Here is a 72,089-nt window from a genome sequence, read left to right as displayed (position 1 = left end):
ACTCCACAATCAAATGGCCTTGTACTCTTTGATTGTCATGCTTAAAGATCATCTTAATACCAAACTTAGGTGCCTCAATTACTTATAAACATATTTCCAACTTGAGGACCTTTCAATCAAAGTGACTCTAGATCAATCCAACATTTGTCACTTTTCTAGCAGATTTTGTACTCTTCAAAGAAAAATACATATGTCCTAAAGTACAAATCCAAATGCCACGAAATTTGGTGAAGATGTGCTTAACTAAGTTATCTAGCATCTGTAAAAATTTGAGCTTCATTTGACTTCTAAATTGCTACTAGATTTCAATTCTTCCATCATGGTTACATGCTGAAAACTGTTGCACTATAGCTGACAAGATTCACTCCAAAACTAAATCATCTTTTATCCAATTCTCATGAAATTTGTACAGAATCTTATACCATAAGTCTATAGTATGTACACCAATTTTTATGCCAATCCAATAAGTTTTGATCACTCAAACATGGCTAAGATCACAGCTAGCTCAGATTTTGCAATATAGGATAGATTTCAATCACTTGAGCTATACTTCAAATGTGAATCAAACTTGAAATCAACTTATTTGAATACTTTCACAAGACATAAATCCATTCAATCCACTTACTATATGTCATCATATGAACTTATCCAACACAAATCAATCCAAACTTGATTACTAATCAATTTATCCATTCAAACATCTTATAGTGAGCAACATTGCATATTTATCCAATTCAATCAACTCATATGCACCCAAATGAAATAATCAACAAGATATATACCTTGGTTAGCTCATGATCATCCAATTTGCAAGCTTTAACTCAAGTATTTTTGCAAGCCATCAAATAGACCAATAAATCACCACAACTTGATCATGACACTTGTATGTTGAAGCACATTTGGACTTCACTAATTCTTGGCTTGGCATTAGGATAGAATTGCATTAAGCTTCAATGCTTGATTCAACATATGGCGATTAATATGAAAACAATTTAATCGAGCCTCTAATGCCATGGTACCTACACACATTCATCCACTTTTTGATGGTACCTAAACAATTTTGGGTCCTCTCAAGTTAGGAGCAATATACTTAGGCAATGCCTTAGTATGAGTAGTGGGATGTTTTGCAATAGCAACCATAGAGGTACCATTACCATCCTTCCTAAGCATAGAATCATCATAAATTGAAATAGGCTTAGGAGTGTTACCTAGGGGACATGAATGTGCCATGTGTCCCCTTTCCTGGCATGAGTAGCACTTTCTCTTTGCTTGAGCCTTTTCTTCCTTGCTCATGTTGTGCTTCTCATCGCCTTGCTTCTCCTTGTTTGCTTGAGCCTTCTTCTCAAGCTTGTTTGGACAACCCGAAGCTAGGTGGCCCAATGTGTCACAACTATAGCATCTCATGTGAGCAATCTTCTCTATTTTCTCTTCTTTATTCTTGCTCATTTGTTTTGCATCTTGATTCATCCTTGGACGCAATGCTCTTTCTCTTGCTTTTCCACCCCTTCTAGTTTTCTTCTTCTTTATCATCAAATCACCACCATCTTCATGGTTGATCTTGATTTGTTCTTAGGGTGTCTTCTCTTGCTCAACTTGTGGCTTTGGTTGAGGCTCTTCTAGTTGCTTCACCAATTGCTTGGTTGGGCACATTGAGGTAAGGTGACCCCAAGTGCAGCACTTGAAGCACTTCACATGCTTGAGCCTCTCTTCTTTTATCTTCTTGAGCTTCTTAATGTTAGGGCAACCATTTGCAAGGTGTCCCACTTTATGACACTAGTAGCACATGGTATGAGAGAGTTTTCTTTGTTGTATCTTCTTCATCTTTCTTTCTCTCTTTATTTCATCCTTTGTCATCTTCTTAAAGCCAAGGCCACACTTGTCACCATAGTTTCTTTGAGTCTTCAACATGTGCTCAAAGGTGACTTTTGAGTTGTAGCACCTCTCTAGCTTGTTGCTCAATTTTTTCACTTGTTCATTAAGCTTATTGTTCTCCTTCAAAAGGTTAGTTTCACAAGACATAAAAGTAGAACAAGCATCTATATGTGAAGAGCATGGCATATCTAATAAATCATCACAAGAGGTGGATACATGCTTCTTGCCTACACCACAAGGGTTAGCAACAATTTGTGATTTATCATTTGATCCATGTGATGAGCTCTCATTATTTTTAAGTTTCTTTGTAAACATTTTAATGAGAGAAGCATGTTGTTCTAATAATTCATCAAAAGATGCAAGAAGTGTCTCATGATTCAATTTTAGCTCATCATGTGAAGATTTAAAAGCATCAAGTAATTTCTTATGTTCTTCACAAGAGTTCTTTAGAAATGAGTTTTCATTTTCTAATTTCAATGTTTTAGCTTTCTCATTTTCTAAAGATATGGTTATGCTAGCAAGTCTACTAACAAGCTCATCATATGAATCAACATGATTAACCACGTTAGCATTTGATACCTTGGTGTCACCATGTGACATGAAACAATGTGGTGTAGTTGGAGAGCTTATAGTAGCATCATCATCATGGCTTGAGCATGAACCAACATCGTCAAGATCACCACCAAGTGTGCTTGAGGTAGAATCTTTATGTGCAACACTTGTGGCATCATCATCAACCTTGTTAAGTGAACTTGTAGTGGATCGATCATCATCATCATCACTTGACCATGAGGTGGAGCAATCTTCCACAATCACCAAATTGTGGTTATGCTCAACACACTCATGTGCCTCCACCTTGTGATCATCCTCCTTCTTGAATTTTCCATCATCACTTGTGGATGAGTCACCGTAGAAGACTTGGAGTGCCATCCACATATCATGAGCACTTCCACGTGTCACTCTGCGTTCAACCGGAGCCACCCAATCTCAACGGTTAAGTTGCTACTAGATGCTGCACAGTGAATGACCGGACGTTGCTGCGCCTGAGTTTGGTCGTTTCTAGAGAGCTCCCCGAGCCTCTATTTTGTGACCAGACGCATCCGGTCCACCATGATCAGACGTAGACCAGCGTCCGATCAGTTCTACACCCACGTGCCTAACTCTAGCGCCGCCTACGTCACCATACGTCAGCACTAACCAAATGTAGACCCTGAGTGTCCGGTCACTCTTCACGCCAGTGTCCAGTCATGAGACCGAGACCACGCGCTCACTGCTGCCACTGACCGGACGCGTCGGTCCTACCGAGGCCAGCGTCCGATTAGTTCTGTGAAACCTTGTCTTTTCTGTATAGGGCGCCGGTGGCACCATCAGACTATCCGCACTCTATGGGGGGACACTTTGCCGATGGAGTTTTGAACCTTTCTCGCCTCTGTTCCATCACCAAGTTGATCCACATCAAGTCCAACTTCATCTCCTTTATAAATGTGCCAACACCACCAAGTGTACACCACCATGTGTATGTGTGTTAGCATTTTCACAATCATTTCCAAAGGATTAGCAACTCAACTTGCCACGCCACTCAATCCTAGTGATGATGCAAAGTTAGATTACTCGAGTGGCACTAGATGACCGATATGCAAACAAGTTTGCCCCTCTTAATAGTATGGCCATCCATCCTAAACCTGGTCATAAACTTCTCTACATACCTATGACCAGTGAAATGAAATGACATGGTTATACCTTTGCCTTGCACATTCTATTCCATCTCCTCCAATGTCGATGCAACATATGCACCAACACGATCAACAATGATATGATCCACTTCATATCATCATGTGATCATATTGGTTCATCGATCTTGACTTCACTTGCTTTTCACCGTTGCCTTTATCCATCGGTGCCAAGTCTTGCTTAAGCTTCACAGCCATGTGGTCCATCGCTCCAAAGCCTCCGACTTGCCCTTCACGCTTGCAACTGGTCCATCAAGCCAAGTCTTGTCTTGATCTTCTCCACCTTGATCACATGACTCAATGTCATGTCTCATGTGCAATAAGCTCCTTCATCATCACATGTGTGAGCTTTGCAACATCTCCGAGCTATTTCCACCTCCATGGCATATGTTGCTCACACATATGTACCTATGGACTAATCACCTATGTATCTCACATAAATACAATTAGTCCACCTTGGTTGTCACTCAATTACCAAAACCACACAAGGACCTTTCAGATGGCCATGCAAGAAGAGCTCAATAACTTCAAAAGAAACCAAGTGTGGACTTTGGTAGAATGACCTAATACCAATGTCATTGGCACCAAGTGGTCTTCCACAACTAGCAAGATGAGAATGGAGTGGTGACAAGGAACAAGGCAAGGTTGGTTGCTCAAGGTTTCACTCAAGTGGAGGGCTTGGACTTTGAAGAAACATATGCACTAGTGGCAAGACTTGAAGCAATTCGAATGCTTCTAGCCTATGCCGCTTATCACGACTTCAAGCTATATTAAATGGATGTGAAGAGTGCATTCCTCAATGGCCCTATTCAAGAACTTGTCTATGTTGAGCAACCACCAGGTTTTGAAGATCATAAGTTTCCCAACCATGTCTACAAACTCCAAAAGGTGCTCTATGGGCTTAAGCAAGCACCAAGAGCATGGTATGAATGCCTTAAGGAATTCTTGCCTAAACAAGGCTTTGAAATAGGCAAAGCCGATCCTACCCTTTTTACTCACAAAGTTGGCAAAGATATATTTGTGTGCCAAATATATGTCGATGACATAATATTTGGTAGTACTAATCATTCTTTTTGTGAGAAATTTAGTAGGATCATGACCAAGAGATTTGAGATGTCCATGATGGGTGAATTGAAGTTCTTACTTGGATTTCAAATCAAGCAAGTGAAGGATGGAACTTTTATTAGCCAAACAAAGTACACCCATGATATGCTTAAGAAGTTTGACATGGTGAATGCCAAGTCTATCAAAACTCCCATGCCAACCAATGGACATCTAGATCACAATGATGAAGGGAAAGCCATGGATACTAAGGTATATCGCTCCATGATTGGCTTTCTACTTTATTTATGAGCATCTAGGCCCGATATTATGCTTAGTGTGTGCATGTGTGCTAGATTTCAAGCTAACCTAAAAGAGTGTCACTTAGTGGCCGTTAAGAGAATCTTGGGATATTTAGTACACACTACTAACCTTGGCTTATGGTATCCTAAGGGCTCTAGGTTTGATCTACTTGGGTATTCGGATTCCAATTACGTCGGTTGCAAAGTAGATTGGAAAAGCACTTCGGGGACATGGCAATTCCTTGGATGGTCCCTAGGGTCTTGGAGTTCTAAAAAGCAAAATTGTGTAGCCCTTTCCACCGCTGAAGTCGAGTATGTTGTAGCCGGTGCATGTTGTGCTCAACTACTTTGGATGAGGCAAACCCTTTAAGATTTTAGATATCACTTCACTAAAATTTCACTCTTGTGTGACAACAAAAGTACCATAAAGTTAGCCAACAATCCCGTAAGCCACTCAAGAACTAAGCACATAGACATCCGACACCATTTCTTGAGAGACCACGAAGCCAAAGGAGATATCAAAATTCATAATGTGAGCACCAAAAAGCAACTAGCCGATATCTTCACTAAGCCTCTTGATGAGTCAAGGTTTTGTGTTTTGCGTAGTGAGCTAAATATACTTGATTCTCGTAATGTGGTTTGAACTATAGCACACCTTGATTGATGAACTAGCGTGGATAGGAGAAATGAATTGCAAAAGTTTAAATATTGTGCTTAAAAAAGTTTATCATAATAAACTAGTGTATTATGATCATTGTTTGCATTGATTATTTATTGCTGGTCATAATATGCTTGAGATATGTGTCCATATCCTATATATAGAGAGGTATTTAGTTAATAGCTAAATCTTGTTGTTCTGGGGAGTGCGGCAGTGTCGCACCTGCCTTGCGGCAGTGCCGCGCTGTGGTAGTGCCGCGTGTGGAGAGCGGCAGTGCCGCACTTTGAATTCTAATCAGAATTCGACCCACAACAGCCTGTTACTACAGGGGGCCATTCTTTGCTCCTTTTGCCAACTGGCCCACAGTAACTCTCTCTCTCTCCCTCATTCTACCCGATGCCGGCGCATCTCTCTTTCTCTCTGTCTCGTGCGTCCATTGTCGCCGTGCCATTGCCCAGTCATGGCGCCACCATCCGACAGTGCTGCGCCGGTTGCTGGCACTCTCCCCCGTCGCCAGTAGCTGCTGAAGCTCGTGAACGAAGCCATTCTCTCCCTTTCCTCCCCAATCCACGAAAACCAAGGTGAAACCCTAATCCTTCCCGATCTATGCAATGTGTCAATTCTAGTTGTCTTGGATGGTTGATTGGAAGGTAGATAGTAGTTTGGATGGTGCTTTGAGGATTGATTGAAGTAGAAATCGTGATTCAACCTTGGAGCCAAATTAACTGATGCGGCAATGTCACACCTCTGTGCAAAGCTAGCAGTGCTAAACTCTTGGTTCAAAGGTTGACTCACTTTATCTATTTTATTCAGTTTCCAATGTTAAGATTCATGATTACTTGGCTTTCTTCAAATTATATCTAGATGAATCGATGACATAGACATGTTTATGCTTGCTGAGATTGTATAGTGGGCTGGGAGTTAAATTGTGAAGTAAGTTTAGTAGACAAGAAGATGCAAACTACAGTCTTGGTGAAACAGCTAGTGTGGCAGTGCCGCTCCCAAGTGTGGCAGTGCCGCACATCTAGGGGCAGTACCTCATCAGCTGCTTCCCTCTCTTGCACGTTGACTCTTCTTGAGTACTTAACTTACTTTATATGGTAACTTCTACTCTCCTTATGTATAGTTTCTCATTTGGACCTATATTTGTCTGCATAGATGGCCTCTGGAGGTGATGATGACCGAAGAGGGAAGAGGAAGATGACCGAGCCTCGGGATAAGCAGATGCCTCATCGTGGTCATGGCAGGACCACATGGGGTAGTAGTAGTGTAGCAAATAGAGATGTTGCCAGAGATAGGGGGAGGAGAGATCAGATGATCTAGGATGAGGAGAACCTAGAGAGGGCTGGCCGCACCATTCCTCCAGGTGCTTGCCCAGATACTCCACCTCATCTTGAGGAGTTTGACAGGAGCTACATCAGAGAGTATTCTAAGGATGTAGTTATGAGGCGTCCTATTGACACACGTCCCTATCCTATGCTCAATTATGCGGGAAAGCTAAAGATGGTGGAACAAGCATGGGAAAACAATCCCTATGAGTAGCCAAAGGATTTGGGGATTGACTATAGGTTTTGAAATAAGTTTCATTCCAACTTCTATGCATATGTGAACTTTAACTCCAAGAAATTCAAGGTTGTTAAGATGTAGTATGTTGATTGGGAGGAGATGAAGAGAAAGAATGAGCCTAAGTTCAATAAGGTGATCAAGGCTTGTGATTTGTTTAGCCACACTGATATTATAAGCTTTAGATATAATTAGAATGAAGAAGTGCTAGCCCAGTTCCATGCCACTTTCTTCTATAGCATCTACACTGATGAGATTCACTAGATGACTGAGGGACGACATTATAGAGTTGATTTTGTGACTTTTAGCCAGATCATTGGTTTTGGAGAGGAGGAGCGAGGTTTCACTTACATTCATGATGAGGCTAGAGCTGATATACGTGATATTGCCTATATGTGGATTGACAGGAAAAGTGCAGATGGGAAGGTCAGTGGCCTGAAGAGCTATTATTACATTCTGAATAATTTGATCAGGCACACTATCAATCCCAAGGACAAAGTAGCTTCTAATCTTAATGGATATGTGAGAAATGTGCTTGCTAGATTTGCTCCTAGAGGTGACAGGTTTAATGTCCCTTGCTTCATGTGGCGTGAGCTAAGGAACGCCATGGAGGATGGGAGAAAGGGGATACCCTATGCCCCCTATCTCATGTTTATGATTGAGAGGGTCACTGGCTATAGATTTAAGAAAAATGGTCTTCACACCATCTACAAGATCGAGAAGACCTGATGCTAGCAGGGTAGTGAGATGCTCTCCATTAGTTGTGGACGTGCCTGAGTCATCCCGCTCTAGGCCTCGCAAGGAAAAGAAGATGGAGAAGTTTGGGAAGTGGATCAAAGCTATATTCACCACATGCACCTATGCAGCGAGGACCGCATATTAGGACCGGTTGGAGAACCATGAAGCCAACTGGGAGGCTAGAGAGCGTGTAGGGCTGCCACCTCTTTTTTAGTTCAGTCATCGCCGAGGTTTGATGACCTTCCTAGTCTTTCTAAAATAGATTCAGAGGATGAGGAGGAGGAGGAGGAGAAGGAGGAGCAGCCAGAGCTTGATCCTCACATAAGTTTGAGGTCCACCTTGCAGTCCATGAGGAGGAGCACCAGGCATGAGCGCCACACTTTGACCACTCATCGCTAAGGGAGGGTGGTGGCATCTTCTTCTTCTTCCTCCAACGATGACGACGATGATGGTGGTGGTGGAGAGGAGGACGTTACCGGTGCTAGTGGAGCTACTGGTGGGGATTATGTCGATTGGGACACCATCTAAGAGGATGAGGAGTGAGTGTTGGTCTTTCTTCTTTTCTTCTTTTTTTTGGTGCTTTATGCCAAAGGGGGAGAAAATTAGAGGGGTCAACAACTTTTTCTATGCCATGGAGAGGAGGTTGCTGCAGCTAGAGTCATATTCGTATCTGTTTAGAGTAGTCTTCGTTAGGTGAGAGTTTGAGAGTCCATTAAAAACTCTATTTATGTAATAATGCTACTTAAGTACTTTATATATGTGTAGGATATGAACATATATTAATCTATGCTATCGCTTGTGATACAATTGTGCTAGAACGTATATCTTTATATGTATCACATGTTGTGTGGTGTCTGTTCTGATCTGTGCTGTTACATCAAGTGCGGCAGTGCCGCACCTAGCTGTAACAGCAAAACATGTTGTGCATAAACTGTCATTTGCATCACGTTTTACATACCTGACACAGTATGCAGCACCCCACAAAAGCATGGATGTAGGGGGAGCCCCATCACTTTTACTAAAATGTGAATCTTGGCTTCTTATGCCAATTTAAGAATTCAATTCTCTATTCACACATTTAGGGGGAGGCTCTACACCTATAGCTCGAAAAATCTCAGTATTTATTTCATATCTTTTGTAAGCTCTAATTAGTTGTCATCAATCACCAAAAAGGGGAGATTAAAAGTGCAATCAAGCCCTAATTGTGGGTTTTGGTGATAATGACCACGCAATTAGAGAACTAATGAGATTTATTAAGATGACAAGTAGGGAATTTATATTCGAGGATGCTACACGAAACGGAGGAGCCCCCAATTACAAATGTTGATGGATTCAAACTTAAAGGAGGTTTAAATTCTTTTATATTTTGAATTTGAGTATAGAAAAAGCCGTACTATAAATGGGGACACAATGCTTAAGCCAACATGTGCTACTAAGTGCTCAAACATACACATGTATTCTTAGATTCACAGCCAAGACAGTCTAAACTTCACTCTTACCCTTGATGTCTTGACTGATGTGGCACTGCCGCACTTAAGTGACTGTTGGGGTGAGGGGGTATTTATACCCATCCTCTTCCTGCCCAACGGCTATCTTCTTCCTTCTGCTCATTCCAGCTCGTCCAAAATAGAAAAGGAGCTATCTCCCTCCCTCCATTAGTGACCTTGAGCCCTTAAGCAAATCCATTGATTTTCCCATTAATCCTTGAGAGAAAAGAGTCCAAAACTCGATTAGAGAACAGCTCCATTGATTCTCCAACACAAAAGAGCACTTGGTTCACGTTTTGGCCAACGGTTGTGTTTGTTACTCTTGGAGCTTGGCTCCTAGCCGGCTAAAGCATCGCCCGTGAAGCTTGCTAACTTGTGTGACAGTCCCAGGAGGTTTGTGACCATCTCTTGAAGCTAATAAACTCACCCCCTCATCTCAAGAGTTAAGTCTCTTAACTTGAGAACGAGGAAGGGTTGAAAAGCCCTAAGCCTTAGTGGCTAACCTCAACAACATGGACGTAGGCAAGCCTAGGTGGCGAGCTGTACCATAGGATAAATCATTGTGTCTCTTGTGCTTGATTTATATTACTTGCATGGCATATTGTTGTTGAGGTGATTTCTAGGGTTTCTAGTCGATCTACTTATTTGTGGTGTTCCTACTACTTCTAGCTCTTGATCTGTGACTATTATACCTGAAGTAAGCTGAGAAATTTCTTCGATCTAAGTTTTCATTCACTGATTTTAAACTATGACTCGAAGTTGTCTGCAGGTGCGGTAGTGCCACAGTCCGGCAGTGCTGCTCGTCAGAGCGGCAGTGCCGCAGGGTGAAATTGATAAAAATTTGAGTGTTTATTTTGACAGGCCTATTCACCCCCCCTAGGCCAACTAGATATCTACAACTAGTCTAGGAGGAACTAGGCCAACAATACAAGATTTATGTTTTGAATTCACTATAAGAAAATACTTTCATAATATATAGTTCATAAATATTGTGAAACTACTTGGATTTTTTAAAATTGATTGTCATTTTAAAAAAAACTAGACCAACCTAGGAGAAACTAAGTAGCGTTTTATTTACTATTATTAAATTATTAATTTAAAAAGAAAATAGGCACCTAAATTTCCTTTGACAAGGACTTAAACCTAAATGGTTTGGGTATACATCAACACCACCAACTAACCGAGCTAGCTCAGCTTCCTGAAAATGATGGTCAAAGTTAGAAATAATTGACTTAAGATAAACATAATGTGACATGTAAAAACGGAAGAAATATATAAAGAGTTATCTAGTTGATAATAAATATTTTGATCACAGCTACCAAAAGGAGGTGTGCTCTTGGGTTCAAGCAATAGTTGAGTGGATAAGAGCAAGGCTAATAATACAGTCGGCTTGCTGGCTGTAAGGTTCCTTGCAGTCTTCTCTCAGCCCACTCATATAATAGTTAGCTCTTTATAGTTAATACATGGCCCACTTGTCTCTCTCACAGATTTTCTTGGTTCTTGTGCCAAACCGGCTATAAGCTTACAGCTCGCTTCTCCTCTCTCTCCTCTCCTCTCTCCTCCACCTCAGCATTTAGTCGGCTTACCGCCTGCTATTATACTTGCTCTAAAAGGTGAATGTGCACCGTGCTTTTAAAGAAACTATTATTTATGTGTTTCAATATATGATGATGTCTAGTTTAAAAATGAACACATAGGTGTGTGCACTGGGGAAGTTGAAGCATTGGCTTGTAGACTTGTACTCCCTTTGTTGTTGTTTTTAAGTGTCGCATTTGGCTTTGGTACACAGACCAAGGTGAAGATTAACTGCGGATAGGCCGGGTCGTTTTTGTGGCCCATCCGATTATGCCGCCTCGTTATCCCTCCCTGCATGGCTGCATGCAAGCTAAATCACGGACGCCTGCAGACTATTCGTAGCATCCAGGGCCCGGCACAAGCGCATGGCTGTCCAAATTTTTAAAAAGTGCTATAATACCTATCACATTAAATGTTTGGGGCTCGTACATGAAACATTAAATGTAGACGAAAAAAAAAACTAATTGCACAGTTTTGTGGGAAATTGCGAGACGAACATTTTGAGCCTAATTAGTCCATGATTGAACACTAATTACCAAATAAAAACGAAAATGCTACAGTAACCTTAGATTCCAACTTCCTTAAACTAAACACACGCTTAAAGGCGCAGAACAAACGAGGCAGCGTTTAAGAGCAGTCCGAACATTAATTATAGTTTCTATCTATCGATTCTACAGTAAAACTTTAGCCATGCATTTTTAGTCTCTTTTTTTCCCATAAAAATCCAAATATAAGGCTAAAAGTGAGTAAATGTTAAAAACTGGGCTAAAATCTTTGGTAACTTATCGGGTACAAAACAATCAACTTGTGCAAATTTAAAAACTACCGATCAGGACCACTAGATGCTGATCCAATGGATGGGATGAGAGGTGGGATTTTTTATGCTTAAGCCTCCCACCCGCCGGCCTTTTTTTACGCTTAGGCCTCCTCACCCCATCCATTGTATTAGCATCCAGTGATCCTGATTGGTAGTTTTAAGTTTGCACAGGTTGATTGGTTTGCACCTGATATGTTGCCAAAATCTTTTGCTCCCAAAAAAACTCTAAACTAGGCTAAACTCCCTAGGGACAGGCGCTGGACGCCCTATACCCTTTGCCGCTCGTATGCATGGATAATTAAATGAGGGTAAATCAATTATTATAGATTAAAGGACTAAAGTTTAGCCCATAAATCAAACAACCCAACAGGACGGAGCTAAACTTTAGGGGCTAAACTTTAGTCTTTGGACTAGTGATCCAAACTGTTAGAAACGATAGGCAATATAAACGACGAGGAACAGTATATCAAACACATGAGACAAGAGATTTTAACGTGGAAAACCCTTCCAAGGAAGAGAGAAAAACCATGGGCACCAAAAAGCTAATATTCACTATATCGAGTAAGGTTACGAACGTCGGGAATTTATAATTTTTTTTTTATCCTAAGACGACGACTTATAGAAAGTATATATAGAGATGAAAAAACCCTAATAGGCGACGATCCGTACCGGAGGGCTCCGCCCCTCGCACCCCCAACATCCCAGCGACGAGTCTCGCTTCGCTCCGTTAAAAATTAGCATTTATCTTATATATAACTGAATTTTGATCGCAGCTCAACCCAAACACCACCTTAGGTTTACAGCTTATCATTTTACTGATGTGACAGTTGTATTAATGAAGAGAGGGTTAGAAAATAGAGAGACTCGAACAAATGGGGCAAACCGCATTAGGGAGACGCAGACGCTGGTAGTTTCTACCGGCCTCGCTTCGGATCCATTGCGTCGCCCGCAGATCCCCTTCCTAAATTCTCCGTCTCCAAGCCCCTGTTCGCCGGAGTCAGTAGAGGTGCGCGCCCCAAATTTCCAAGATTCGCTTCCTCTAATTTCATCGCAAATCTTTGGTCGAGTTCCAGGCAAGGCACAGGTGCTCCCGCCGCCCTTGCAGCTGCAGCATCTTCTTCGGTCGCTGGTGCTCCCGCCGTCCTTGCTGCTGCAGTATCTTCTTCGGTCGCCGGTGCTCCGGCCGTCATTGCTGCTGCAGCATCTGCTCCACCTGCAAGTGCTCAAGTCGCTGGTTGCAAGTGCAGCATCTAAAAAAGAACAGTCTACTATAGTTTGGTCTTGTAATCGATATCGTTTGCACTTTCCAATAATAGTCTACTAGTCTGTCATTTGGTTCTGAAATTAATAATCTGAAAATATAATCAATATTAACAAACCAAACTATCACCCAGTTCGTCTCGGTTTATTTGGCTTATAAGTCGTACTTTTTCAACTAACGGATAATATTTTTTCTCTTATACCAAATCAGTCAACAGTACTTTCAGCCATAGCTTATCAACCAGACAAGTCAAGCGAACAAGTCGCTCCACGTCATCGGTGAGCTCTACACCGGTGAACTCCACACGCCGATGAGCCTTTGTTCCCAAGCATCAAGGAGATGTTGAACTAAAAGCACATATGTGTTTGTATCGATGTTGTAAAAGTAGATCGGGATGTTATAAAATTAGATCGGAATGTTGCACATATTGCAATGGCTATGTATGTTTATGTTCTAAATGTTTCATCTATATCATGCGTATGTTGCAAGTGTTTTCATCAGGATGTTGCAAAAGTAGATCTGGATGTTGCATATATGTGCGTGTTGTAAGCGTATGTTTCAAGTGTTTCAGGTGTTTCATACGTCTGTTGCGAGTGTTTTATCTGGATGTTGCATATGTTTTGCAATGGTTTTCAAGTATTTTTAGGCGTTTTCGTAAGTGTTTCAGACGCTTGTTTTAAGTGTTTCATTTGTCTTGTTTTTGTATGTTGCAACTATTGCATCTGAATATTTTAAAAATAGAACAGGTGTTGCACATGAGATGTGTGTGAGAAGCAGTTGGCGACGCGGACGACGTCCGGGGTGGTGCGGGCCCGTTGCTGGGGCGCTCGCTCGCTGTGGGGGCACCATCCGAACGCCAGCGCTCCGGATCGGATGTCCCTAGCAAGTCTGATTCTTTATAGTCTAATTTCATCACATCAGATGATGAGGGCTGATCACGATGATGTAATATTTTGAAGGAACCAAAGACAATCTCGAGGTTAAAGTGGTTAGGCTCAAAAGAGATTGCATTGAAGTAGCCAATGAATTAGCTTAAGAGCAAGTACAATAAGGGACTGCAAACAGGCTAAATACTGATGTGGAGGAGAGAGGGAAGGAGCGGGCTAAACTTACAGCCGGCTTGGACATAAAAACCAAGAAACTCTGTGAGACATACAAGTGGGTCATGTATTCATAGTGAAGACTGCAACTATTATATGGGTAGGCTGAGAGGTAGGTTGCAAGGATTCACAACCAGCGGTCAGTTGTATTATTAGTCTTGCTCTAATTAGCTGGCTAGATGCGAATAACTCATGAATTGTGTTGTCGAGTATGAGTGAGGATTTCTTCCCCTTCGTTTCCTTTTATCTTTTTAATGAAATGATACACAACTTTTCCTGCTTATTCAAGAAAAAAAAACTCATGAATTAGCTCAATTAGCATAACGGTTACATCACCTGATCTAGGAAAGAATGCTACATGAAAATGACTGTAATCTTATTTCTGAGTAATAATCAATAAAACACTATTTCTGAGTAGATCATTGCACGCATGCATCCCTAGCATGCCACATCTGCTCCAGTTTTATAGGTTCTTCCATATTGTTCACCAGTATATTGTTCACCAGTATATCCATATTACTGGCAAGGTATGAGGCGGATTTTTTTTTTGGAAGAAGGTATGAGCGTTTTAATAACCTGTAAAGTTTGTCAAAAAAAAATACTCAATTACAAATTATAAGACGTTTTGGGTTTTCTAGATATATGTTTTATTATGTATTTAGATTTAGATATACAATATGTCTAGACACATAAAATCAATGTACGTAGAAAAAACAAAACATCTTATAATTTGGAATGGAAGGAATAGCTAGCAAAACTAGCACAACTTCAACATCTTAAAAGCTTAATACAAATATACAATGAACAATGAAATGCATGATTACTTTCTTAACCTGGAAAGTTCATCAAACTTGCAGCACTGCAGACATTTATCAGCTGCAGCTAAAATTTACATTGATGCCTTGCACAACCATAGCATTACGGGTTGAGGCAGGCAAGGACCACCTCTTGCCAAAGAATAGTGTTACAACATAGGTTTCCTCATAGTAAAAACAAACAGTTACAGGGGATGCCGTCAAATGGCATCCATATACAACATCAACATCATATATAACTCTACACTAACACAGTAACACTACGATGATCGTACATCTTTGAAAACACCACCTCTCTCCATCTCTGCGACAATCTCTTTCAAGGCCGTCACTTTGCTGGCTAAGGTTCTGTACAATCTTGAATACCTGGCCCTTGTACCATCTGCTGTTCGTGCCAAGGCAAGCAAGCTGACTGCCTCTGGCAATTGCTCAAACACACCTTTTATTTCCTCAAAACTCAAGTCCGCAAGAACTGTTGGTCTTGGAACAACGCGGATCACCTCGCCACCTTTAGGCTCCTGGACTCGCAGATCAGCCTTAATCACCAGCTCACTGCTCGAATTTGCTCCACACTTTATGATGAAAGGCGCAGTCGTTCCTGTGTTGAACTGCAGTACATTCCACTGTGAAACCTCGCTCTCTCCCAATGCATTAGACTGCGGGGCAGGATCATCAGGGTCTTCTTCCAGTGACTGCACCAATTCATGGCAGCATTGTGTCAAAATAAGGTTGAACTGCACGTTATTTAAGAAAAGAAAGTATGTAGACTTCACAATATAAATGCTTGGAGCCTCGGAATAAAGCTTGTGCATATATACAGCATTTCACAATGGGAGATAATGTTGCTTAATCTAATATTCACTAGAAATCTTTAGCCAGTTATTATAACTGTAGTCTGTATGATGTATGTGACTGTTTCTTTAGGTGTAATGATGTTCCTTGGATCTCAGGTGCTCACAAGACGTGGAAATGAGGCAATCCCTTGTGCCATCTCTTGTATTCTACTTTCACAGACTAGAGATTTCACAGTTCAGCAATTGTAACAAAAATAACTATTGCATGCTGTGACAAACATTAATGAATAGGGTACTTGCTGCAAGATCCTATCTCTCACAAAAAATTCATTTCTGAAACTTCCAGATTCTGAAATGTAATTTCAAACTGGACACAGCTACCTAAATTATAAGTCATTCTGGCTTTTCTAGATACATTGTTTTTGCTATGCACCTGGATATAGGCTATGTCTAGATACATAATAAAAGTTATGTATCTAGAAAAGCCAGAATGACTTATAATTTGGAGTGAAGGGAATAGAAGGAATCAGTATGCTAGTTGCTAGGGCTATGCATTTGCAAACGTTCTGCCAAAGAACCAAAGAATCTAGCAAATTGTGATGTATTAAGGTATACAGAAGGCATGACTGCCAAATTTTGTGCATAAGATAAGTAGCAGAAATGCAGAATACATAGGTAATGTCAAATACTAGTTTATGTTACAGTTAAAAAAAGATAGTTATTGTTGAAGTGGATTTGGTTGGGATAACAGAAAGAACCAGTTAGTCTCCATCCCTCTGAAGGCTCTGGCTCCTTTTAGGGTTCTGCTTGCTTGATCTGAACTGAACAAGGTTGTCAAGGTTGTCTCCCTAAGCAAATATCCTAACCGAGTCAAACCTATCTCTTTCCTAACAAACCAACAAATACAATATAATCCACGGTACTATTCACGTGCTACAGCGACCGCCTGGACAGTAAACGCCTAGAACTGGTCCCACTGCCATTGCGATGGACATTGTATGTGCGAAGTTGGGCAGAAGAGAATAAGTTAAATGAAAAGTCAAAGAAAGATAGGAATGCTTAAGCTCTACTTACAAATGATATGATAATGGCAAAGAAGACGTAGGAAAAACAAGCTCATGAGGGAATAATCCCTTCATCATGTCATCATAATACTTTTGTAGCTTTCTTAATAAAATTAGGTGGCACTTACTCTACCTAAACACTGGTATTTCTTATTAATCCAGAGCAATGATTCCAAGGTACTACTATCTACATACCTCGACAACTTTCCGTGCCTCCATGATCTGCTTCTGAGCACATGGATGATCTATATCAAGAAGAGAGGGCATCTGTGTCAAGAGGTCATCCAATGACTCCAGCAAAGCTTTCCTTTTTGATTTTCTCATAGGTCTTGTAGAGCTTTGTCTCATTACTTCCTGATGTCAAAGAATGAACAAGCACCTCAAGTTAGTAAACATATTATAAGAGCTAGATAACTATATCTGCATTTGCAAAGCATCAGACCTTGACTTGCTTCAAGATGTTATCTAGCGATATGAGAGATGCTAATCGCGCATCCTCGGCAGCAGTAGGAGGATTTCGAATTGGTGAACCACCTTCTTCTTTTGTTAACAAGGCAGTGTCACTTCGCATTTGTTGCATGATCTGATAATAGCATGGCATGATTGGGATCACTCAAGTACAGATGTTACAAGAAAAGAAAGCATACAAACTACAGAAACTTAACATGTAGTAAGAATCATTTGATTCACCAAAACACACAATGAAAAATGGACAGTATCATGCAGTGATTCAGGTAAGCACCTTTCTCCTTTTGTGATCCACAGACTCCAGAGCAGAACGGAGTTTACTGACTTGTGCAGGATCATCAGCCTCCTCCGTTGCCAATGTGCCAGCTATGTCCTGCAAAATTGGGAAGAATAAGGCAAAAAGCTTTAATAAATTTGGTCGACCGGATGATGAGTCTGGGAAATGAAACCTTCAAGTGTTGTAGTTGTGATGTGTAAACACGCTTTGTGTATTCTGATAAAAGCTGGCCTAAAGCATCAGTGGTAGGGGGCTGCGCTGTACCAAGACCAGCCATCCATCCATCCAAAATAGCGGTTGACAGCAGTTCAAGCTGTCCTGCAGCTCCTCCAGCAGCATCCACACCAGTTACAGACAGAAACTCAAAGTTTTCAGCAAGCCATGCACGAATTTGGCGCTGTAATTCACCAGCTGGCGTGTGAACAAAGAGAGCAGCTAAAGCCTTGTTTCCAATTGAAAAGGCCTTAGCTTCCTCAGTAATTTCCCGGAGCTTCCCTCCAGTCACATGTTGTCTCCAAGTCTCCTACCCAATTATTGTGAAATTAGCACCAGAATGGTTCAGATAGAAAATAAACGCCAGGTCATTCGTATCAGATGGTGCTATCTATAGATCAAAATAGAGCATACCATGTCCAAACTCAACACATTAACTTCACTACAACTACCTAAATCCATATACTACATGGTTACCTAGAAACAATTAAGGGCAGGGTCACATTGGAACATATATGTACTACAAAAGAACAAAAATTTACCTCCTCAATACCACGAAGCTTCAGAACGATCGAGGAGAATTTTGATTTCTTTTCCTGTTTAATGTTCACCTTGAAACCATGCACATGTTCATCAACAAGCGCAGTTCGGGAACCATGACCATGGTGGTAAACAGGAGATCTGCCAGGACTACTTCCCCTACTAGAACTTCTACTTCGACCAGTATTTGATTTCTCCAAGAAACGCTCAACTGGAGAGACCTTTATGAAGCAAGGTCAGAGAGGATACTGTTAGGCTTAATGCAAAATGATAAGATGACTGCTTATATTTTCCCTTAAAATAAATAAATATAAACAAAACAGAGAAATCATGATACCTTGATGGACTGTAGTTCTGGTGATTTAGCAAGCAAAGATCTTATGTATAATATTCTGACTCTTGAAACTAACATAGTATCCATAACTTTTCTCGGTTCCATCTTTCGAATGAATGAAAACACAGCATCGCGGATCTCAGCAAGTATCTCATGCTCCCTAGCTGCACCAGCTTTGATAACTGCAGCCAAGACCTGCACGCAAAACATTTCCACTATTGCTTGTGCTTGGAAATCATGGAAATTGTAAAAATAACATGTAGAAGTTCCATACAATATTTTTTTCTCAAACATGCAGGAAAGCTGTGTATCATTGCATTAATAGAAGAGAGTTGAGAAACACACACACCCCACTGATATAGCAATTACATATGCGTGTATATTGTAAGGAGAAAGAGAACGATTCGACCTAGAAAATCAACTACCCAAGGTATAGGAGATAAGAAGGAGAACCCCTTAGCTCATGCCACACCCCAAAGCTGTGATTCCTCCCCAGCAAGAGACAAGACCATAAATAAGGAGAAAATTCCTTGATTGCCACTGAAATCTATACCAATCCCTTCACTGCCATCCAAAATTAAGAGCTCCCTTCGTTGCCATCCGTTCTAATTTTTTCGTTCTTTCGTTGCCACTACGGTTACACAGCAGTCACGGCATGACTTTAGTGCTCATACCCGACGTCCAGGAACAATCCGACGGTTCAAAGAAAAGGTTGTTTTCAGTAAACGGCTTCGCATCGCTACCCGGCCACCTCCCGCGTGCTCCGCCTGGCGCTCGACGGGCTCGCGCTGTCCGGCCGCATGCCCCGGGGCCTCGACTGCCTTCCCGTGCTCCAGGACCTCTCCCTCGCCCGCAACCTCTCCGACGCGCTCCCGCAGGGCCTCTCCCTCCTCACCTCCCTCCGCTCGCTCGACTCTCCTACAACGCCTTCTCCGGCGCGCTCCCCGACGACGTCGCGCGCCTCGCCTCCCTCCGCTACCTCGACCTCACCGGCAACGCCTTCTCCGGCCCGCTCCCGCCGGCCTTCCCGCCCACGCTCCGGTTCCTGGTCCTGTCCGGCAACCAGTTCTACGGCCCCATGCCGGAGGGGCTGGCGGCCAAGAGCCCGCTCCTGCTCCACCTCAACGTGTCCGGCAACCAGCTCTTCGGCTCGCCCGACTTCGCCGGCGCGCTCTCCGCAACCTCAAGACCCTCAGCCTTAGCGGCAACCAGTTCTTCGGCGCCGTCCCGGCGGACATCGGCCTGTGCCCGCACCTCAGCACCATTGATCTTCGGCACCGTCCCGACGTCCCCGCTTGGCTCGGCAAGCTGGCCGCGGTGGAGCACCTGGATTTATCCGACAACGCACTCACCGGAAGCTTGCCGGACTCGCTCGGTGACCTCAAGGCGCTCAAGTACCTGAGACTGTCCAGGAACTAGCTCTCCGGGATCGTCCCGGCCTCCACGTCCATGTCCAGGAACGCGCTGTTGAGCAAGGCGACGGAGATCGGGCGCGGCGCGTTCGCCACGGTGTACCGCGCGCCCGTGGGCGACGGGCGGGTGGTGGCGGTGAAGAAGCTGGTGGCGGCGAACATGGTGCGGTCGCGCGAGGAGTTCGAGCAGGAGGTGCGCGTGCTGGGGAAGGCGCGGCACCCGAACCTGCTGCCGCTCAAGGGCTACTACTGGACGCCGCAGCTGCAGCTGCTGATCACGGACTACGCGGCGCACGGCAGCCTGGAGGCGCGGCTCCACGGCGTCGGCGGCGGGGCGGAGTTGCCGCCGATGACGTGGGAGGAGCGGTTCCGCGTGGTGTCCGGGACGTCTCGGGCGCTGGCACACCTGCACCAGGCATTCCGGCCGCCGCTGGTCCACTACAACGTGAAGCCGAGCAGCATCTTCCTGCTGGACGCGGAGTGCAACCCGGCGGTGGGCGACTTCGGGCTGGCGCGGCTGCTGCCGGGGAAGCTGGCGGACGGCGGCGGCCGCGGCAGCCGGTTCCAGGCGGGCGGCGGGATGGGGTACGTTGCGCCGGAGCTGGCGTGCCAGAGCCTGCGTGTGAACGAGAAGTGCGACATCTACGGGCTGGGCGTGCTGATCCTGGAGCTGGTGACGGGGCGGCGCGCCGTGGAGTACGGGGACGACGACGTGGTGGTGCACTGCTCATGGACCAAGTGCGCGTCCTGCTGGAGCACGGCAACGCGCTGGAGTGCGTGGACCTGGGCATGGGCGGTCAAGTCCCGGAGGAGGAGGTGCTGCCGGTGCTCAAGCTGGGCATGGTGTACACGTCGCATATCCCGTCCAACCGGCCCTCCATGGCGGAGGTGGTCCAGATCCTGCAGGTCATCAAGGCGCCCGTGGGCGGCGGCAGAATGGAAGCCTCCTTCTGATCCATCCTGACTGTCAGTCACGAGTCATGACCAACCAACCAACCAATGTCCGGCCGCCGTGTGCAGCGGTGAGTCGCTCGTGTGCAGCGATAAAACAATGGCCATACAGAGGAGCTTATAACACTGTTAGTCTAAAATCGACGGAATGGCAATAAAGGGAAGAAAAAATCTACTTGGATGGCAATGAAGGGATGAGATAATTTTGAATGGCAACGAAGGGATTGTTATATTTTTCGATGGCAATCAAGGAATTTTCTCATAAATAAGTTTGGGGAGCGTCATTAAAAACACAGTAGTTCCTGTATTTCCACAAAGTCCAAGCACCCAAAATGATGAGTGAATTTATGCCTTGCTGGACCGGACTGCTCACAGCAGTCCCATACAATATAAAAGTGTGCAGAAGAAAAGGTTCAGTGGTACATATGTACTCAGGGATGCAAGAGGGCCTCCGATATTCAGCTCCAGCCTAATGCACAAGATGAGCACTGTTGGTGGCTTACAAATTCTGGAATACTTGACTAAGTCAGCATACGTATAGAGGCTATGTCCGTTGAGCCATGGGAGTTAATCTGGAAATTTTGGATGCTAGAGAAGTGACAGTTCTTCCTTTAGTTGTGCACACAATAGATGTTGGACAGAGGATAGGCTGCTCCCTTAGAGGATTGCCTCATCCAAATCAATGCCCTTTGGATGATCATGGGGATGAGACCATCCAACATGCCCTTTTGAGTTGCGTCTTCTTCAGCCAGGTGTGGCCACTCCTCTTCCTTTGTTATGGACTGCCTGAGTTCTCACCACAGCTCGATGACATGGTGTCCTTGCTTTCTGGGAGTAACAGAGTTGTGGTTGAGAATCAATGCTATGATCCTGGGAAACTGGAAGCAGGGTTTGAACTCGCTGATCACTCTGGGTGAATGGACCGTGTGGAAGCACTGCAACAATATTGTGCTCAATGGAGCTAAGCCTAGTGTAGAACTTGTCCTCAGGTAGATTTTAGAGGCGGTCACGTCTGGGAAACTGGAAGCAGGGTTTGAACTCGGAGGTCACTCTGATCCTGGGAAACTTGAAGCGGGGTTTGAACTCACTGATCACTCTGGATGCATGAACCGTGTGGAAGCACTGCAACAATAGTGTGTTCAATGGAGCTAAGCCTAGTGTAGAGCTTGCCCTCAGGCATATTATAGAGGAGGCTCACGTCTGGCGTCTAGCAGTAGGGGCTTAGCTCGGTGAGGTACTGAGGTGGCTGCCAATTAAGTAGTGGGTTAGCAGCTTGGTTAAGGTCGCTTTCTGTGCCAGGCACAAATGTAATTGCTGTACTATTCTGAGGTTGTGGGTGCATTTGAGTTTTGGTGCATTGTATTTCACAATGCAATGATACGCTGGTATCTGAGAAAAAAAATGTACAAGGGCAGGCAAGGACAATATAAGGGAAGGAGCAAAACTAGCTTAGTTGCCACGAGCAAAAGGTATGGTAAATCCAGTAATAGTATTATATGTTGGGGTGGTAGTAATTACCAGCATCAAAAGCTTATTAGCACCATCAGCTATTGCAGCAAATCCCTCAAACTGGTCAGGATCAAAATCCATGAGTGCAGACGTAAGGTACTCCCCAGCAGGTGTAGTTTTTGCTAGCTCATTGCTTGATTTCACAATAGCTCCACTGTTTCCAGTTTTATCCTGAGACACCGGTGATGCAACCACATCTGGTGATCGACTTTTGCTGCTGTCACTCCTGCAGATAGAGTGGTAAATTTGGACTATGTCTCAATGTTCTTTACACCAAGTATTATTGACTAATTGTAGATGTAGGCACTTTTACCTGCCTATCTCCCTTCCCTGACCATTAGCTGGCTTGTTTGCTGAAGAGCTTGAAACCTATGAAAGCAGTTAGTGAAAACCTCGTGGGAATTTTTTAGGGACAAATTTACTAACAGTTCACATAATTACACATGGTAAGAAGAAATTTTATCGATCAAAACGTATTGTCTACTTTGACATACAAGATGAGATTTGGGAGTGGGAGAAAAAGAAGGCACTAACTAAAACTCCCAAGCCAATGATATATATCCACTCCCTCCGTTCCAATATGTAGATTGTTACAGCTTTGTCCTAAGTCAAACTTCTCTAACTTTGACCAAGTTTATAGAAAAATGCACCAACATCTACAACATCAAATTAGTTTATGAAATCCACAACTAAACTAGTAAGAAATATGTCTTGATCATGTATTTAATTGTATTGTACTCCCTCCATTCTAAATTATAAGACGTTTTGGCTTTTCAAGATACATAACTTTTGCAATACAGTTAGATATACACTATGTCTAGATACATAGCAAAAGCAATGTATCTAGAAAAGCCAAAACCTCTTATAATTTGGAACGGAGGGAGTACATATTAATATATTTTTCTATAGACTTGGTCAAAGATAAGTTTAGCTTAGGACAAAACTAAAACGACCTACATTTTGGAACGGAGGGAGGCAGGGAGTACACTCTAATAGTCTTTGCTCAATAAAGTTTCAGAAAAAATATTCTGTCAGAAATTAACAAGCAGACCTAGGCAAACTAGGAGCATTTTTCTAATATATGCACAGGTGTTTACTAAATCCATCAGGTTAAATGAACAAAGAACATGACAGACACCTATTCCTCATAAACTCAATTTGGGTAGATACTAGACACCCTAAGCAATGAACGATATGGATCAAATCACTTTTTTGTAAAGTCTCAACTGTAGATTTTAGTTGAAATTTTGTTGTTTCCCATAATTAACAGTGAAAGTTGCAACAAGATGTCCTACAAACATCGTAGACACAGCAAAATGTGACATGAATCTTTGGTCCTTTCCACATGCAGGAAGGCAGTCCCACAAAACAACAAAATAAGTGAAAAGGAACTAGTTCATAACACAGAGCGCAACAAAAAAAGGATAAAGAATACTTTGGGGGCAACCTGTGGAGCACTTCCTAATCCTGACTTCTCTGTAAGTCTGTCAAAAAGCTTCTCGTTCTCTTCATGTAATTTCTGTATTTGTTTTTGTAGCAAAGGAAAGAAAGGTTTGTGAAGATGAGATCAAACAAATGAACTACAAAAGATATTTAGATCAAACTGTAAGAAAACAAATTTTCAACAGGAAGTCAACAGAAAACTTGAATTGTGTTAAGTGTTGACTTAAAGAAAAGACAGATCATGCATCAACAGTCATGGTGGAGCACACAAGGATGGCAAGAATCTTCACAAGAATAGTGGCAGTATAGGTAGCAAAAATTCAACTTCTAATCAGGTACCCATTCAAAGGTTTTAGAATAAAACTGTGGTGTGAGAAGATCTCTAAACTTAAAACTTGTAGTTCAAGATAGCAAAACAAAAGTTTAAAATGGAGCAGTCAGAATTTAACAGGCAGGTCACACTTGCTCAATTTAGATATCAGGAGTATATTTTATTTAGGATGGTACCATGAAAAAGAACATCCATAACATTGAAAACTTGTTCTACTACTGAACTTGCGATGTTTCCTGGTAAGTGGGTACCCATAAGTTCAATGCAAATTGCTCCAATCAGTGAACCCATCCCATCTGCCGGTTCTACGATGCAACTATCATTTCAAACAACTGAAGATGAACAAATTTAGGTCACTCTATGGGTTTAAATTCACTGGAATCTGAATGTCCATTGTTTAAACTTTCAGCTAACTTATTATAGTACATGCATTTCATGGGGAACCGGTGATACTTATAGCGATGAAAGGATCCATTGCGTATCTACCTCAATAAGGGCATCCCTTTTTGCCAATTCCTCCTCAAGCCTTTTAGTCACTGAAGATGAGTCAGCAGTTGATTCTGTTATCTTTGGGGAAGAAATTACTGAAGCAGATTCAGAACCAATAGTTGATCTAGCATCACTAGCATTGAGGGCCTCATTAAGCTGAGACTCAATGGACTTGAGTTTTGTCTGCAAATTATATAAAAGAAAACAATGGAAAGCATAAGGGAATATCATAAAAAGGGCGTACCCAGTGCAGAGAGCTCCCGCTCTGTGCGGGGTCTAGGGAAGGATGTTAGTGGCAAGCCTTACCCTCACCTGTGCAATGCGAGGAGACCGCGACTCGAACCCGGGACCTTCCGGTCACAGGCATAAGGGAATATCATGGCATGGTAAAAGATATATGCTTCAGACATAGTACAACAATTAACAGAACCACAACCACTTGAGCAGATTGACAAAGAATATAAAATAGGGAGCTACACCATACTAAACCCATTCCAAAGACCAGAAGTGTGTAGTATTAAGGGTGCAATCTCAATGGCTAGATCATAATGCCATTTCCCTATCAAAAACTGAACTTGACTAGAAGTTCATGATAAGTAAACATGATGGGGAAGGGGCTAACAATGACAATAGTCTCGCTAGTTACTGTCTCCAATGAACAAAGAACTATTATAAAGATATTATGTTCAAATTTCAATGGTTTATTGCCCAACTAGTAAATGTATGTAAGATCACTTGAGCAAAACATAATCTTAGCAGAGTTCAAATCTGTGTGATTGGACACAATAAGTTAACTTACAAATAGGTGACTTTGCCATGGTGAAAACCAACAATTTCGAAGAGGCTCTCACAGCGTTATTAAATGTGGTACACTGCATAGATTACTTGAAAAGGAGGGGTATATATTTTATAGCTCCATCCGGACATGATGCGATCCCATCCCATGGTTGTCACTACAAAGCCAACCTTACTAAATTGTAATTAAACTGCGGTCACCATTAATTAATAAGTTGATTTGTGCAAACAGTGGTTGCTATCTCGTGGATTACCTAACATATACATTAACAATAAATTGAGCAGCCCACATATAAACCACAAAACTAACATTAGCTTAGCTTTCACATTATCGTGTATAATAGACTGACAGTACAGTGGAGAAACTAAGAACCATAGTGCATGTTCACAACATCATCATGAAGAAAAATAATAGCAAAAGCGTACAATATTTATAAATAAGTGACAGGACAAAAGACAATAAGACAGTAGTAAAAAAAAAGTAGGTGCATCCAAACATGACTCAATGAATATGCTTGCTAGGAAAGATATAGAGATGGATTAACATTTAACCTGTAGTGACTGAATTGTTAAATCTTGTTCTTGCATTTTTAGTTTTTGCTCTTGTTCAACTTTCAAAAGATGAGAAATCTGATCCCTTAGCTGGTTATTCTGCTCTTTCTCAATCTTGTGCTTCTCGGCAAGCATTAAATTTTCAGACTGCAACCAATAACGAGACAACAAAAATGTCAAGTATTTTCAATTTTTAAGAACTCACAAGAAATGGATGGAATACTATATCAAGTTCTACAGCTACAGTTAAGTAAACTGCAACCGAGAGCCAAAGCATCAAATTACAGACTTAATAGATGTATCACAACAGGTGTAAGACTAAAGAGGGAAGATGAAACAAATTGTGACAATTCACTTAAGCAAACTAGGCCTTTTTATCAGGGAATAGAAGGCAAGCAACCTAGTTAAATATACTTGACAATAACATTACAGTAATCCACAGGATCCAACAAAAAGGCAACAAAAAAGAAGAATGGCTTGTTTAAAGGTTTCCCTTAAAAATCTTCCTCGTGTTCCTAAATAACAAAGCAGTTCAACATGGATGTGATTGATTGCCTGCATTAAAACGTATCCAGAGTTGTCCAATGCAAGCTTCTGGTGTTTGGTTGCCCGTATTGGGTCTTATGCAGGCTTACAGAGTGCAAAAGAGGTATCCACCACTGCATTTTGGAGTACGCCAAAATCGGCCATGCTAGCTCGCACCAGCGGCCAGGCCCGTAACAAGTTTGTGTCCCCTTACCTCCTGTTGCTTGCCACCACTCCGTCGCCACCATGGCAGCTCAGGCATGGCTGTTGACGACAAGCAGTGGCGAGCTGTGACGGAACGCAGTGGAGGAGCAGAAGACTGCGGTATTGAGAATGCTGGCAAGCACGGCGGATGATGTTGCTCCCAACATTGACGGCGCTGGCGCAAATCTCGCAGTTCATGGCTGTCAATACCGCATCCACTGCACGGCCCTCAAGATCTACCTCAGCAGCTATGAGCTACACATCAGAGAGGCCCAGGATGACAGTCAACTCGGGCACGCGGAGGTGGGTGAGTATGGCGACCGCCAGCATGTGCCGCGCACTGAATGACCACTGCGCCTCCTGTTGTCGCGTCCAGTCAGGAGCTGGTCAATATTGAACTGCGCAACAACAGCTTCTAGCATGTGCTGGCATCCACAGGATCTAGGCTGCAACCACTGCTTACATTCTTGGATCTGATGCAGATACATGTTCTTGCTTGCAGTGGCCACGAGATCCGCATGCCTCTCACTGCCCAACAGCAACGAACTGCAGCAAGAGGACTATCTTTCAAACTCCCGTGACTTGAAACACCAGTGAGCTGTAGATCAGTTTGGTGTATCTGAACTTCAGTTTGGTGGATGTGTAGAGCGATTTGTCCAACCTGCTGCTTGCTTGTGGCAGCCTCGGTGCTTGCTTGATACATGGGAGGCTTGTGTTGTGCTGTGTTCATTTGAATTTGGACACAGTTTTTGTGTGGAAGAGAGACTCAAGTAGAAGACAGAAGGGCGGCGGGTGTTAATGGAGGAGAAGCAAAGCGAAGGGAGCTAGTCAGCTAGCTGTTATGCCTGTGGGGTTGGGAAGAAGGAGATGATACATAATCTCACCACAAGAATAAAGAGGTGGCCATATACAATACAAATCAGGCAACCAAAAAAAACGTATTGTATGCAATTTACCTAAACAGGGCAACGAAACACGAGCACATTGCATTGTATTTATGCTGGCTTAGACTACGCTGCAGAAGGTAGGGGTTCACATTTTCTTCTAGGGTTCTCATATTGTTGCGCATCACCCTGTTTGTTTGAGCTTTTGGCCACTTTTAGACTACTAGCTTTTGGACTTTCCAAAAGCCAAACAGCTCCCATAAGCCAAAAGCCCAGAAGCTCATTTGTTTGGGAGAGCTTTTCTGAGTCTCGCTTATAAGCTGAGCAGGCTTATCTGATAAGTCACGATCTGGAGAATCTGCTGTCTGAATAAACTGGGCGTTTGGCTTTCCTGATTATTTCTGGGTGATTATCTAAATTGACCTATCTACCCCCCACAGAGACCTTGCTGGCTCCCTCGTCCTCTTCCTCTTCCTCCTCCTCCTGCTCCTGCTCCTCGCCTTCCAGCACGGCGTGGGCAGGCGGCACCCCTCCGGGCTCCACCATCATCTTCCCCCCGGCAAGGAACCGGCGGTGCTTCAAGGGGTGGTGCTGGCCGAGGGGGAGGAGAGGGCCGCCGGCGCCCTTCCTTCAGATCCGGCGGAGGGGAGGGGAGGGGAGGCGAGCCAGAGAAGAGGAGGTGAGGACCGTCGCCGGAGTCGAATCCGCCGCTCCCGTGCCGGATCTGCCGCGCCGGAGTCGGATCCGCCGCTCCCGTGCTGGATCCGCTGCACCGGAGCCGGATCTACCGGAGGAGGGGGACGGGCCCCGCGCGCCACTGCCGGAGGAGGGGGACGGGCCCCGTGCGCTGCCGGAGGAGGGGGACGGGCCCCGCGCGCCCGCCAAGAGACCCGCCTCGGTCGCGGTCGCCGGGGTGCCGCGTGCCCGCCTCGGTCCCGCCGGGGTGCCGCGTGCCCGCCTCGATCCGCCGCTCCCGTGCTGGATCCGCTGCACCGGAGCCGGATCTGCCGGAGGAGGGGGACGGGCCCCGCGCGCCCGCCAGGAGACCCGCCTCGGTCGCGGTCGCCGGGGTGCCGCGTGCCCGCCTCGGTCCCGCCGGGGGGCGCGTGCTGGGGAGAGGAGGGAGGGCCTCGGGTCTGAGGGGCAGGGAGAGGAAAATCCTGCGCGATTTGGAAAAGCGGGGTGGAGCTCGCGATTTGGGAAGCGTTGCGGGCGACGGTCAGTCGCGGAAGCGCGTTCGCTGGCAGGCTCGTAACGCAAGGCGTTTGTGCGGGCTTTTTGGCTTATCTTGCTCAGAAGCTGAGCGAACGCTCTCCCAAACACGCCCATAGTGAGCTTCTGGCTTCTGGCTTCCGGGAGCTTTTTGGCTTTTGAAAGGTTCAAAAGCTGAGGCCCAAAAGCTCCCAGGAAGCCCAAACAAACAGGCCTGAAGGCAACCAATCACACCCTAAAAGAACCTTCGAGTTCAGAATAAACAATAACCTATCTGTCTTGGGTACTAATTTAAGCTCTGTTTGTTTGATTGTAACAATTTGTCCTATGGATTGTTACAGTCTAGGATCTGTTTGTTTCAGCTTGCAGATTGTAACAACCCGCAAGCTGTGATCCACAATATGCAAGCTAAAACAAACAAGGCTTAACAAGATCAGAAGCCAAACACTGCAGATAATTAAAATCAACCTTGAGATCAGCTTGGAGTGTAGACGAAACTCTCCAGGCTTTCTGAACTTCATTGAACAGCAGTGTGCACTGGTCGTTAGCCTCTTTTAGAGAATGTTTTAACCCAATAACTTTTTGCCGCAGGTCTAGAACCTCCTTTTCTTTGTCATGCAATTCTTTGCGTGAATCATTTGCCTGTAAATAAACCAGAAAAGTGGTTACAGGTAGTTCTACTACAATGCTGGCTTGGTGCCAACTTGCATGTGGATGCCAGGTTCAGCAAACAAATAGGACCAAAAGATTGAGCTGCCTAACATATATATTTATGTTAGTACAAATTATTTAATAACTCTACCCACTAGAATGGATGTGTATGCAGCACTGAAACTAGCAAAACACAGACACAAATAATTATATGCATGAATGAAATAGGGTGCACCATCCAATGTTTTCAAGTCGTCCGATTAATCGCGATTACTCGTCCTAATCGGTCCCTGGTGTTCGATTAGGAGGTCCGACTCGATTAGCTCGACCAGAAAGCTGGTCGTCCGATTAGTCGACGAGAAATCGCGATTAGTCGTCCGACTAGGACAAAGACGACCAGTTTGGTTACTCTGTTTTTGGGCCTGTTTAACTGGACGGACATGTGGGCTACTGGGCTTGCAGTTTGGCCTGTTAGGGTTAGAATGTTTAGCAAAAAGGATTGTTAGCCTTTGTTGCGCTGCATCTGGATGCGAGCGTAGTTGGAGTGAATTTTCTGCTGTAAGTGCTAGTGTACTACTGCTGAGTAATTAAGTATGGTAGTGATATTGATATGTGATTCTGCATTATATTTTGTGCAGGTCCATACAAAAAAGAGAAACCGATTAGAGCACCAAAGGTTAAATAAGTTGGTATATGTCAGTTACAACCGCAAGATGGAAAACAGATTTTAAAAAATTAGAGAGCTGGGTTCCAAAGGAAAGAGATGCAATCCACTCTTGCTTGATGAATTTTATTGGGAAAATGAATGGGTCAATGAAAATTGTGAACCAGAACCAGTTCAGGAAGGTGGTGGCGATGCTATGACTTGGGCTGTTGTGGATGAGGCTATTGGTGCAACTCAGGGTCTAGATGGACGTAACTTGCCTAGGGCTGCTGCTACTCGTGCTGCTGTTGCTGCCCCTGTGAGGCGTACTTATGCTAGGAACAGGAAGCGTCCAAGGAACACAGTGACTCAAGATATTGATGAAGTTGATGATGAAGAGCAAGATCAGCATGTAGATTCAGCAATAGCAATGGAGGAGGATGAAGAATCTGCACCAACCGAAACTGGAGATGGACCAACGGGAGATGGAGATGGAGGCTTCAATTTTAATGTTGATTTGCTTAATTAGATGGCTAGTTGCCTACTTTTGTTGGACTGTTAAATGTCAATGTTTGTGACTCTGTGTTGAACACTTTAGCTTATGTGTACTGAACTTGTTTGGTTATGTAATATGCTGGCTGTGTGGCTGCTATGGTCTGCTATGTGCTAACTGCGAAATGCTAGTTATTTGCTACTGCAGCAATGCTTGCTAATGCAGCAGTGCTGCTGTTGAGCTGTGTCAAGATCAAGACTACATTAGTGTTGCTAATTATGGTCTTCTTTGGTATTTTAGGCTTCCAGCAGCAAGTCAGCAAAGAAATGGAGTTTGGGACAGGAATATGAACCTCTGGACATGGCAGAAAAGAGAAGAAAACAACTCCCACAAGTAAGTCACCAGCTAAACACTAATGTAGTCTTGATGCTTGCTTTATTGTGTGTACTATATAGTATATATAGGTATATATATATAGTAGGTATATATGTCCTGATATATAGGATGACCAGGGGTCAACTAGGCTCGACTAATTGGCCTGGTCGACGACTAATCGTGATTAGTCTCCTGGTCGGTCCCATGGCGACTAGGTTCAACTGGACGACTTGAAAACATTGGCACCATCTGCTCCCAAGAAAAGAGAAGAAACGGGTAAAAGGCACAGGGAGAAATTTTCTTCAGCAGAGTATCCCAAGAATTTCTCATGGCCACCATAACTCCCAATTGCTCTCTTTTCCCATCTCCCCTACCTTCTTCCTCAACACTACTAACTCTTACTATAGCCCAACAATATGAGAACCCTACAAGAAAATGTGACACGAATCCAACTACATCTAGCGTGCATAGATGCACAAGAAAAAAAAACTGGAACGATGTAGAGAAGAGAACAGTCAAAAGATTCAAATCATACCACCTCTTTCCATTTCTTTATTGTGTCACGATTTCCAAGGCTCAGCTCAGCATTTCTTGCTCTTGCAGAAAAACTGAGTGTGGATAAAGTTCTTGACAAATTTGAAGCACTTGGACTTACATGTACGATCAGCAAGATCTTTGAACTACTTCCTGCACCAATGAAGGTATGTTAAAACAGAGGCACTACCACAGGCTGAAAGTTTATGTTATGCCTCTGCTTCCCAGAGAGCAGGTACCTTCCTGTAGGCAAAAGAAGACTCTGTTTTCTATGACACAGGTGCATTTCCTAAGGAGCTAAGACACGTTGTTAAATAACTAAACAACCTCTAGTACTTAGCATTCATTTTGTTCCTTCCCGTTGTTCAGGTGGTGCGCCTCCAATTCATTAAACAAAAATTTCCAACATATTAACAACAGAAACACACATTGAACAAAGTATTAGCCTCACAATGGTGTTACCTAGAGAGTCAGCTAAGATTTGCGTGATTCTTGAATTCCCAGATAGAACAGGCCCCTTCTTTGCGCTTAAAGAGGCAAATGCATCACCCAGCCTATGCAGACAATACATGAGAGCAATTTTACGTATAAGCCATAAGGACATTAAAAAGGAAGGAACCATTGAAGGTAGTGTGCCACATAACAAGGGCCCATTTTACTGGGAATCAAACAGGCAATGATCATAACAAACAGAAAAGGTAAAAATATGGTCTCGAATCAAGCTACTTACGCAGAAAGTGACTTTGAGACATGCAAGAAATCTGTTACATTGTCCCTGTTGGCATCTTCTTCAAGCAAGCATTCACTTGCTGGCAAATCCACTAGAGAAAGCTTACTGTATAGATGCTCTCCTGTTACGTAGTTTCTGTAGTGTATGTGAATGGTAATGATCCTGAAAAGGAACAACGGATTCAAATTTAAATAGAAAGGTGATGGTGGACGAAACAGAGCACTACAAAACCAAGCATTAATAGCCTATAATCAGATGCTGTGAACAAAAAAAAATAAGTGATTAGTAACTAACAAGGAAACAGTAAAGAGCGCCATTTTTATTCGCAAAAGAGAAAGTGTGCCATTTTAAATTAACCAGCAAACAAATGGAGCAGGCAGTCTATGCTCAAGAAAGAAAGATGGAGCTGGTGGTCTGCACCTGACTTACATGTATCATTACATTCTAAAAACAATTATACGAAGAGTTGAACAACTAAACTCCATAACATAGGGATGCTTTTTAAACAGTGACAGTGTTCGAGAAAGCTAAAAGGCAAGTTTTATAGGACGACGATTAGACCTGCTATGTTGTGTGGTGCAGAATGTTGGCCTACGAAAAGACGACATGTTCAACAGATAAGTGTCGCGGAAATGCGTATGCTGCGTTGGATTTGCGGTCATACGAGAAGGGATCGAGTTCGGAACGATGATATACGTGGTAGATTAGGGATAGCACCAATTGAAGAAAAGCTTGTCCAACACCGGTTGAGATGGTTTGGACATGTCCAACGGAGACCTCCAGAGGCACCGGTGCGTAGTGGAATCCTAAGCCAGGATAGTAACGTGAAAAGAGGCAGAGGAAGACCGAAGTTGACTTGGGTAGAGGCAATAAAAGGAGACTTGAAAGGATGGAATATACCCAAAGACTTAGCCTTAGATAGGAGTGCTTGAAAAACAGCTATTCACGTGCCTGAACCTTGATTGCTTCTGCTGGGTTTCAACTCTAGCCTACCCCAACTTGTTTGGGACTTAAATGCTTTGTTGTTGTTGTTGTTGTTGCAGAGTGTTCGAGAAACAATGGCCGAGAGGTGTCTGCTAGACAAACTCTACACAATGCCACCACCTCTAATCTTTTGGGGCTACAGAGGCAACGCATAGGGCACTGCTACGACATTGAGCTATGTGACCATGTAAACTAAACCTGTGCTGTATACCCCCATCACATTCACATGAACTCTTGAAACCTGTATATGCTACCACCTTTTGCATACTAATACAAATGTTCAGGCTGGCATCTTGCCCGCTGTAGTTCCGGTCAAAAAAAATATAGTATTCTACAGAAGCAAAACAGGAAATGTTTCACATACAGGTGAGAAACCATGGCCTTTGGAGAATTTACTGATCGGTTTTGAAGTGCTATCTTTAGTGCCGCAGAAAACTCTAGAGGATTTTCAACCTTCTCTTGGACAAGCTCCACAAAGGATTCTTGTACACCCATTCGAACTTTTGGGACCGTGCTGCTAGATTCTGATAGCAAATCCCTAACCTGTGTTAGAAAGAACACACAAATTTATCTCCTTATTATACCATACAGGGTAAGGTAACATGGAGCAACATGTTTTCTTAACAGCATAAAGAAAATCACTGACAAATGATTATAGAGCTCAAAGGCACCTGATCATTGTAGAGCTCACAGGCAGTAAAATAGAAGTTAAAATGTGCTGTAGAAGTAGTATCTGAGTTTGAAAGATCAAACAGTTCTTCAAAGCTCCGCAGATATAAACCACGATCGTGACTAGATCCTTCCTGGAAAGAGCACATGATTAAAAAACAAGATGTTGCAGACATGTATTAAAAAACATGCCAGCAAAGAGCTCAGATATCATGTAAGAATATCAGTACTTTGTGTAAATGCTGACTGGCTACAAGATGATAGTGATAACCAAGGAGTAAAAATCAGATTTTACCAAACAAAGTAATTCTAAAACATTAGCATCATGAAATAAAAAAAATAAAAATGTTAGCATAACCTATGAAAGCTCTATGACATACTACATGTAACCACCAAACCAATATAAGAATGCCATGTCACAAACATTACTATGTTTCTTTGTGTAAGCTATGGACACTCATGTTTCATTCTTATAGCTTTCTAAAGTATGTTTCTTTTGCGAGAATATGGATTACACAACTAATCAACATATAGTATGTGATTGTTTGAACACAAGAAAATACACTTTGACCAATTGTATTTGTTTATGAAAGCAGTGTGTCCAATTGCATCAGATTCCATAATTCTTGTTCTTTCATTAAAGCTCAGTTGGGCTCCAAATGTGGTTTCAGCGCTGTGCAGCCCTGTGCTCTGAAGTGGTATTCAAGATAGTATTTATCATATGAAGAAATTAATATGGTGTTAAAGAGACAATTTGCGCATGACTTCATCTTAAATTGTAGGTTAAACAGTGGCACACACAAGAGTGTCAAAGACTTCTTCTTTTTTGAGGGGGAGTGTCAAAGACTTGATGTGTACCAGTGTATGTGTTTTGCCAGAACAGCTTTGACCATATGCAAATATGGAAATATTGTACCCATCCAGGGCAGATTGCACGAATGGTTGAACATCAAGGAAAAGTTCAGCTGAAAGGAAAATTGGATGGCTGTGTAAGAACAATATAGGACAACACAGTATTCAATCAAGATTCTGCACAATCTAGCTCCTTTAAATCGCATCCTACATTGCTGTACACCTAACATTCATAAGAAAGTATGTTTCGAACCCCACTCCACCAGTCTTACCTTGCCCAATGTGGGGTCCATATACCCTATCAAACTCGTAATCCTTCTTAGGATTGGTTAAAGATTCATCTCCTGTGTTTACACGGATACTAAAATCATCTGGAAACTCTACTACTGATGGACCCTCGTCTTCAAATAGTGGTCTACTACGACAAAACACCTTGACATTGCCTGCAAGATGGTGAAATTTATTGAATTATTATGGGAAATTAAAATATGTCATACATAAAAGATATTTGCAAGCCAGAAAGTACAAAAAACATTGTGCGGGGTACCTTTCAAGGTCAATAGGTCATTGAAAAGCCTTTTCTTCTCATGAATCAAAGGGGTAATTCTAGCTTCAGTCTCAAGGGCAGCTTGATCTATAGCAGAAAAAGGACATAAATCTCAGAGGACGATGAAAAGATTAAATAATATGAAACATAAGGATGATAACTCAATGAGAGCATGGATTTGAGAACACGAGAGTTGACATTTGCCAGCAAACACCCTTAGCACTTCTACAATTGATTGGTACACAAATAGGGAGAAGAGGACAAGGTATCACAGACACCAGCAACCATATGGTGTGCTGATCAACTAAACACCACTGGAGCATGTAACTTATTTTAAGAAACAATGAAACATACAAGCTCATTGTTACTGATCCGAGGAAAGAAAACATTACGATGATCAACAAAGCAAGGCATAGAAGAAAAAAACAAAATTGAGTTCAATGATGATCAAGGTTGCTCCCTTAATGATCCAAGGGTAGCAGAACAAGAAATGCTTCAATTTACTGAAATACATGAAGAAGAGATGCCGAGCTTACCTAATTTTCGAGTTCTGTCGGCAAGAAATCCAAGATAGCGGGTGACATGGCCCAATTTTGCATTAGAATACTCAAGAAGGTCACTAGCTTCCTGTCTAAGCTCCAAGCAGTCCTCTCTAGCAAGCTACAAAAGAAGTTTAAAAATGTCAGTTGGCAATAACTGAGTGGATGGCAACAAAGGGAGACAAGGAGCAAGTGGGTAAATAAACTATCATGGACAACAAATCTGATTTGATGCGATAATATCATGCCAAACCGTGGCTATATAAACATACTAAAAATGGATAAAAGAGTAGGCCAGGCACTTTTGGGGGGCTCTATAACTCATTTGCACTCCTTCGTTCCCAGTGATCAGCTAGTATATTACTTCTGACACTTGCACTAATTCAATAAGTAGAACATATTAAGGCCCAACCACACGAAACTAAAGCACAAGGGCCTGGCAAACACATCCCTTAATCACCTGAATTTGTGCCAATCTAACACATTCTAATTTTGATTTTCCCATCCAACAAATTTCAAAACTCCCAGCATCTGTCTGCAAAACCACCACGCCCAAACAGATCGAGCAATGTTATCCAATCAAACCACCACGGCCACAAATAATCCATACAATCTGTGTCAGTCAACTTGTCCTAATTCATAAACCTGTGGAGGGAGCTATACAAAGTCATCCCAATTTTCCCGCTCAACCTATACAAAATGCTTCATCAATGGCGGCATTCCAGCACCATACAAGCTACAATACCAGCTTGCGGCACCCCCGCGGACAAATCGAGCTAAAACCAGACACAACAAAAAGCATCAACCGTTACCGAACAAGAACTCAAGAGGCGAGACGAGCACCTGGACGCTGTCCGCGAGCTGGTCCAGCCGGTCGGCGACGGGCACTGCGCCGGCCCCGGCGGAGGGGCGGAGCACCATGGCCGTCGGCGGAGCCCGCGGCATCGCGGTCGGTGCCGACGCCGGCTGCGGTGGCTCGAACCCCGACACGTCCCAGGACCAGCTGCCGCGCGAGCCCGCCATTGGCGCCGCGGCGACCGGAAACCCTGGATCGCTACAGGAAAAGAAACCGAGGTTTTGTAGGGAGGAGAGGCGGAGGGAGGAGGTGGCGGCGGTGGTGGTGGTGAACGGAGGGAGCCGCCCGCCGGCGCCTCTATTCTATCTATCGCTTCGAGAAGGAGAGGGCGGAGGACAGGGGCCAGAAATTTTTCCGCTTTCGCATTTCGGTTTGTTGCTTCAGACTTGTTCCGTTGGACCTCGGCTGATGGGCTCGTGGTGGAACCGTGGAAAGCTTTTCGGCATCGGTTTCTGTTCGTTTCTGGGTGGTGGTTTGAAATCGACGGGCCCACGGGCGGGAACAGAAGAGTGAAGGCGTGAAGGGAGTAACTGCTGGGCGTACCCGCGTTTCACTGCTAATCGTATACTATAAACGTGACGTTATTTATACCCCTTGACAACCCAAAGAAACTGTAATAAATGAAACGTGTTGACAATTTTATACTCGTGTAATCAGAATACTAGCTACGATTGGCACTACTCGTGTTAGGTTTTTCCCGATATATTAGGGCACGTACAACGCCTTTGATTGAGCCGTCTATTTAGTGGCAATTTTGTAGATAGATTCTTCGTTTACAGCAATCAATGAAAAGAGAGGAGAGCCTCGTCGTCTCATTTATTGATGACACATAGTATATTTTACATCTGAAAGACTAGAATTGTGTAGGTTGTTCTCACCCTAGGCTTGTAAAATCGTAGTTAGATGTATAATTATTAGGGTCACCTTTTATTCTAACACTTTTTGCCTAGTGTGTGTGAGCTTATAGAATTTTAAATTAGGCTATTCACCCCATCAAACCATCCAAAGATCCTTTCAGGTTGGCCGACCCTTCCCTTCACGTTTTAGCTCAATTTTGTACACAAACAGGGGGACACACTCCATGTTGACCTAGGGCATTGGATCGATGTCGGTTTGATCCAAGGTTTTAGGTGAGCCTCACATGGGTTTATAGCTTTACGAAACTGAATTAACAAGCACACAACTGCCAAAAACCAACACATAGGAGTGCATCCAAGACGTACATGAGTACATGGTTCGCCATCCTTCGCAAACGAACAAAGAACCATGGTCCACCGCCCCCTGCAAGCCAAGATAGCCATCGAAGGCAGGAAAGGACTAGAGGCCTCACAAGCAGGAGCACCTAGTCAACCCAAACTCTTTGTCGCCTCAAAATAAACTTGCCACTACTATAGCATAGGAAGGGGACCGAGTCAAAGAGTAAATTTGTTCTAGTTGGACATGTTTAAGAGAGAAATAGGTTCATTCCAAAATGGGGTGGTCGTTTGAGAAACGATAGGTATTATTTGAGATGTTCTAATCTTGCATTCACCTAACCTTAGGCAAACTATGCTTGCCATATAAAGTGTGACAAACAAAATGTAAGTACAACTATGGCAAAGTTTGACATATCGTGAGCCTACAATTTGTGGCAAGCTATAATCAAGGTGGTGAATCAAATTATACCCTAAGAAACTATGTCACGCTTCAACGACGTTCAATAAGAAATCAAACATGGACTTTTTATTTTTTAACCTTTTTCTTAAATCATATTTTTTTAAAAAATAAACCCACCCAATTTTTGTTCATTTCTTACTCCTTTGGCTGTGTCAGTCAGTATGATATGGCAAAATCACACTTGCGCGGTATGTATTAGGGTGGCAAGGTATGCGACGAGAGAGATCTATTGACACATTCCATGTGAAAACTTGTTGTGTCACTTTCCATTTCGTGAGAGCTCTATATTGCCATACTATCCGGATAGGTGGAATAAGACTACACTTTAATCTTAGAAGAATCGTATACTTTTTAAGCCGTATGAAAAGTATATGATTTTTTAAAGGTAGAAGACTAGCTTTGTCACACATGTCGGGGTGACGTGGTAAAATAGAGTTACCTTAACAAAGGGAGTATGATGATAAGCTTCCACGTAGAGTATGCATTGGCTTCTACAGAATCTATGCATGATTAGACATATTGATTTTGCCACGCCACACGACCTGGCGCGGATGCGGGGTAAAAAAGTTATTAGAACAAAGGGCGCTGCTAGAGCGTGACCGTGCAGGATCTGGGCTTTCCACCCGCTTACCTCCTCCACAACAGATCGTAGTCGCAAAAAAAGAAAAACAACAGCTCTCTCTTCTCCAACTTCAGCGCCCTAGCCCCCACCACCGCCCTGTCGCGGCACCACCTTTTTCCCCCCCCCCCCCCCCCCCCCCCCCCGCTACCACCATGGCCGGAGCTCCCCCCCCTGACCTGCCCCGACCGCCACTGTCGCCGCCACCTCCCCTAAACCGCCCATCGATCATCCCCACCGCTTGCCCTACCTGCCTTCCCTCGGCCGACCATTCTATAGCCCATCGGAGTTGGAAGAGATGATATGGAGAGCTGACTAGAACCCTAGAAATCAGATCCAGGAGGAGGAGGCCTACCTGGCGCGGATTCACTGCTGCAGCTGCCGGATCCACCATGGCTGGCGCGGGGGAGGTGGTGGGGCGTGGGCGCGGGAGAAGCTCGCCGGTCACCATCGTCGGAGAGAGAGGGGGGGGGGCTTCTGAGTGCGGGGCAGGGGGCTGAGTGCGGGAGGCATGCAGGCGTCTTGGGTAACACGTGCACGCCCATAATAAATCATTTCCGTAGAATAAAAATTAGGTAGAATTATTTTTAAAATATGATTTTAGTTAAAAATAAAAAAAAAGCATAGGCATGTCACGTGTGAAATCTAAAATGGGCTGCAAAGAGAGAAGGAGCTGTTCGGCTAATAAGCTAGAATGATGTTGTTTTGCCATGAGAGAAAACACTGTATCGTGGTGGCAAGTCGGGCTTTCGAGCTAACAAGACTGTCGGACGAAATGCCGCGGAGGGACGTTGTCGCCTGTTAGTTTAGGGGGTTTTACCGTTCACGCCAGTAGGCGCAGGCGCAGGCGCTTGGCCTGGCTGCCTGGCTATGCGGTCATGCGGATGCTTTCACAATCCCATGCCCCGGCCGGCGGCCGCCCTGCTCCGAGCGATCACTGCGTGCACCGGCTGTCGGGAAGCGCAAGCCCTACACTCACTCGCCTGCAAGCTGGGCCTCGCCTCCGACATGGTCATTAGCACCGCCTTGCTGACCAGCTACGCGAAGCGGGGCCTTGTGGCTCGCGCCCAGAGGCTGTTCGACGAAATGCCGCGGAGGGACGTGGTCGCCATCAACGCCATGCTGGCCGCCCTTGGCGCCGCCGGGAGGGTCACGGACGCCCGGGCGCTGTTCGGCAGAATGTCGGACAGGACGCCGGCCTCGTGGAACACCATGGTCACGTGCTACTGCAGGGCCGGCGATCTCACCTCGGCTAGGGACGTCTTCGAGGCCAGCCTCTGCGCCATGAGCAGCAGCGTCGTGTCGTGGAACGCGATGATCGATGGGTACTGCAAGGCTGGGCGGATGGACGCAGTGCGAGAGCTGTTCGACCGTATGGGCTCCTCGCTGCCGGACGTCATCACCTGGAACACGATGATGGCTGGGTACTTGCGCGGAGGGGATCCAGCCTCTGCCATCGCGATGTTCCACCTTCTGATGCGCACGCAGCAGGAGGGGGAGCAGAGGTTGAGACCCACCAGTGGCACCATGGCTACCGTGGTGACCGCGTGCTCGCAGGTGGGGGACTTGGCACTGGGCCGGCAGATCCATCACCTCATCCAGCAGAAGGGGATATGGATCGACACCGTGCTGAGCAACGCCCTCATGGACATGTACTTCAAGAGCGGGAGCGTGGACTGCGCTCTCGACGTGTTCCGCACCATACCCTGCAGCCCCAACCTCTTTTGTTGGAACACGGTGATCTCAGGGCTCGGAATGAATGGCCGCGGCGAGGACGCCATAGCTGCGTTTCACGACATGGTCCAGGGAAGGGGAAGGCCGAACGGAAACAGCGTCAGGCCGGACGGGGTGACGTTCGTGGCGCTCCTGTCGGCGTGCAGCCACTCCGGCCTTGTGCGGGTGGCCAGGAAGTTCTTCTCCCAGATGCTACCGGTGTACGGCCTACTGCCCCAGTCCGAGCACTACGGCTGCATGGTGGACCTCCTGTGCCGCGCGGGTCACGCGGTTCGTGCAGACGATGCCCGGCCGCCCCAACGCCAAGGTGCTCGGAAGCCTCCTGCTCGATGCCCACGTCGCGGAGGGGCAGGAAGGCGGTGTGAGGATGAGCGAGTGGGTGGCGCGGCGGATATCGAAGCTGGACCTCCACGACGGCGCGGCGTACGGTCTGTCCAACGTGTACGCGTCGCTGCAGAGATGGGATCGCGTCGAGGAACACAGGAGGCAAGTGAGGGCGGCCGTGAGACACGCCAAGGGCCCGCGCCGCAAGCGGCCTGGCCGGGCTTTGCTATGATCTGGCTAGCACCTTCATAAACTGGAGAACAACAGAACGGCGGCGGCAGCAGGCAACGAGGGCTTAGTCCTTGTCGTTTAAAGTTGTAAATTCAGTCGAGTGACCTCAGGACTGACTTGGAAGCCGGTATATACTGATATAGTGATATACATCGTTGGACTGTACCGCACCGCATGCAGGCCCGGTCGAGTCCTTTGTTCTGTCCCCGCGACCAGCCGGTTCGATTGGCAGTAAGCAAGGCAAAATCAGCATGCAAATATTGACCAGATCAGTGGGTAGAGTCGGCTCAGTATGATCGATGGAGTGTCTGTGCCTTACCGGTATCTCAAAAACCAAATGTCGTCACTGGCTGGCCGGATCCGCAATGTAAAGCGCGTTTCCTGATTGAAATTTGTGCCACCAATCAACTTGAACAACAAGCAGGCAGCAGGCGTGCCTAGCTTATTGCACGCTTGAGATACTCCTAGTTGGACAAGACAACAGGCACCCGGAGGCCGGATCACCACTTCACCAGAAAGCCATCTTCGTCGGTTTCGGTGGCTTATAAACCAATTGATGCTGTTTCGAGAAAAAAACACTATATCATGACGGATAAACATGATTGATACGATGAAGCGAATATGGTGCTTATCTTGACTCAGTTGACTAGCGCACATCCGTTCTCGTAGGCCAAGGCATAGGCAAGGTGATGTACTCACTTTGTATTGCAGCGTATCTGTCCTCACTTTATACTTGGTCATGTTTGGCTGGCTGTGAACTGTGTGATCTGTGATGGGTCATTAGATGATGGCCGTAGAGAGCAGGAAGCAACCCGTTGCAGCAGTACCACGGCATCAGGTTCCCACAGACCAAAGCACATGACGCTAGTACACAACAAGTGTGAACTGCGAAAGCACTCGTGCTTGTGCTTCCCCTGTAAAATCCAAATCCAGGCTGGTAGACGGGGTCGCGTTTTGTTGCTAACCCACATCCTTAGCAGCCTGCCAGCTGTGCACACGTTTTGGGATTGAGATTGAGATTGAGATTGAGATTGAGATTCCGCGGGGTATGCTCTGCCCCGGCGCGGTGGCAACTCGCAGCCGCACCTGGTCACCGTCGCCACCGGCGGCGATGTGCAAGCCCAGGGCCGGCTCCGACGCGTTGGCGTCGCGGCCCGCGGTCACCCCTTCTTCCCGCCGCTCCTCCTCGTCCGCCTCCGCCAAGCGCCGCCCCGCTGCGACTGGGGTCTCCTCTTCCTCCCCCTCCACGTCGTACTCGGGGGCAGGCCCGTCCCCGTCCGGCGCCGGCACGGCCAGCGCGCAGCGGCGCGGCGCCACCTCGTCGTCCTCCAGCTCCTCCGCGTCCTCCGGCCGCACCTCCCTCGCCGCGGCGCGCGCCTCGCTCCCGGACCCACCTGTCCTCTACCCGTTCCAGGAGCTCGCCGCCGCTACCAACAGCTTCCTCGCCAAGCGCGCAGGGGGTGCCTCCTCCTCCTCCGCCTACTGGCGCTGCTCCCTCCGCGGCCGTGACGCGGCCCTTTTCCAGCTCCAGCGCCGCCCCGGCGCGGCGGCCGTGGACGCCGCCGCGCTAGCCAGGATCGGCAGGTACCACCACACCAGCCTCGCGCGGCTGCTGGGCGCGTGTCCCGCGGGCGCCCATCTCTACCTCGCCTACGAGCTCCCGCCGGGCGCCGCCACGCTGGCGGCGTGCCTGCGCAGCCCGCGCAACCCGAGCTTCACGGCCCTCCGCACCTGGGTCTCCCGCGTCCAGGTCGCCGCCGACGTCGCGCAGGGGCTCGAGTACATCCACCACCACGCGGGCGCCGTGCACGGCCGCGTCTCGGCCTCCGCAGTGATCGTGTCCGACCCGGGCCTCCGCGCGCGGCTCACCCACTTCGGCGCGGCCGAATTCGGGGCCCCCGCGGACGCCCGTGAGGTCGGTGACTCCCCGTACGCGGCCCCGGGTACGAGCGAGCCGTCGCGTGAGGCGGACGTATACGCCTTCGGGGTGCTGCTGCTGGAGTTGCTCTCCGGGGAGGAGCCGGCGAGGTACCGCTTCGACAGGGGCACCAAGGAGTTCCAGCGGGTGTCGGTCCTCGAGACGGCCGCTGCGGCGGCGGCGGAAGGCGGCGTGAGGAATTGGGTGGACAGGAGGCTGGGGGACTCGTTCCCAGTGTCGGCCGCGGAGAGGCTGGTGGAAGGTGGCGCTCCGGTGCGCAGCGAGGGAGGATCGGCCGGACATGACGTGGGTCGCGGGGAAGGTGTCCAAGGTGTATCTGGAGTCTCGGGTGTGGCAGCAGAAGCTTCAAGTGCCCACCGAATTCTCCGTGTCGGTGGCGCCACGGTGAACCGAAGCGCAGGCCCGCACCGACATCGCCGGCGGTGCGAATTGCGATTTTTTTAGGTGGCAGTAGTGGGTTAGTGGCCTAGAGCGGTTGGGGAAGGTAGGCAAACCAAAATTTGTTGAAAAATATTGAAATTCTTGTGACATTTCAATCTTTCCAACAAAATGTCTTTGTTTTGCCGTCGAACGTTAACATCGCCGCCCGGAATTGAGTTTCTATGGCCACGCTGAAGATTTTGTGCGCACGTACATCCGTCATCCTTTCAGCGTTCATACAGTTGCTAGCTGTAACATGAAATTCGCAATAGAACAAAGAAAAAAATAGTGTAAAAGCGACTGCACTACCACCCGTCAACACCATGTTCTGCTCGTCTATTTTTCTGCCGACTTATGTTTATTTTGATTTATTCTTTCTTACAGAGCCAAAATACCACCAGCAAAACCTAGAAGAAAGCCAGTGAGGCGGTGGCTCGGATTTTACTTCTTTATTTATGGAAAAGCTGCATTGTCTTAGGGCCCGGTGGCGAGGCTTTGTCTTCGGCCTACAGTTGCTATTTGTTTTGACCTACAAGCCCAGCAGGCCGTGATGAAGGTTGAACGTTTGGTCTGGGCTGATTTCTTAATTCTGAGGCTGTGACGCATATTTCGTGGAACCCTATGGAACCAGTGCAGGGCCGTTAGGATTTAGGAACCCGTTTGCACTGATGTCAGCAGGATGTAAGCAAACACGCACCGTAACAGACACCTCGTGACGCTAGTCGCTAGTCGTTACCCGTCCACGCGACCCTCGCGTCACTGCTTCGCGTCGGCGGACTGCGGATGCATCTCGGGATATCTAGCGAAAGAAAAAAAAATCTCTACAGTCTGGCGGGGTGTTACCATCAGCGATTCGACCACGCGGCTGGCGTGGTGGGTCCGCATCATTTGGTATATACTCACACTATCATAAAAATCCTAATATTATCCCAAATCACTATTTATTTTTTTAAACTGAAATATAAAAAATTATAATACTTACGTAGTAAGTGTCATTGACTGGTCACGAAAAATATTTTAATATTGTATATATTGCACCCTCCATTTTCTCTCTTTTTTTTTGGCTCCTGAGGTAGTTTTACCGATACCAAGGAACAGGGCAGAAAATTAGAGCAACTCCAACAGATGTGGTATCCATTTTGTGTATGTTATATTTAGATTTTTAGAGCAAAAATTGAACTCCAACAAATATGATATTTGATTTTCTATAATAGCAAGTGGGCTATCCCTGAAATCTCGGTAGGCAAAGAAAGCAAGCGAACCCCGCTCGCTGTCGGTGTTTTGAGTAAACACCAACGAGTAAATTTATGTTATTGCGCGTCTGCCCCTGATGGTGTGCCAAAAAGACATAAGGTTTATACTGGTTCGAGCAGAATGTCCCTACGTCCAGTTCGTGGCTGCTGCTCGTGTTATTAGCACCAAAAAGTTCGTAGTTGGGGTTACAAACGGGCGAGAGAGGGAAATGTCCCAAGTCTCTAATGGAAAGGTCGAATGGGTGCTGAGAGCTTGGTCGCTGCTCAACTATGTGTGATGTGATACGTGGTGTGTTGAATCGATCCCCTTAGTGGGGTTCCCTGCCTTCCCTTTTATAGGCCAAGGGGGAGCAGGGATTACGAATGGGAGAAAGAAGAAAAACCAGAGGCAAAGAAGATCCTTCAAAGATGCTGGGGCTTCCTTTTCCTCTGTGCGGGCCCCGTTGACATGGCAGGCGGTGCCAGGGATAGCCCCACACTGGGCGTCTGTCCGTTGATGATGTCATGTTCTAGCATTTGTCAGCAAGTTGTCACGTCCCATCCCGCCTCGGCGGGCGGCGCGACGGACCAGGGTGCTAAGCCGCGGCAATACAGGGAGCATACAGCACAGTGACCGCACGTCCGTTACTTTAGGTGATGCGAGTTTCCTCCTGGACTGTAGTGGTTGTCGTGAGCTTTCGTCGGTATCCGCGCCCGAGGGAAAATGGCGGCGCCCACAACACTGTCAGACAAATGTCGGCGCCTACAACACTGTTCGGGCTCTGACATGCCTGGAAGGTCTCAAAGCGCCCTTCTTGTCTTATCCTGATGGTACTTTCCTACAGACGTGCATGATATGGTCCTCAGTATTATGGTTGACTTGAGTGCCCTGCCTTATCTACGCGCGTAGTTATGAAGGAGCAGCGCGCAAACGTCGGGCGAGGCAGAGCCAGCCCTCGAGGGTCGGGCGAGACGAAGTCTGCCCTCAGATGTTGGGCGAGGCGGAGCCAGCCCTCGGGGGTCAGGCGAGATAGAGTCTACCCTCAGACGTTGGGCGAGGTGAAGCCAGCCCTCGGGAGTCAGCCTGAGGTGGAGTCAACCCTCGAGGGTCGGGCGAGATGGGGCCTGCGGCCACAGCGCCCACCGAGGCGGAGCCAACCCTCAAGGGTCAGACGAGGCAGGGCCCATGGTCGCGGTGGATGGACGAGAAGTGACCCGACAAATTGTGTAGTCTCTCTCTTGATCGTGCGGATGAATCAATATTGGCGGTCATTAGCTCCTCCTCTTTGGGTACCCTAATATTGGTCCCCGACACTCGCCATCATCCGAATCGCTCACCACGGTGACTGCCCCCCGCGCGCCAGAAATTAGCTTCCCGCGTGCACGCTGAACTCTCCCATCATGGGACCCAGTCCCAGCTCGCTCCAAATACTCATGAGACGTACGTACAGATCACCAAATCACAAAGAAGGAACGAGCTATCCCCACGGTGACACCCAGGCGGTTGCTATCGTCGCCCCCGCTAGGCTTCGCTAGAGCCAGTGTCTCCTGGTGGAACGCCGGCCGGCTGCGCACGCCACCAGGATGCCACAAATTCTTAGGGCGCGTTTGTTTGTCTGGCCCAACTAGGCCATACTCCCTAGGAGTGCAATATGGGCTGTTTGATTGCTTGGACGGGCTTGGAAGCCAGCCCCGCACGCTCCCTAAAGCATCCCTTGGCCTAGCCCTGGGGAACGAAAATGATTTTCGTTTCTCCCGGGCTTGGCCAAGCGGGCGCAATGGAGCCAAGCAGTGAGGGATTCCCTCACCTCCGTGCCTCTCACCTCCTCTTAGCGTCGTTTTCTCCACGAGCTCGTGAACCACCTCCATCGCCCTTGAGCTCAGATCCACGCAGCCCTTGAGCTCCTCTAGGTCATCATCGGTCATGCTCCGTGCCCTTCCCATCCCGCCGCCGCTATCCCCTAACGTGGCGAAAGCGGCATCCGAGGACTCCTCCTTGCCGGCGACCACCATGGGCCTTGACGCCTGCAGCGGCCACGCCTCCTGTTCCCACTGCTGCTGCAGCCTGTGCCAGACATCCTCTACCTTGGCCTCCTCCTCCACAGGCTCCTCCTCCTATCCTGTGCTGCTGTTCTTAGCATGGAGGCACTAGGCGCAGCGTCACGCACGCTGGCGTTGAGGTGGCGTGAGCGGCGTCGATGGCTGCTGCACGAGCGATGAGATGGTGGTTGTCGTGTCACGTGCTTGTCGTGATCGGAGTCGAAGCTCCACATCGTCGCGACGTCGAGCGACTGAAAGGTCCTTGTGTGGTTTTGGTAATTGTGTGACAACCTAGGTGGACTAATTGTGTTTATATGAGATACATAGGTGATTAGTCTATAGGAACATGTGTGTGAGCAACATACGCATGAAGGTGAAAATGGCTTGGAGATGTTGCAAAGCTCACACATGTGATGATGAAGGAGCTCATTGCAAATGAGACATGACATTGAGTCATGTGATCAAGGTGGAGAAGATCAAGACATGACTTGGCTTGATGGACCGGTTGCAAGCGTGAAGGGCAAGTTAGAGGCTTTGGAGCAATGGACCGCGTGGCGGTGAAGCTTGAGCAAGACTTGGCGCCGATGGATGAAGGCAATGGTGAAAAGCAAGTAAGGTCAAGATCAATGAACCAACAAGATCACGTGATGATATGAAGTGGATCATATCATTATTGATCGTGTTGGTGCATATGTTGCATCAACATTGGAGGAGATGAAATGGAATGCGCAAGGCAAAGGTATAACCTAGGGCATTTCATTTCACCAGTCATAGGTGTGTAGAGAAGTTGATGACCAGGTTTAGGATAGATGGTCGTACTATCAAGAGGGGCAAACTTGTTTGCATATCAGTCATCTAGTGCCACTCGAGTGATCTAACTTTGCATCGTCGCTAGGATTGAGTGACGTGGCAAGTTGAGTGGCTAATCCTTTGGAAAATGATTGTGAAAATACTAACACACATACACATGGTGGTGTGCACTTAGTGGTGTTGGCACATTTGCAAAGGAGAAGAAGTTGGAGTTGATGTGGATCAACTCGGTGAAGAAACGGAGTCAAAGGTTCGAAACTCCACCGGCGGAGTGTCCGCCCATAGAGTGCGGACAGTCCGACGGTGCCACCGGTGCCCTATATAGAAAAGACAGGGTCTCATAGAGTGGACCAAACGCTAGTCATGTGGTGACCGGACGCTGGGGTCCTGCGTCTGATTAGTGGCGACAGAGAGTGTGCAGGCGTCGGTCTTCGACCGGACGCTGGCGCTGAAAGTGACCAGACGTTGGCAGGGTGCGTCCGGTCAGGCTGACAAACGGTGACGTAGGCGATGCAGAAAAGTTGGAGAAGGACTGGACGCTGGTGCTGCGTCCGATCGTGACCAACCGGACACGTTTAGTCATGAGTGGAACCTTACTGGAAACGACCGGACGCTGGTGTTGGTGCATCCGGTCACTTTGAGTAGCTGTGTCCGGTCATCACTTGACCATTGAGATCGAGCGACTGTGTTTGAACGACGGCGACACATGGTGAGCATCCGTTGACCGGATGCTGAGGTCCTGCATCCGGTCGATACGACCGGAGCGTCCGGTCATCCCGAGCTTTGCCCAGTGAAGGGGTAACGGCTAGTTTAGCCCATGAGGCTATAAATAGAAGGGGGCTCGGCCTTGGGCCGGTAGCTGAGCACACTAGAGCCTTGGTGGCTTGTGTGGTAGTGCTTGGGAGCCCTCCATCTCACATATGCTTGATAGTGATCATCCGATTGTGTGAGAGAGCGATTCTAGTGCGATTGCATCGTGAGGTTGCATCGAGTGGCACTAGGTGATCGAGTTGCAAGCCGGTGGTGCTTGTTACTCTTGGAGGTTGCCACCTCCTAGATGGCTTGGTGGTGGTCTTCATCGAAGCCCGCAAGAAGCTTGTGCGGTGCTCTGGAGAAGAGCTTTGTGAGGGGCATTGTGCTCGCCCTGCGAGAGCCACGAAGAGCAACTCTAGTTGAGCGTGTCATTGAGCTACCCTCACTTTTGGGGTAGGTTCTTGCAGTGCCTGATGTGCGGGCTTGGCGGGTGATGCTAATTAGCCGCTGAACCACCAAGTGAGCGGTCGACACAACGAGGACGTAGCATGTTGGCAAGCACGTGAACCTCGGGAGAAAATCACCATGTCAACCTTGTTCTTCCCATTGGTTTGCAACCCCCTTACACAAGCTTGTGATTACTTTTATATACATTGTGCTTGTGTAGTTGCTCTTGTAATTAGTTAGCTTGTGTAGCTCACTAGTTACCTTCTTGCTTGTGTAGCATAGAAGTAGCTCCCTTGCGTGGCTAATTTGGTTTGTGTAACCTTGTTAGTCACTTTGCTTAGTTTGTGTAGCTAAGTATTTGCGCTCTCTAATTTGGCATTGGTTGCCTTGTTATTGAGCATTGCTAGTGAGCTTAGTTGGCTTTGTGCTTTTGCTTACTAGCATGTGTAGGAGCTTCCTCATTGCTTGAAATACTAGTGGCATATGTTTGTGTGACCTTGCTCCTAGAATTGGTTAGGTGAGCTCTAGTTAGTCTGGCACCTTTGTAGCTTAATTAGGATCTTTGCAAGGTGCTAGAGAACATAGATAGATGGGTGTATCTTGGCTAGACTGATAGTTTTAATTCCGCACTTATTTCGGTTAGCCGACGCGATTAAGTTTTAGAAACGACTATTCACCCCCCTCTAGTCGCCATCTTGACCCTACAGCGGTGGTTGTAGCCTTCGTTCTCCATGTCTCTCTCTGGAACACGGTGGTGCAGTGCTAGTGCGCCGCCCTCCTCAGCGCTGCGATAGGCCGCGGATGCGGGCGCCGCGCAGGCCACCGTTGGCGTAGGTGCACGATGCCGTGCAGGCCGTAGGACATGGCCATGGCGACAAAGCTACGCGCCGGCGCTGGAGAAGGGGTCAGACTCTGTGGCGCCCACAGAGTGCTCAATGGAATGCCACTAAGAGAAAGGTGGGTGGTAACATCACCACCTTCCAGATGCAAGGTCACCACAGCTATTTGTGCGGCCTACCAATCAGTATCTCAAGAGAATCTGGCTCTTCTGGAGTCTAGGTAATCAAACAAATGCACTTACACCATCTCAGCCATGCCAACCTCAGCCTGAGTCTACTCAGCATTGCGAGCCACTCTCGTCCAGGGAAACAAATGTAATCTTATTCTAGCGACAGAGAAGTAGTCAACACCTCCACGGGAGTCCTGTTCTCGCGATGGAGAACCAGTCCAATTGGTATATGACGTGGCATGTTTCAAATATACTAGAGGCAAAATAGTTAGGCTGTTGTCGAGTCATATTTTTTTACCACTTTTCTATTTTACACAATGGCTAAAATAAGAAATTTGGCTATTAGTTTTACACGATCTGTTGGAGTTGCTCTTAATAAACACCAAACTCTGAGCCGGCGCCGGTCTCCATCTAGTGAATACTTTTCTCAAGATTAAATACTCTACATAGATAAGCGCATCTCTAAATACCGAATGAACTCTCTATTAGAGTTTTTTTAGCAAAGGAAATAAAATGCTCTGAAAGGATCAAGATGCCCAAGAGGGGGGTGAATTGGGCTAATTCTAAAATTCTTTGCAATAATTAAATCCTACACTTAGCCCACTTCACCCCTTGTGCCTAGAAAGTGATTCTATTGATCTACCGCACAAAAGTTTAGCACCCTAAGTTCCAATCCTACTCTAGCATGGCAATTCTAAGAATGTAAAGATAAGAATTGAATTACTCAAATGTAGATGCTCAAAGTAAAGAGAGGAGAAGGAATGCAGCAATGTTTTGCCGAGGTATCAGAGAGTCGTCACTCCCCACTAGTCCTCGTTGGAGCACCCGTGCAAGGGTGTAGCTCCCCCTTGATCCACGCAAGGATCAAGTGCTCTATACGGGTTGATTCTTCAACACTCCGTCATGGTGAATCACCCACAACCGCTCACAACTTGAGTTGAGTCATCCACAAGCTCTGTCGGATGATCACCAAACTTCCAATCACCACCAAGCTGTCTTGGTGATGGCGATCACCAAGAGTAACAAGCACGAACTCTCACTTGACCACAACAAGCCTAATGAGAAGGGTGGATGCACACTTGCTACTCTCCTTGCACTAATGAGGCCTTAATCTTGGATTCTCAAATCTCAATCACCTCACTAGGCTCTTGCTCTCCTAAGCACTCTCAAGGGTGTTTCTCAGCTGTTGAAATGGGCAAGAGACCTCTCTTGGATGAATAGAGGAAATATTTATACCCCCTCATTCAAAACAAACCGTTAGGAGGTTGAAACACCACTCTGCCGGGTGACCGGATGCTCCGATCAAGGTGACCGGATGGTTCGGTCAGTTATCCCCGCCATAGAGCCGTTAAGTTGTGACCGGACTCTGACCAGCGTCCGATCAGCACTGACATGACGCGTCCAGTCATGAAAACTGTTCTCTGGAACCTTACTGATGTTGACCGGATGCTGGCACCCAAAGTCCGGTCACTTTGCTGTTCAACGTTCGGTCAGTAACCAGAACCTGACCAGCGTCCAGTCAGCATTGACCGGACGCGTCCGATCAGCATTGACCGGACGCGTCCGATCAGGATTCTCCCTCTCTAGAACCTTATTGGAGTTGACCAAACTCTGGCACCCAACGTCCGGTCACATTTCACTCAGCGTCCGGTCACAACCAGACAACTTCTACTTGATTAAATGAACTGATCGGACTCTACTGCCAGCGTCCGGTCACACCGGGACCAGCGTCCCATCAACATTTGACCCTCCATTCACTTCCAACTCAAAATCATATGTGAATGAAGTTTGCTCCAAATGATCTTAGGGCTGCTTCGGAGCTACCTAGTGCTAGATTTGACAAGTGTGCACCACACCTAACCCACTAGGTTCACCTAGGTCAAGCTACTAGTTAATACCCCCCTTAATAGTACGGCCAAAGGAAAAACAAAGTACTAAACTACTCTAAGTGTCTCTTCAACACCAAATGTGGGGGTATGACCCCCGGTATCCACAAGACAAGACATAGGCCGCACCATCAGAGGTGGCCTAGCCCACAAGATCATAGCATGCACGGCGCTACTCGGCGTGCACCGCAAGACATTGTATAGTACCAAATAGGATACTATCCTTGTAACCCTACCCCTCCAGAGTATATAAGGAGAGGTAGGGGTTCCCTAGTCGATAAAACCCCATACAGATCTTAGGCCTAGCCTAAGGCATCTGATCATGTAATATCATACGATAGCTAATACAAACCAACAGACCACAGGAGTAGGGTATTATGTCATACTGATGGCCTGAACCTGTCTAACCCGTGTGTCTCTGTTGCCTTCTTGTTCTTGATCTCACGCTCCCCTACCGATCAATCTACCTTCGTGGGATACCCCTCGGAGGACTGCCGATGATATTCTATCGACAGTTGGCGCGCCAGGTAGGGGATTGCGTGTTGTTTCCTTGTTGAACATAATGCCTTTTTTCCATAGGCTCTTTGTCCCTCCCGCAGCTCGGCCAGATCTTCACGGTTGGATCGATCTCGTGGATCATCAACGCTGATGGAGTCAGAGAGCTCCTCGAGCCGGTGTAGATCGATTCTGCGCCAATCACCCCGCACCTACGACTGCAGATCCAAACTTGGAACCACCTCTGAGGTCGCCTTCGTCAATAACTCGCCGCCCGCTTCCTCGCTACCAGAGGAGGCAGATCAACAACGACGATCCGATCACATCAATCGATCAGGTTGGTCAGAAGCTCACCGATTGCCTCTCCATCGCCAAATCGGCTCTAGACACTCTGGTTCAGCGCCGACCACCCTCCGATCTGGATCTATCGGAGGCTGCTCGGGAGACTCCAAGGGTTACGGTTCTACCCTTCAGGTTCACCAATGCCGCCGCCGTTTACCAAGATGCCCTATGGGGCTAAGTCGCCGACCAGGTTGGAGATGTCCATCCTCTTGCCAACTAGATTTTCGTCGACAGTTGGCGCGCCAGATCTGATCTCGAAACCGCCTCCGAGGTTGTCTTCACCAACGACTCGCCGCCTATTGCCACGCCGCTGACCAGACATTCTGTCTAAAACTAAGTCACGCTTTAATATTCTTCTAAATATTCTCCAATTTCTGAATATCACCATAATGTTTCTCTGAGCTGTTTTCTCCATATTTGCTCTCCAAACGACTTTTAGAACCCCCGAACAGTCATGTTGATGCTCGGACACCTCCAGAGATGGCCCTGTCTCCGGCTCCTCCCTACATGTGCCACGAGCTCCGCGCTCTATGTTATGGGTGGTCGGCAGTGGCTCCTTGGTCGCGCCTATTCCTCCTACACGTGCACGGGCTCTACGCTTGACGTTATGGACTATGGGCTAGCTAGGGCTGGAGACTCAGCTACACACTAATTGGTCAGGCGATTTATATTAAATATAAATACATCTTCATACCAACTGATCGTCAAACTGCATGCGCTATTTCATCGCCATTGCTGATTTTTCTCTAGAGCTTATATATTTTTACATCATGTACTACCCATTCTCTATATTTGTATTACAGGATCATTATCCAGGTGATCCGACCACCTGGTGCTTAGACTTCTCCACCGATCAACTGGTCGGACTGCTAGGTTCATAGACTTCATCGCTGATCAGTTGATCGGACTGTTCGCCGGTCGTTTCTATGCAATGCACACTTTGCCGTCGACTAGTTGACCAGACTGTTCGTCACTCGTGCTTCATCGCCAGATACGCCGGGGACTCCTCAGTGCTCGGACATCGCCAGCTATGCCGGTTACTCCTCGGTGCTTGGTTCTTCGTGCTTGAGGACTAAGTGGGCACACTTCACCTTTCAGACATTGCCAGCGATGCCGGGGACTCCTTGGTGCTCGGACGTCGCCAGCTACATCGGGATCTTCTCGGTACTCGAACATCACCACCTACACCGGGGACTCCTCGGTGCTTGGACATCGCCAGCTATGTCGGGAACTCCTCGGTGCTCGGACATCGCCAGCTTCGCCGGGAATTCTAGCTACACCGGGGACTCCTCGGTGCTCGGACATCGCCAGCTACGCTGGGAACTCCTCAGTGCTCGGACATCGCCAGCTTCACTGGGAACTCCTCGGTGCTCAGACATTGCCGCCTACACCGAGGACTCCTCGGTGCTCGGACATCGCCCGCTACGCCGGGAACTCCTCAGCGCTCGGACATCGCCCTTACTGGTCGAATCTTGCTACGTCTCATCGGTGTGCTATCAAGCTGCTCCATGCTATTTGGATCAGGGTGCTGATCTTGGGCAGCACGTCTGGGGTCTTGATACGCGCATGTCGGATGACATTGGCAAAGCTTTTAGACTTCTTTTTCTTTGACCCTGCTACAAGATTCATTCTTCATCTTCTAGCAGGCTCGAGGACTAAGTGGGCACACTTCACCTTGCGATGAATGTGCGTTTTCTCATCTCGAGGCTACGTGTGGCAGAACCACCCGAAATAGCGTACTTACGAAGGCGCTCGTCTTCCATCAGACACTAAGCACCCCGAAAGTAACTACAGCGAGTGGTGTCCATCGGGCACACCCCAAGGGAGAACCCGAAAGATCCACATTTTTCCCAAGGATCCAATAATGAAAACGAGTTACAACACAAGTCTATCTTATACATTAGAGTTTCTCGAAAAGTACATTATTACAATACCAAATATAGAGTGCGGAATGATAAACAGCGGAATATTAAAAGATAACATCTAGCGATAAGATAACGAGGATTCCATCTGAGCCCACCAGATGGATCCTCCACACAAGGAACTCCTCAAGCGTCACCTGCAACAGGGGTAAATAAACCCTGAGTACACAATATACTCGCAAGACTTATCCGATAGTGGGAATACTTTCCCGACTCCATGGAATATGCTAGGCTTTATGGTTTGCTGGTTCTCTTTTAGCAAAAAGCAATACTAATAGTGAGTCCTTATTGATACATTATTATCATCAGCCGTATTAAGTTTTCATCTAGTCAATCTATATAAGCCTGTTCTACTTTTAAGCAAGAGTTGAGCAATCAGTTCCATTTCTTCTCCTTTCAACTTTCAGTTCTTACTACGGTGCTAAACCACAGACAAGCCGTACCGGATAACCCGGCGATTCGCGAATCAATGTGCCCAGCTGGGTGCCCCGAAGACACACACCCCGCTTGTACCCCAGGCACAAGCAGGACTAACCCACCACTCTCCTGTCCCGGGTGTCCAGGTCCCCGTCCAAACTTGGACTCCAAGCCCCCACATCCTGAGTCCCGGACTCAGCGCGGTGCAAGGACCTCCACCACCTCCTCTTCCCATCAGTCGGTCCGGAAAGAGCCGGATCCGCGACAAGAGAGCAGCAAGCCTTCCCTATGCCCATACCCAAGTATGTGCTCGGGACAATAATCTGTGACTTGCCTAGAGTCATATGCAACGACCGGTCCTTAATCGACACAGACAGGGAAAAAGTGTAACCGGGCTATGCCCTGTTGGCCGCAGGACACAACCCCTCACACCCACCAGTACCAAATCCACATCCCTGTCCGGTCACCATTTTCCTTTCCATTATTTCATCATGATATCATAGTTTAATCACCTATTTGCGAGTAACGACAGGTTACTCACGCTACCGACATCCTGAGCATAGCAGCTACTCGACCTGTACTAGTAGGACTCATGGTGGATATATTTATGCATGTAGCTTCCATAAAATGCCTGTAACGTAAATGCATATCATATAAATATATTCAGTGATCATTTAAAAATAGGGGTTATGCACCGGGGCTTGCCTTGGGCAGGCGCGGTGTCAGCAAAGTCAGTGACGGGTGGCTCCGGAACGTCCTCCTGCACGAGGATCTCCTCGTACTCTTCGATGACTTCGTCATACTCCTGCTCGCCGAATGTCACGATCTCCAGTGGCTCGTCCTCTATATGCATGCAGTGATGATCATGCAATAATTAATATATAGGCAACCACAACTCTTAAAATAAGAATATATCTACCAAGCTACTAAGCTAACTCTAATGACTAATACGCAAAGTTACCTATTATTCCCACTAAACAAGTATGAAACATTTCATGTATTATCTTAGCAACTAAAGGCATCCTTATTGTTAATATCAATTTACTATATATATAATAAAACAAGGTGCACTAGCTACCATGCATCATAAAAAATTCATTCTCTAAATAACCATAATAAGCATTTCAAAATAATAAAGTAACCCTAAAGGTATCACTGAACTATACGAACTAATTACACTAACAGATAGATCATGAATTTAGGAATCTAACAAAATTTATTTCACAATCAATAAATAAATTCAAATGAGCTCTAGAGATGAAGAAAACGATATTATTGGAGGAGGCTAATCACGCAATTAAACTTGTTGACTTGCACATGACTGTGGGTCTAGAATTACTAGATGAGACCGCGAGTCAAGAAAATAAGAAGAAGAATGAAGGAATTCTTACAGGCTAGCTACCTTAGAATTGAATGAAGTGCCACCTACGGTGATCGATGTGCGGAGGCAATGCAAGAGGAGAGACACCAGGGAGCTTAGCAAATGCTTACCCTGCGTGGAGCGGAGCAGAACCATATATAGCACTGGTTGTGGGTGGTTATGACAAGCTAAGTAGTCTGGAAGCACGAAACGAGTTGGCAGGGTTGTCCTCTGGCTTCGTGCCGTGTGCGGTGGTGTGGTCTTTGGTCATGAGAGAATTAATTCAAGGATTGAACTTTGAGTGGTCTTGGACTTACGAGCACGTCAGGATTGGAGTGGGCTTTGGGGCTGAACGTGCTTGGCGGTGGGGTGCTTGTTCATTCATGCAGGTCAAGGAATTAACGAGGGAGGAGACTACAGGTCAAGGAAACATTAGAGAATGAGAAGATCAATTATAGACTAGTTACCTCAGCTGATTATTGCAGCACGGGAGAAAATCGATAGACGCAGCTTTCACGGGTAAGAACAGAGAAACTTGATTTGAGAGAAGCAAGTGAGCAGCAGAGCGAAATAGCTCGGCGTATCCTTTTAAAGGCAGGAGACGCAGGAAATGGAGAAGCAAAGGTGCGACAGCGACGCGTCGTAAGATTAGTGGCTAACTAGCTTGCTTAAAGGTAATAAAACGCCACGGGAACGATGTGTTTGCTCGGGTGAACAGCGATTCCTGCGCTGCTACAGTGCTGCTGTTGGAAAATCTACGCTGCTGCAATCCTGGCATGTTGAAAATCTGCTCTGGTACCGGTTCTGACATGTTTGAAACTCATGCTGCTACAGTGCTGCGTGAGGAAAGGATTCATGCACCGTGTTTGCAGAGTAGTGAGCGAGCGGCATGCTCGCCGATCGAACTTGTGAGTGAGATTAATGCGTAGCGTGTGCGACACACTATGGCAGTGGCAGCGCGACGTGCGCTGATAATTTTGCAAGGCGATTAGCAAGCGAAGTAAAGGCGGGATAATTAGAACAACGAGAGATGACAGTGGCGCGTCGCGAGATTGATGGAGATATAAATCTTGCCAAGTGGTATGCTAATAATTAGTGAATGACAATAATTTATCATTTGACTTTGTGGCTAAGGAGCTCTCACATGGAGAGAGATGACGTGCTGGAAGGACAACTTGGACAAGGAATAAATTAGAGCTCAATTTGAGAATTAGTGCAATAAAATTTAATTTCTCATTTACCACATGCAATAATACATAAACATGATGCTCATGACATGGTTTAATATTTTGATTAAGGCATAACACCGAGGGTGTTACACTACGCCCGGGGACTGGCTGCATGCTCGGCTGGTCTTCTACTTTCTGACCCTGGCACCACGTGACTACATCACCTACTGTCAGGCTCGGGGACTAGCTATGGGGGTATGGCCCCCGGTATCCACAAGACAAGACATGGGCCGCACCATCAGAGGTGGCCTAGCCCACAAGATCATGGCGTGCACGGCGTTGCTCAGCGTGCACCGCAAGACATTGTATAGTACCAAATATGATACTATCCTTGTAACCCTACCCCTCCAGAGTATATAAGGAGAGGTAGGGGTTCCCTAGTCGATAAAACCCCATACAGATCTTAGGCCTAGCCTAAGGCATCTGATCATGAAATATCATACGATAGCTAATACAAACCAACAGACCACAGGAGTAGGGTATTACGTCATACTAATGGCCTGAACCTGTCTAACTCGTGTGTGTCTATTGCCTTCTTGTTCTTGATCTCATGCTCCCCTACCGATCAATCTATCTTCATGAGATACCCCTCGGAGGACTGCCGATGATATTCTGTCGACACCAAATGACACTTAGAACTAGTCCATCCTTAACCTTGTCGTTCATCCTTTTAAAACCGAAACAATTTCCATCATAGGGGCATGACAACCATGATTGCCCAATCAATTGCCATTACCATGACCTAAATTGCCTCTTCAAAATACACGTTAGTCATAGTAATCACGTATTGTCATTAATCACAGAAACCCAACTAGGGGCCTAGATGCTTTCATGCTCCTCCAATAACTTCGTAAAACATCTCCTTAAAAATAAAAAGTTGCTAAATTTTTGTCCAACTTGTAACTTTTCGTGCTTGATAGAAACTCTGTATCTACCCTAGTTTTGAGTTTTCCCCTGACTTGGGTCATAGTGCTAGTGTTAAATCACACATCTATGATACATGCTGTTGTTCTTTTTCTCATTGTCGAAATTAATTTACGCGTTACTAAATTGCTATTATTTCCAACAGCTACAGCCGCTGCTGTTTAGCTCAAGTGGATGGGGGCAAATGTTGCTACTTATTTTGTCAACTTTGGTAAACTCATAGTTTAGCAAGTGAATTATATGAAACACCTATTGATGCTCTAATGCATCTTTATATTGGTGTCTGCAAACTTCCAACTAATTAATATTGTTAGAGTGCGCAGCGGAATCTGGCCCAGCTCGCTATAACCCATGAGTCGGCGCCCCTCGGGCCCAGGTCCAGCTCGCTATAACCCATGAGTCGGCGCCCCTCGGGCCCAGGTCCACCGGAGCTCAAAACATACCCAGGCCTCAGGCCTAACTTCAACCCAAAAGACTAGCCTGATAGGTGACGACTGCACCCACCTTATATCCACCATCAATTACTGATTTGGGAGTGCGCAGCAGAATTTGGCACAACTCGCTATAAACCCACGAGCCGGCGCCCCTTGGACCCAGGTCCACTATAGCTCACAACATACCCAGGTCTTAGGCCTAACTCAACCCAAAAGACTAGCTTGATAGGTGAGGACTGTCTCCGCCTTATATGTTGTGCTCCCCCACCATTAATTAATGATGTGGGACTAAACCTAACATATACAAAGTGCTTCCGATACTATTAGCAAATAAAGATAGAACCTGAGACACAAATTTTTACGTGAAAAATCCTTGTGGGGAAAAATCACAAGCATCAACCGTCGATTTTCATTATATGAGGAGATTTTGTTAGAAATTTAGGCATTTTCATTATCAGTTTAATCCAGAAATATAACATCAGCAGGTTTGTGACGACATATATGTGCATGTGTATATTTGTTATGAACTCTACAGCATGCATAGATGACATAAAAATCGATACTGTAAGAGTACAGATTATAGTAATCAGAAAGATTAGACTGTACCCAGCGGAGGGTCCCATGCCAAGGGCATCGGAGGCTCCATTCGCACTAGTCGACATAGTGCGTTGCTCAAAGTCGCGGACCACAGTCAGTGTAGGATGATGTTCGCAGTGCAGTCCCACGAACGGATCACCAGGAAGAAGACAGCTTGTGGTTCCATGGGCAATCACCGGGAAGGAGACGGGATCTAGACGAGCAGTCGCGGATCGCTCCCCAAAAACCTAATCACCGCGCACCTCGTGCAAGGTTCTCCAGCGGACTAGGGTTCTAGAGGCACCTGCTCTCCCGCTACTCCATGCGCGCAGAGGAATGGAACGGGGAAGACTGAGAGCTGCAGAGATGTGGATTATCTTGGGAACGGTTGCAGAGTCTAGGGTCGAGACTGACGGAGGATAGGATATATCGCTGCGACAGGGGAAGGAGATGAATGCAGTGGAGAATCCTAAGAGACGGGAAGCGGAAGGGACGGTAACTGACGCAGTCAATTTGCCTCCACCATCAAAGAGCGAAACTCCCGTGATAATGTGGATTTAAGTGGCAAAAGACTAGCCCCGCCCGCCCGCCCGCCTCGCCAAGGCCACGGCCACGGCCACGGCCTCGGCCACGGCCTCGGCCCGGCCCGCGCTCGCGCCCACGGCCCGGCTCGGGCGGCGGCGGCGCGCACGCGCGTGGCACGCCTTTGTCCTTTTCCCAGCTTCTCAATTTAGATGACTAATTTCCAACCATATAAGCTAAGTCAACATTCAGTCAAAATCCCGTATGGTATTAAACCAAACAACGCTTAATGTTACGCACCATAGAGTTTTATTTGATTTATTAGATATTATATGGGCCAAGCCCATATTATATCCAACAATCCCCACCAAACTCTAGGGTTTGTAACAAAGTAGTCTCAGAACCACATTTCTTTTATATACCAGTGTTTTGATGGAGACTATTAAGTTGTACATCCATCTAGAATAATAGTTTTACTCAGTCACAACTGAACAATGGACTAAGCCTTGAATTGATAGTTTTGTGTGAGGTGAATGTCACTAAAGTCCTTAGCTGATACTTGGCTGCATAAGGCATCCCCTCTATTTGAAGCATATAAGTCATACTCTAGTGCCTTTTATGAGTATTTAGAGATCACCCAGATCTCATAGACTGTGACCAGCAGCCTGACTCATATAGGTGTGCTCCTCAAAAGATGTTCTGCAGGACAACAACTTTGCTTTAACAAACCACTTGGAACACATTATGGTAAAACCAACCTACCTTACAGATAGGAAAGATTTGCATCAGAGATGAGCCTTACTAAGGATCTTTCCTCACAATTTACTACCAGCTTGTTTCACCATTCTACTTCATGGGATCTCCGATCACATAGAACAGGTTACCACTATAGTAAATTTCAAGTGGGTCTCAAACCCATCTCTCTCGATGCACTTTCTATCACATTGCATGACAGACCCTTAGTGAATTGATCTACCAGATTGTTAGACGTGTGGACATAGTCCAACGCTATTACTCTGGAGTTTCTCAATTTTCTGATAGATTTTAGTCGTCTCTTAACATGCCTTGTAGACTTCATGTTATCCTTAGAACTGTTAACCTTCGTAATCTTAGTCTGGTTATCACAGTTAATAGAAATAGCCGGTATGGGTTTCTCAACAACCGGTAAATCCATAAGGAGATCACGAAGCCACTCGGCCTCAGAGCCAGCGGTGTCTAATGCTGTGAGTTCTGCTTCCATTATAGACTTCGTTAAGATAGTCTGCTTGCAAGACTTCCAGGAAACAATGCCACCTCCAAGCGAAAACACATATCCACTTGTGGCATAAAGCTCATCTGCATCAGAGATCCAGTTGGCATCACAATAGCCTTCCAACACTTTTGGATGTCCGGTATAATGAATACCATAGCTCATGGTGCCTTTCAGATAGCGCATCACTCTCTCAAGAGAACGCCAGTGATCATCTCCCGAGTTTGACATAAACCGACTCAGCTTGCACACAGCAAATGAGATGTCAGGCCTTGTTGCACTAGCAAGATACATGAGCGAACCAATAATCTGGGAGTATCTCAACTGATCCCTTGCTATTCTCCGATTTTTCCTCAATAGCACACTAGGGTCATAAGGTGTAGGAGCAGGTGTACAGTTACTAAACCCAAAGCGACTCAGCACCTTTTCCACATAGTGGGATTGTAACAGAGTTACCCCACCATCACCTTCTCTCAGAAGCTTGATATTAAGAATAACATCAGCCTCTCCCAAATCTTTCATCTCAAAATTATTAGTTAAAAATCCCTTCACCTCCTCGATCACTTTGAGGCTGGATCCAAAGATTAGAATGTCATCAACATATAAGCACAAAATGACTCCTTCACCCCCATCATACCAATAGTACACACATTTGTCAGCTTCATTCACAACAAAGCCAGTAGATGTTAAAGTTTTGTCGAACTTCTCGTGCCACTGCTTAGGAGCTTGTTTTAGGCCATATAATGACTTTAATAATTTACACACCTTGCCTTCTTGACCATTTGCTACAAACCCATCCGGCTGATCCATATAGATCTCCTCCTCCAACTCTTCATTTAGGAAAGCTGTCTTAACGTCCATTTGATGAACGATAAGACCATAAGAGGCTGCCAGGGAAAGCAAAACTCGAATTGTGGTCAATCAGGCAACTGGTGAATAAGTATCAAAGAAATCTTCACCTTCCTTTTGGGTATAACCCTTGGCCATAGGCCTTGCCTTGTACCTCTCGATAGTACCATCAGGCCTAAGCTTTTTCTTGAACACCCATTTGCACCCTATAGGCTTTCACCCATAGGGACGATCAACAATTTCCCAAGTTCCATTAGACATAACAGAATCCATCTCACTCCGTACTGCTTCCTTCCATAAGTCAGCATCAGGAGAGGAATATGCCTCTTCAATGGTCATTGGTGTATCATCCACAAGGTACACAATATAGTCATCACCAAAAGACTTTGCAGTCCCCTGTCTCTTACTTTTCCTTGTGACTATAATGTCATCCTCCTCAAGATTTTGCATATAGGGTTCTTCAGTTTGTTCTATCAGAGTAAAATTTTCATGCTCATGGGGAATTATAAATTCATGACTAGTCGTGCTAGGTGCATTTTTCATGGGGAACTCATTCTAAAAAAATGTAGCGTCTCTAGATTCCATGATTGTATCAATAGCCATCTCAGGAACACTAGAGTTTATAATTAAAAATCTATAACCCACGCTGTGAATAGCATAACCAAGAAAGACACAATCAACAGTCTTTGGTCTAAGCTTTCGCTTTTTATTTATTGGCACATTCACTTTTGCCAAACAACCCCAAGTTCGCAGGTAAGAGAGATTTAATCTCTTCTTCTCCCATTCCTCGAATGGTGTAATTTCTTTGTTCTTTGTGGGCACTCTATTCAGGACATGACATGCTGTCAATATAGCCTCACCCCACCATTCCTTAGATAGTCCCGCAGTCTCTAACATGGCATTAACCAAATCAGTTAGAGTGCGGTTTTTTCTCTCTGCAATCCCATTGGACTGTGGTGAGTATGGTGGCGTCCTCTGATGAATAATTCCATGCACCGCGCAAAATTTAGAGAATTCATTTGAGAAATATTCTCCCCCGCGATTGGACCGCAAACGCTTGATTTTCTTCTCAAGTTGATTTTCTACCTCAGTTTTATAGACTTTAAAATAATGCAACGCTTCATCTTTAGTTTTCAATAAATACACGTAGCAAAATCTAGTACAATCATCTACAAATGTCATGAAGTAATGTCTACCGCCTTTAGTCAATTCCCTATTCATTTCGCATAAATCAGAATGAACGAGTTCTAATGATGCCAAGTTCCTCGCCTCAGCAACCTTGTGAGGCTTGCGCGGTTGTTTCGATTGCACACACACTTGGCACTTAGAATCTTTGACTAAGTTAAATTTTGGGATTAAATTCAGATTTGTAAGCCGCGTGAGACAGCCAAAATTAATGTGACAAAGTTGTGAATGCCAAATATTCGACTCATCTGAAACATTAACATTGTTCATCACTTTATTATACACATCATCAAGCAAAGATAAGCGGAACAAGCCTCCCCAATCATAACATTTTCTAACAAATGTTCCATGTCTCGACACAACACATTTATTGGACTAAAGTACAATTTTAAAACCATCGCGACACATCTGAGAAGCGCTAACAAGATTTTTCTTGATGGATAGGACATGCTGCACGTTCTTTAATATCATTGTCTTTCCCGAAGTAAACTTCAGAACGACCGTACCAGCACCAAGAACACGCGCATGCGAACCGTTTCCCATCAGCAAGGCTCCAGTCCTGCCGGCCTGATAGGAAGTAAATAAAGAAACATCAGCACACACATGAATATTAGCACCGCTGTCCATCCACTACTCAGGTGAAAGACAAACTGAAAGAACAAAGGGTAAAGAATTACCATACCCAGATGTTCCTCCTCCAGTCTCGCTAATCACCACATTTGCTGATTTTTTTTCTTGCTTATATTTACGGTCTGGGCACGCACTTGCCCAATGCTTATCACTCCCGCAAACAAAGCAACCTCCACCTTTCTTGTTGTTTTTCTTCTTGAACTGTGCAGTTTGCTTAGGCTTTGCATTGTTGTTCTCTTGCATGTTCTTCTTCTTTTTATTACGAGATGCAAATGAGTTTTTCTTCTGCACCATATTGGCAGCTGAAGACTCAACTCCTTTTCCACGGTTGTTTTTTGCTCTCGCCCTCTCCTCAACATCAAGAGCACCCCATAACTCTTTGCCTGATGTGCAAGATATGTAGTTTTTCTAATACTTGGGATAAGGTGCACTAATCATGGCGTCTCGAAATAGGTTATCGACAGCCAATAACTTTTTCTCCTCCTCAGGAGTAAACTGTTCAGGCTTCCCCTGTGCGGCGTGAAAGCAGTTCATCGCAGTCAACCACAATACTATCTTTGCACGCCATATCATGAAATTCTTACCATCAAAATTATTTGGCTTCAACGCAGCAGCAAAGCCACTGACAGAAAATTGCCTAACATTAATTTTTTGGATGGTTAAAAATTTAGGCATTTTCATTATAAGTTTAATCCAGAAATATAACATCAGCAGGTTTGTGACGGCATATATGTCGATACGGGACCCACAGGATACCCCGCAAGGGAGAGAGAAGATCTAGTTCAACTAGGATTCTTCCCATGTAAATCTTAGTAGTAGAACTATCAAGTAATCCTACTAGGAAATCTCATTGTAAACCGACTAGGACTCTGGCCTCCTGACTATATAAAGGAGGGCAATGCTCCTATCAAAAGAGAGAACAGGGCAGATCATAATCAATCCAACGCAAAGGCTAAGGCCGACTGGACATAAGGTTATTACTCGATCTACGATCGAGGGCCTGAACCAGGATAAATCGGCTGTCTCTTGCGTAAACCATCGAGTTCGACATACGCCGAAGCCCGAACATACTGCCCCGGGTACCCCCATGGCAGGCTATTGGTGGTAAAACATCGACAGCTGGCGCGCCAGGTAGGGGCTTTCGGCGACTTTGCCTCCGAGAGCTCGATGGACCTCGACAACATAATTTTCCCGACGGGATCAACTTTCATCTTCGGCTCATAGATCTGCGAGGCAGACAACAATGGCAAGCTTCAAAGCCATCTCCTCGAAGATCCAGATCATCTAAAAGAAGTTCCTATTTCAACAACTACAACGGATCAGCTCACCAGAAGATTCGCGCAGCTCGTAGTATCCGAGTCAAATCGGATTTCACGACCACTCGTATCCGATTCGAATTCAAGCTCCAAGGCGAAGTTTTATCCGAGTGCTTTCAAGAAACCGAGTTCTTTTTTGGCAAGATTCCAGAGCACAACCCAAAACAACTCGGATTACCCCCAGAATTCTCTCAAGAAGTCGAGTTCTTTTCCATTTGGGCTCGACAACATGGCAAAATCCTATCAGGGACAGGTCGAAAGATTTTTCAACCCAAGATTCGGGATACCACTAACAGAAGCTCAGGAGGGTCTCGTACTAATGATAACATCGCAGGACTGTATCATCCACTGGCCGGATTCCGTTCCTGAGGGTAGCGGAACCCAACTAGTCGGCACAACAACAACAACTATTTTACCTTACCAAGAAGGAGACTTGATCTACGACACCGAGGCATCCACTAAAGTTATCAGCGACTCCAACAGCATGAAAACTAACGCCAATAACAGAACGACTCATGCACGAGAAGTGCTCATGGTTCGACGACCGCGGTCACCATTAAATCCCCCGGAAGCACCCGATGTCAGATCATCAGATGAATCAGAATCCAACATATCACCCTTTGCCCAGGGCTACGACGGAGAAACAGATAGTCAGAAACAAGCTAGAGAAAGAAAAAACAAGTTGAAGCAAGGGCGCCAACACCATGCTAGGCAGCGCAGGGAAGCTTGGATCAGATACGAGTCAGAATTGGCTGAGTACGACAAAAGAAAATCGCAACGAGAAGTCGAAGGAAGACGCACGGCGAATACGCCTTACGATAAGATTCGAGAAGCATTAGAAGAACTCGGAGCAACTTCGCATCCTGGTGAGAAGTATGAACAGCTCCAGGACTTGCTCCGATCGACAATCCCGAGAACGCATGAAGAGAAAGCTCGATCAAGACTACCCGCCAGATCAACAACCCACCGGCAAGAAGATCAAAATCAAAGGAAATCCGCTTTCGAAAGACTTGGGCCGGGTGGAAGCCATGACGGAGGAAGTAGGAAGGAACATAATCAAGGCCACCGATTTGAACAACTAAGGAAGACTAGGAGCAGGGTACCTACCCAGACAACCTCACAAGATTGTTCCCATTAGAACAACAGTTGGCCAGAGGAAGGCGCCGAATCTGAATTCAAAGAAACCAAGGCACACGACAGGTTCCCCTGCTTCGCGAACAGGCTCGCATTGGTGCGATTACCTCACAAATTCAAACCGTCTAATCACTCCAAGTATGATGGCAAAACTGAACCAAAGCAATGGCTCAGAATATATTCACAATCAATTGAACTAGCCGGAGGAGATGACGATATCAAAACTCTTTTCTTCCCCATGGCACTGGAGGCCATGCCCCTCCAATGGTTTGATAAACTAAATCCAGGATCTATCAGAAATTGGGAGGATTTGCAAAGAGCTTTTTGTGAGAATTTCGCAGGAATCATTACACACCCAATCACTCATGCAGAACTAAAAGGACTCAAGCAAAAGGGAGGTGAAAGTCTTAGAAACTACTATCAACGATTCGGCGAACTACGAGCTCAAGTGCATGACATAACCGAATGAGAAGTAATTGAAGCTTTCTCTCACGAAATCATGGCTAGATGGCAATTTCAAGACTTCTGCAAAGAAAATCCGAGAAACAATGAAGAATTCAGATGTACAGTAGAAAAGATGATTACTGCAGAAGAAAAAACACGAGAGAGGTTCCCGGACAGAAGCAACCAAGACAACCCGGACAAGCAAAATCACCGAAATAGCAGACATCAAGAAAGAAAACGTAGACCAGACAATACTGTGGCAATGGCCGACAAATCAAAGAAGTTTCCCAAACCCAGAAGATATGATGACATTGAAAACATACGTTGCCCATTGCACCCTAGTGGGAGGCACACCATCGGAAATTGCTACACTTTCAATGATCGATACATAAGAAAAGATAGTAAGGAAAACACCAAAGAGGACAATCAGAAAAGAGAAGAAGACAACCACGAGGACAAAGGATTCCAAAAACCCAGGGGAACGGTAGCAGTGATTTTCTCAGGGGCTCCGGATTGCAGAAGCAAACATCAAGAAAAACTAGCACTGCAGACCATTATGACAGCAGAACCGGCTACACCAAGATACCTCAATTGGTCACAGTATCCTATCCAATTTACCAGAGAAGACCAATGGACTAGCGTGGGAAACGCAGGCCATTATCCACTGGTTCTAGATCCGACTATTGCTGGTATGACCGTCACCAAAGTACTAATCGATGGAGGAGCTGGACTTAACATCATCTTTTCAGAAACTCTAAGGAAAATGGGACTACAACTCGCCGGGATGATTACGCCAACAAGCACACCTTTTTACGGAATAGTACTTGGCAAAGCAGCCATGCCACTCGGACAAATTACTTTACCTGTTACCTTTGGAACTCCTTCAAACTACCGAACAGAGTTTATCAAATTTGAAGTCGCCAACTTCGATTCATCATATCATGCAATCCTCGGACGTCCAGCACTGGCCAAATTCATGGCAATACCACATTATCCGTACTTACTGCTTAAGATGCAAGGACCCAATGGTATCCTTTCTCTTCGAAGCGATTTAAAGCGCGCTTTTGACTGCGACGTTCAGGCGATCCAAATTGCAGCTAAAGCGCAAGCCGACAATGGAAGAAAAGAAATAGCCGCAATCACTACAGAAACAAGCCAAGAAGAATTAGAAATACCGGCTAAAAAGCCCAGCATCATCGCACCACCAAAAGAAGCCGACGTCAAGCAAATCGACTTAGGCACAGGCGATACCTCCAAGACAGCAACTATCAGTGCTCACCTCTTGGCAAAATAGGAACTCGCGCTCACCAACTTTCTTCGGGACAACAAAGATATCTTCGCTTGGAAGCCAGCCGACATGCCAGGAGTCCCAAGGGAGTTGGCTGAGCACAGAATTGATGTTAACAAAAGCTCCAAGCCTGTAAAACAACAGCTACAACGATTCTCACCCGACAAGAAGGCAGCAATTAAAAAGGAAATAACAAAACTGATGGCAGCCAGATTCATCAAGGAGATCCTTCATCCAGATTGGCTAGCAAACCCGGTCCTTGTACAGAAGAAAAACACGGACGAGTGGCGTATGTGCGTCGATTATACAGATCTCAACAAACATTGCCCAAAAGATCCGTTCGGGCTACCACGCATTGACCAGATAGTTGACTCGACAGCAGGATCTGCGTTATTATCTTTTCTCGATTGCTATTCAGGATATCACCAGATCGCACTAAAAGAAGAAGACCAGAGCAAGACATCTTTCATCACCCCGTTTGGTGCCTACTGCTACAAGACCATGTCGTTTGGACTAAAGAACGCTGGCGCCACGTACCAAAGAGCTATCCAGACTTGCCTTGGGAATCAAATCGGTGAAAATGTGGAGGCATACATGGACGATGTGGTGGTGAAAACAAAGAACCCAGTCACTCTAATTGAAGATTTAAAGCAAACCTTCGAAAACTTGAAGAAATGGAGATGGAAATTGAACCCAAATAAATGTGTATTTGGAGTTCCCTCAGGACAACGACTCGGATTTTTGGTCAGTCAGCGCGGGATCGAAGCCAGCACCAAGCAAATTCGAGCTATAACAGAAATGGGCCCACCTAGAAGTGTCAAAGATGTGCAAAAACTAACAGGATGCATGGCGGCCCTCAACCGTTTCATATCAAGACTCGGCGAAAAGGGGTTACCTTTCTTTAAACTACTAAAGAAGACAGACAAGTTCGAGTGGACAATAGAGGCCGACGAAGCTTTCAAAAAACTTAAAGAATACCTCACTTCATCGCCTATCCTGACACCTCCAAAGAAAGATGAAGATATGATGCTATATATTGCGGCAACTCCTACCGTAATCAGCACAGCAATAGTCATAGAAAGAGAAGAACAAGGGCGCGTGTATAAAGTGCAACGTCCCGTATACTACATCAGCAAAGTACTATCAGAATCCAAAATCCGGTACCCGCATGTACAAAAACTACTCTACGCTCTACTCATTACCTCACGGAAGCTTCGCCACTATTTCGAAAGCAACAAGATTACCGTGGTGACAGATTTTCCACTCGGAGACATCCTACACAATAAAGATGCCATGGGGCGCATATCCAAGTGGGCAGTTGAAATTGGAGCTCTTGACATCAATTTCACCCCACGGAAAGCAATCAAATCTCAAGCCCTCGCCGATTTCGTGGCCGAATGGACAGAGATTCAACAGCCTTTATCAGATACAATCCTTGACCACTGGAAGATGTACTTTGACGGATCACTCAAACTAGGCGGGGCCGGTGCAGGCGTTCTCCTCATTTCTCCAGAAGGAAAACAACTCAAGTACGTCCTTCAGATATTATGGCAAGCTACAAATAATGAAGCAGAATATGAAGCCCTCATCCACGGGCTACGAGTGGCGATTACCCTCGGAATAAAAAGATTACTCGTATACGGCGATTCAGCAGTGGTCATCAACCAAGTCAACAAAGATTGGGATTGCACCAAAGAAAACATGGGTGCTTATTGTGCTGAAATACGGAAACTTGAAAAACATTTCCAAGGATTAGAAATTTTACACGTCCTACGCGATTCCAACATTGCAGCAGATGTCCTTGCCAAGCTCGGATCAGACAGAGCAAAAGTTCCACCCGGCGTATTCATAGAAGAGCTATCAGTTCCCTCTATCAAACAACCCGGTGAAACAACACATGAAATTCAGGCTAAAGGCATTCAGATCTTGATAATCAACACTTCATGGACCCAAGTTTTCATTGACTATATCAAAAAAAATAAACTGCCAGAAGATAAAGCAGAGGCCACACAAGTTGTTCGCAGAAGCAAAAACTACGTTCTAGTAGGAGATAAACTCTACAGAAGAGCAGTATCATCCGGAGTACTACTAAAATGTGTCTCATTTGAAGAAGGCAAAGAAATCCTAGATGAAATACACTCAGGTTGCTGTGGAAATCATGCCGCTTCAAGGACATTGGTTGGCAAAGCATTTCGCACCGGATTCTACTGGCCAACCGCTTTGAAAGACGCAGAAGAGCTTGTCAAAAAATGCAAAGGTTGCCAAATGTTTGCAAGACAAGCCCACGTACCAGCTCACAATCTTATCTGCATCCCACCCGCTTGGCCTTTTTCCTGCTGGGGGCTAGATCAAGTAGGACCCCTGAAAAAAGCAAAAGGCGGCTTCGAGTACATCTTCGTAGCAATCGACAAATTCACCAAGTGGATTGAATACAAACCACTCGTGAAGTACAGCGCAACCAAAGCAGTCGAGTTCATCCAAGACATTATGCACCGCTTCGGCATGCCCAATCGAATCATCACAGATCTAGGCTCCCCTTTCACAGCTACAGAATTCAAGGGCTGGGCACAAGACTGTGGTTTCAGTATAGACTATGCGTCTGTTGCACATCCAGAGGCCAACGGACAAGTAGAAAGGGCTAATGGACTCATACTAGCCGGATTAAAGCCAAGATTATACGAAGAACTAGTGGACTATGGGTCCAAATGGATTGAAGAATTACCGAAAGTAGTATAGGGACTACGAACTCAAATAAGCAGAGCAACAGGCTACTCACCTTTCTTCCTAGTTTACGGGTCAGAGGCTGTACTGCCCGCCGACTTGATCTGGACATCCCCAAAGATAGAGCAATACGATGAAGGAGAAGCGGAACACACAAGAAGATTAGAACTCGACAGCTCAGAAGAAATCAGAGTAAACGCTACCCTCCAATCAGCCAGATACCTACAAGGTTTAAGACGGCATTACAACAAGAGTACCCAACCTCGATCACTACAAGTCGGAGACTTAGTACTAAGAAGGATACAGAAGACTGACGGACGACATAAGCTACTCAGTCCATGGGAAGGTCCCTTCATTGTCACAAAAGTCACCGGACCAGGCACATACAAGTTAATAACCGAAGATGGAAAAGAAGTCAGCAATACATGGCACATCAGCCAGCTAAGAAGATTCTACGCGTAGAAACAACTCAAGAAAAAACAGATATGCAAGCCACAAGGGACCAACGTTCACAATCGACGAAAAGCAATACTCTTCAACAACATATGTAGTAGTTTATACTCATGATCAATAAAGATGGCATTCATCCACAGCATGTCTTGTCATGACCTTCAACGAGTTGTTTTCACGAAACAAAAAGCAAAATGGCTGAAAACATGCCTGAGCATCCCGGCCGAGAGCAAAATAGCTGAAAAAACGCTTGAGCCCGCCGATGAGGGTAGCTAAAAGCTAACACCCGAAACAAAAAAGCAAAATGGCTGAAAACATGCCTGAGCATCCCGACCGAGAGCAAAATAGCTGAAAAAACGCTTGAGCCCGCCGATGAGGGTAGCTAAAAGCTAACACCTGAAACAAAAAAGCAAAATGGCTGAAAACATGCTTGAGCATCCCGGCCGAGAGCAAAATAGCTGAAAAAATGCTTGAGCTCGCCGATGAGGGTAGCTAAAAGCTAACACCCGAAACAAAAAGCAAAATGGCTGAGTCGACCGAAATTTAACTTCAAAAGACCCTCCAGCACTTCGTTCCGAAAAGCAAGAGGCTCGGGGGCTACATCCAGATAGGAATACTTTTTCCTCAGAAAAGCACAAGCGCCACTCAAGAAAGCACTCGGATGCCGAAGTTT

At 45.9% G+C, this 72,089-nt stretch overlaps 1 protein-coding gene and 3 pseudogenes across 5 annotated transcripts; 3 read left to right on the top strand and 1 right to left on the bottom strand.

The window, feature by feature from the left end:
- Window positions 1-14,985: 14,985 nt before the first annotated feature.
- On the bottom strand, window positions 14,986-37,221 carry LOC136529746 (kinesin-like protein KIN-14L). Of its 5 annotated transcripts, none has more exons than XM_066522815.1 (23): window positions 36,817-37,221; window positions 35,971-36,094; window positions 35,435-35,521; window positions 35,160-35,330; window positions 34,894-35,000; window positions 34,038-34,169; window positions 33,731-33,909; window positions 32,383-32,544; window positions 32,115-32,206; window positions 31,654-31,805; window positions 29,425-29,598; window positions 26,132-26,278; window positions 24,782-24,967; window positions 23,957-24,040; window positions 22,835-22,890; window positions 22,531-22,747; window positions 18,653-18,844; window positions 18,318-18,536; window positions 17,735-18,085; window positions 17,560-17,658; window positions 17,260-17,400; window positions 17,013-17,171; window positions 14,986-15,651 (listed from the first exon to the last, which is right to left on the bottom strand). In XM_066522815.1, exons 1-23 carry the CDS (start codon window positions 36,994-36,996, stop codon window positions 15,220-15,222), a joined length of 3,843 nt encoding a protein of 1,280 aa, XP_066378912.1. In that variant the 5' UTR covers window positions 36,997-37,221; the 3' UTR covers window positions 14,986-15,219. The 5 variants fall into 5 exon arrangements, with proteins under 5 accessions (XP_066378912.1, XP_066378914.1, XP_066378915.1 ...); XM_066522817.1 differs by having other exon boundaries at window positions 23,969-24,040; XM_066522818.1 differs by having other exon boundaries at window positions 24,782-24,862.
- Window positions 19,387-21,212, top strand: LOC136528586 (probably inactive leucine-rich repeat receptor-like protein kinase At3g28040; annotated as a pseudogene).
- A 2,761-nt stretch (window positions 37,222-39,982) lies between the features above and the next one.
- Window positions 39,983-41,660, top strand: LOC136527959 (pentatricopeptide repeat-containing protein At3g29230-like; annotated as a pseudogene).
- Window positions 41,661-41,862: 202 nt separating this feature from the next.
- Window positions 41,863-44,052, top strand: LOC136527960 (chitin elicitor receptor kinase 1-like; annotated as a pseudogene).
- Window positions 44,053-72,089: the final 28,037 nt, after the last annotated feature.

This window comes from Miscanthus floridulus, chromosome 19 (assembly GCF_019320115.1).
Source record: "Miscanthus floridulus cultivar M001 chromosome 19, ASM1932011v1, whole genome shotgun sequence".
Classification (NCBI taxonomy): Eukaryota; Viridiplantae; Streptophyta; class Magnoliopsida; order Poales; family Poaceae; genus Miscanthus; species Miscanthus floridulus.
The sequence above is the reverse complement of the archived record's forward strand: the minus strand, read 5'-3'. Positions and strand labels throughout refer to the sequence as shown.

Coding starts and splice junctions, on each gene's coding strand:
- LOC136529746 (XM_066522815.1), bottom strand. CDS start 36,996: ATGGCGGGCTCGCGCGGCAGCTGGTCCTGGGACGTGTCGGGGTTCGAG. Junction 24,041..24,781: donor AAAGGGATGCCCTTATTGAG/GTAGATACGCAA, acceptor AAACAAATACAG/AAATTACATGAAGAGAACGA. Junction 22,748..22,834: donor CAGGGAAGGGAGATAGGCAG/GTAAAAGTGCCT, acceptor CTCTATCTGCAG/GAGTGACAGCAGCAAAAGTC.